The sequence below is a fragment of the Coenobita brevimanus genome, chromosome 17, assembly GCF_032717465.1.
Source record: "Coenobita brevimanus isolate Jiangsu-jjx chromosome 17, ASM3271746v2, whole genome shotgun sequence".
NCBI lineage: Eukaryota > Metazoa > Arthropoda > Malacostraca > Decapoda > Coenobitidae > Coenobita > Coenobita brevimanus.
In genome coordinates this window covers 3,616,284-3,688,372 of record NC_136970.1, presented here as the reverse complement: position 1 = coordinate 3,688,372, position 72,089 = coordinate 3,616,284, and the positions used below count along the sequence as shown (strand labels likewise).

Here is a 72,089-nt window from a genome sequence, read left to right as displayed (position 1 = left end):
CCAGACACCAGAGTCCCATAAGGGGTGGCCAATAGTCTTCTTCTGTACTTTGTCATTTACTTCACTGGACTGTTGGTATTTCTTGTCTTTTTGTGTCTTTTTCCGTTTCAGTGGTAATTTGTTGATATTTCTCCTGCCTTTGTGCTGTCTCATACTTCTTGAACCCACACACCACATTCCTTGATGGTTAATGATGGTAATGGTGATGATGATGATGATATGGTATTATTTTACAAATATGGTGCTATACAGTCTACTTGTTTGGCCCTTTTATGACTCGCGCTGTGAATTGGTGATATATCACATTTTGTATGCCTTGTATGTTTTCAGTTTTGTAATTATATTTTAAAAGGCTTTTTTATTGAATCTGGTATACCGTACATATTCAGTGACGCTACAGTATGTTCCAGTACAGTGTAATTTTATACCTGTGATTTACTAAGTTTTGGTTGCATGATATCAGATATAGGAATTTAAATGAATTGTATTCTTTTTCTGATAAAATATGGAGAAATCTGGCTTGTCAGTTTATTGTTAAGCCCTTCTACACAGTGACTTTTTTAACTTTGAAAGAAGTTGAAAGTAGAGTGACACAAGGAAGAAAAGTAGCTGGTGCAATGAAGGCCTTGATAAGAAACAGAGGCTTGCGTGTTGCAGCTTCACGAGGCTTACATGAAGGAATGTTAGTGCCAGCTTAACATATGGATGTGAGACTATGGTGTGGCATGAAAATGAAAAGTCAAGAGTAAGAGCAGTGGAGATGGGACTGCTGAGGAATGTATGTGGAGTACAGAGGGTGGATAGGACACGAAATAATGTAATTCATGAAAGGTGCGGAGTGAGGAAGTCGGTGGACACCAGAATTGAAGAGAGTGTAATGAGATGGTATGGTCATGTGGAGAGAACGGATAACAACAGAGTGGTGAAGAAGGTATATCTGAGCGAATTCGAAGGAGGGAGGAGGCGAGGTAGGCCAAGGAGAAGGTGGAGAGATATGGTGGATGAATGTATGAGGAAGGGAAGTTTGGAAGTCGGTGAGGCTAGGGAACTGACAGGAGATCGAGCTGGCTGGATGAATTTTGTGAGGAGAAGTGCATGATCAGGGATTTTTGGCACCCCTTTTTAACGTGGCAGCATCTGGATTGACTCTGTTGGATACGATTATGTGAAGCTACAGAACGTGGTAAATATTTTTGGCGTATCCGATAGAGCCAGGATTCCGGGGGCTTGAATGATGAGTGAATGAAAGCATGGCCCATTGGGTTGGGCAATTTTGGGCTGTCTGGACATTGCTATTCCTCACCCTGCCCTTGGGTGGGAAAGGAGGTCCGGATGATGATGATGATGAATGATGTCTTGCTACAGTACTGCTGCAACAGTTTATTCAGTGTAGTGAAGGTTAACTAAAGAGAAAGCCAGTTTGGGATATGAAGATCATTCAGCAAGTTGAAAACTAAACTGGCCAAAAGTAGTTCTGGAAGTAAGCAGTTCATGCACGACCTCTGATGGTGTTTATCAGTTTGATGTATGTAAAACTGGCAGTCACTGTTGCTTGTTGGTGATGGTGTACAGTAACTGCCAGGTGCTTCCATTAACTCAGCAAAAGTTGTATTCTCAGTGGCTATGGAGATTTTGCAAGACTTTGTTGTTCATTCTGGATATTGCATCTCGGTACATTTTCCTTTTATATGTTAAAGATTCAGACTGTGTCAGGGAAAAAAAAAAAAAAAAAAGGTGCTACAAAGTTTCCTTTACTGTACAGTACCACCTAGAATATGGTCGTGAGTCATGCTTGAAACTTGGTTGATCACCTTCGTCCTATGATGTAATTTTACTCTTGCTGCTTCTTGACAGCTTTAATCAGCTCAGGGTTATGTCCTGTAGTGAAGGGGGTAATGGAGGTTGTATCTATTCCTTCCCATTTCAAAAATCTCTTGTAAGCTAACTAAAACTGGAGATGGCAAGAATGGAACAATAAATAGTACTTCACCAGAGTCAAAGGGCTTTTGCCATTCTGCAATCTGTGTTGTGCCAAGGCATTGGAGTTGGGTGTCCTAGAGGCTTGAAAATCAGTAGGCTTGGCCTTTGCCATAGATCTATTCTGTGTCAAAAGCTGCACAAATGAAAGTGGCTTAGTTGTAATACTACTACTAGTTGTTGTTACCTCCGCCAGTGAAGTTGGAGGAGGTTATGTATCTACCCATATCTGTCTGTTTATATAGAGTACAAGATATTTCAAAAAGTAGATGCTGAATTTCAGTTAAGTCTGATGGATAGGTGGACAGTGGATCAAGGAAGAATTGATTAGATTTTGAGGTGGATCTGGATCCAGATAGAGGATAAATAATATATATCATTGGCACCAGCAGAAGTGTGCACTCTCCGGGATTCTCTAATGGCAGACAAGGACCGTAGAGTTAATTGACTGTGTGAGACCTTCGAAGTATTCTTGTAGGAAAGAGAAATTACGCAGTAAATTATTTTATTGGTGTTGGCAGAGGTATGCGTTGTCTGAATGCTTTCAAGTTCTTGTTGCTTAACCCAGGTCTGTCTGGCTTAGGAAGCCTGTCTGCAACATAAGCAACAGCTTCTGTGGGGCCATCCAACAGGTTTAATACATACATGTGTAGAGATCTGATGACCCCTTGTGGTAGACACTACTGCTTCAGGGTTGGACCAGGGTTCTTCCCCTGGTGGGCGCAGGGGAATATGTGGAAGTTTGCTTCCAGGTGGATGCCACAGCCACTCCATCCAGGCAGCACAGCATTACCATGTGTAGGCTCCCTGTCAGCACCTAATACTGTATTACTACTAATTGATACAGATGTTGATTTTGTGTTTATAACAGCTTTGACAAGCTGTGCAGGGGAAGATGGTGTAGAATCTTGAAAAGCAATACGTTGGCTTCAGTCAGAAGTCTATTATTTATTTAGAGTTGCTGTACTGCATACAGTCAGAGACCTGGTTTGTGTGATGGGCTATTCATACACTGTTATATATGTGGGAGTTGCTAGAACATTGAGCTTTACCATAAGTCTGTTGTGTGTGTATAGTAGTACTGACAAAGGTGGATTAATTACCAAGGGGATGTGTCATTAAAAAAAAAAAAAATTAGGCTTTTCCATTATCATATTGGGTGGATGCTCTCTGCTGTTTTAATTAAAAGAGCACATAATGATATCTTACACCTGTGTGTATATAGTATGGTAGGCGTAAAGTATGCTGTGTGTGTGTGTGTGTGTGTGTGTGTGTGTGTGTGTGTGTGTGTGTGTGTGTGTGTGTGTGTGTGTGTGTGTGTGTGTGTGTGTGCGTCATTTGATAGTATAACTGAGCTTTTACCTGCTCTTAATCAAAGTTGGTGAAAGTGTTGAGAATCAGCAAAGGGGTTGACCCATTGTTTGGAGTTGTAAGTCAAAGGTCAAGATCATGTGGCAGGTTCAGCTTGAGCTGTTATAATTCATTTTAACCAAACTTGGAGGAAGGGTTGAGGGTAATGCAGGAACATAAGATTCAATATTGAGAAGAGTCAGCCAAAGGTCAAGGTCACAGGGTATGATCAGAGTTCAGGTTATGTGTGTTATTTTGTGAGCACATTTACCAAAGCAGCTTTGATATGATGTGGACCAAATTTGGGTTGGCGTATTTGCTTTTTAAACCAGTAAATCGAAAGTCAAGGTCACAAAGAAGGGTGAGCTTCAACAGTTTTTATCCAATTTAGACCAGACTGATGAAAAGATTTGGAGTATGGGAAGGATGAAGGGATTGGATTTTGAGAAGCTGGTCAGTCAAATGTCAAGGTTATAGGCCGGGATCAGACGTTACAGGGAAAGATCAGAGGTTAAGGTCACATGGCAAGATGAACCAATTTAGGCCAAACGTAGTGGAAGGGGATTGTGATAAGGCAAGGATGAAAGGATTGGATTTTAAAGCGTAATCAGTCTATTCAAGGTTAAAGGCAGGTTCAGAATCTGACGTGTGTCTCAGCGGAATAGGCTAACCAAGATTTGATTTCAAGCTCATTTCTCTCTCTCTCTCTCTCTCTCTCTCTCTCTCTCTCTCTCTCTCTCTCTCTCTCTCGGTGCATGTGTTTTATGTTGTTCCCTCTTGCCCTTGACGATGTTTTTTTTTTTTATTACGGTGCATGTGTTTTATGTTGTTCCCTCTTGCCCTTGACGATGTTTTTTTTTTTTATTTATTTATTTTTTTTTTTTTTAGAGAGAGAGAGAGAGAGAGAGAGAGGGAGAAATATGTGATTGTAAGATTTTTATTACCAGAAAACAGACTGCGTTTCCATGAAAAAAGAAAGGGGAGGGAAAAGTTGTGTAAGTTTGGTACAGTATGCCTGATTGTGTGTTGCATAATGTGTGTGTGTATTTCCAACTACTGTAGTAAAATAACGCAGTGCCCTTACAAAGTCCTGTACTGTTGTTCTTGTACAATGTGTCGTGGTAACGTCTAAACTTCAGGTGATTTTGCTCAAGCCTTTTTACAATGAGGGATCTCTCTTGAAATAATAAAATCGCCTGGAAGTGGCCCTGATATAATAATTCACTCATAGTCGCTCTGTTTTCATCCAACGGAACTTGGTCACTTGTACAGCTTGAATTCTAAGTCGTGGTTGTATGAAGTTCAGTTACCCTTGGTTATGAAGTAAGAATGATTCTGCTTGGTTACTAGACAAATCAAATCTTCAGTCTAACTACGCTTGCCATTAGCGCTAAAAGGGGTTAGGGATATGTCAGGCTAGGATAAATGTGCACTAATAGATGAGTTATTTGCCATTGTTTCTAACCCCATCATACATGGTTAAAAGATAAGCATTAGAGAGTAGTCAGTCATGTCGGAAAATGGTTATAAAAATGGATAGATTACCTTAATAAAAGAGAATACTGGCTGTCTTAGTGAAGCGGTTCGTAATTAATCTCCATTACTTAGGAACATTAGACTTGTACAGTGACTAATAATAACTCTGATAGTACACACACACACACACACACACACACACACAGATTCGGAAACAGAAGTCCTCTCACCTCTTTTGCATTTCCCTCTCTGTGGGCTTTGAAAATTAATGGGGTGAATCAGAAGCAAGCCACACTGAACTTGGGCCAGTTAAGGTCATCAGTGTCGGTTACTTTGGATTCATGAGACACTGTGCTGGATTCTAAGTGGCATAAGAGGTCTCGTAGCACTTATTCCTTAGCGATTTATTTTGCGTAGTCTCTTATGTCGTTTTATAATAGAAACGTGTATGCATCAGACAGAATATTAAAATGTGCTCCAGTAAGACACTAGTATTAAGGGGTGATATCCAGAACAAGTCGCAAAGGAAGGCGTGTTACGAAATCTAATCCATTCAGAATACGACTGTCAAAGCTCATGACAGAGAAAACAAGAGAAATTACCAAACTTATATTGCCGACCAGTGGCGTATCTGAGGGGGGGGGCGGTTTGAAACTGCCCCCCGGGCCCCCAATTGAGGGGGGCCCAAAAAAGCCTTAAAAATTTATAAGCTTGTTTATTAATATTTAAAAATATATATATATTTATCATCCCGACAATCCCGGCTGAGATAGATAAGTTTTGAGAATGAGGAGGGGCTAGGCTCTTTACGGGGCCCCCCTCCTGGATGGGGCCCCGCAAAGAACCCAGCCCCCCGGCCCCTCCAAATCTCTAGGTACGCCCCTGTTGCCGAGTGTATACATGGCCGTAACTTACGAGGCCCGCATTCTCGCTCGGTAAGAAGCTCCCTAGCACTTATTCATTAGCGATTTATTGTCCAAACTACCCATTAATATCCTCTTTTTTGCTTCTTATATCTCTTTACTATCGACCTAGATTGCACGAATAACCCGTAAGAATATAGTAACGGAGCAGAGTCAGGAATAAATAGGTAAGGAAGAGGTGTTTGTAAGCTTCCCAGTCACACCAGAATACCGCCCAAAGCTAGTTTTCTCGCGTTTAGACATTTTTTGTTGTAATATTGAAAGGTCAGAGGTCAAGGTGGTCAGAAGAATGGGGGGGGGAGAGAGGGAGGGAGGTGGAGGTGGAGGGAGGGATGGATGGTAGGGGTGAGGGGAGGGAGGGAGGGTTGGTGAGGGTGGCAGAAGGAGAGGTGGGGAGAGGGATGGAGGGAGGTGGGGGTGGGGGATGGAGGGAGGGGGTTGAAGGGCCTGGTTCCTCCCCTCCTCCCCCAACTTTTTTTTTTTTCCGACACATGCTTTCTCTCCCTCCTTAGGAATCCATTCATCTGTCTCTGCATTTGTCTTTCTGTCTATCGGTCTGTCTGTATTCACGATAATATTTAGATATAACTTTCAGACCACTCATATTTCTATGAAAATTTGAGAGAGAGAGAGAGAGAGAGAGAGAGAATTATACACTTCAGATAATATTAGCACAGTACCTAAGTAAGATCAGGTAGTCTAGTGTCGCCATCAGGAGCTCAGTGTAGATCTCCAGAATTTATTTTCATTTTTACCCCCATTACATTGCGAAATATTTGGGGGGAAATTTAATAATATTCTCCAGTAAATCCAACTTATTTTGTCGTTTACTTATTTTAGTCTAGCGTAAGTGAAGAACGGTGTACAAATAAAAAAAAAGACTTTATTCAGAAATATTTGCCATTTCGTCCCCCCTCCCCCTCAAAAAAATTCATTCTAAAAGCAATAGATTTCACTCTCTCTCTCTCTCTCTCTCTCTCTCTCTCTCTCTCTCTCTCTCTCACACACACACACACACACACACACACACACACACACACACACACACACACACACACACCTACTAATGAGTATGACCTCTACCTGTGTGTCTGAAGGTTATTAGGTCAGTAATTAGTCCACACAGCAATTAAGAGTCATTACTGAATATCTCTAGCCATTGTAGTGTTTTGTATGGGGTAATTAGAAGATATAAGTGAGGTATTTGTTGACGCCTTCCCGTGGTGGCACTGATAAAACTGGGCGGCTCCACTGCCTGGTTATACAAACGTCCCTCTGCTCCATCTCAGTCCCTAAAGTGGAAGGACAGTATTATTATTATTATTATTATTATTATTATTATTATTACAGTATTATTATTATTCATCGTACGTAAGATTATTGGTATTGGACAGGTTAAATATAACATCAGTTAAACTTTTCACTAGTAAAGGGCGTAACTAAGTTGAATAATATGATTTGGTGGCTGCCTGATTAAAGGTAAAAGAACGTCCATGGGCTGAATGGGTTAATACACACACACACACACACACACACACACACACACACACACACACACACACACGATAACAAACAATATTCTTTACACATACATGCATGCATACATACATACATTGCATTCCACACACGTACACACACACAACTTTCTCTTCAAGGTGCCCCCTCCTCTCTCGTGACCTCATTGTTATTGGTGCGCAACAGTATTCCATGTGTGTGTGTGTGTGTGTGTGTGTGTGTGTGTGTGAGAGAGAGAGAGAGAGAGAGAGAGAGAGAGCACGATTTTACTCATTACTCCCCTGCATACCTTTCATAACTTTATAAAACAGTTGAATTATTTTGATTGAGATAATTTGCTGTCGATATTAAGATGGTTGAGTAATTAGGGAAGTGGATAAGCAAGGGTTTGGATTTTTGTCAAGGTATTTAGATGTTTGGTTAATTAGTTATCGATAATAAGGGTGAGTAATTAGACGTGGATAATGAGGTTGGATAAGTAATTGCCAAGGTATTTAGGTGTTTGTCAATAATTGGGTGGTTGAGTAATTAGACGTGAGTAATAACAATTTTGGTGTTTGGATAATTAGATTGACGAGTTAATAGGCTTCGATAATCAGGTGTTTGAATAATTAACTCAGGTATTTAGGTGTTTGGATAATTTGTTCATAATTAGACGGGCGAGTTAATAGACGTGGTTAATCAGGTGTTTGAATAATTAACCCAGGTATTTAGGTGTTTGGATAATGTCGATAATTTAGGCGAGTTTTTACACGTGGATAATCAGGTGTTAATAATTAACTCAGGTATTTAGGTGTTTGGATAATTTGTCGATAATTAGGCGAGTTAATAGAGGGATGGAGTGTAGAGGTATTTGGGAGAGGGGGATGTGAATTGGGAGCAGGGCAGTGAAATGGCAGGGGACAGGGCGACTTGGAGGCGATTTGTTTGTGGCCACCCCGGTAGGGATTAAGGCGTCTGGCAATAAATAGATAGACAGATAATAGACGTGGATAGTCAGGTGTTTGAATAATTATCTGTCAAGGTATTTAGGTGTTGGGATAATTAATGTTAAGTTCAAGAAATTTGAGGAACACAGTACCTGGTGGAACTCTCAACACCTGTACGATCAATTCAGTGTTGTGACTGATTTTTTTTGGTAGGCTGAACTAAGCACGTGGAGATTTTTTATTATTGTTATTCTTGATCCTCCTGCGAAAAATATTAATTTAACCTACAATATTTTCCACATGTAAGTAGGATTCTCTCTCTCTCTCTCTCTCTCTCTCTCTCTCTCTCTCTCTCTCTCAAAAAAAAAAAAAAAAGTATCGATCTTACTGTCTATCTATCTATCTATTGCCAGACGCCTTAATCCCTTATATGGGGTGGCCACAAACAAATCGCCTCCACGTCACCGTCCCTCGCCATTTCACTCTCCTGCTCCCAATTCACACACCCCTCTCTCATACACTAATGCTTGAAAATCCCACCTATGATAAATATACGGATAATTAAACACATACTAATAACAAATTTATATTTATTAAACAAATGGTATGCATAACAGTAATATAAAAAACAGACATGATTGTGCGATTGCGATTTGGCTATATACACAATGATTAGATGAATTTATAGTATTTTGGTCTGAGAGAGAGAGAGAGAGAGAGAGAGAGATTCCCCTTTCCCCGTTATTCTGTCCTTTTTAGCTGCGTGTATGAGAGGGGGGAGGGGAGATTCCCTTTTCCCTGTTAATTTGTCCCATTTAGCTGTGTGTGTGTGTGTGTGTGTGTGTGTGTGTGTGTGTGAGAGAGAGAGAGAGAGAGAGAGAGAGAGAGAGAGAGAGAGAGAGAACAAGTATCTTCCCAAAACTGTACGAATATATATGGGAAAAATCGAACCATCTGAAACACACACAGGTATATATAGCAGTTTTTCATTGTATTTCGCCCGTTGTAAATATTCTTCAAACGGGACTAGGATGATAATTACTTCTTTAACTACACAGCTAACACTACACATAAAATAGCAATAATCTATATCTACTTAAAATTACTGCAATTTTCTCTGACTACTTATAATGACTAATAATTACGGTCACATCCACTTATATATTTCGATGGTGATGGTTTGGTTCAAGTTTATGGCACTGTTTTGAAATTTCTTAACAAAATATCGCTCTCCAATGTAGGTATAGAATTTTAGCGGTGATATTGGTGATGGAGTATATTTTTAGCACAAACCCCTAGTATGGATAGCTTTCAGTGTATTAGATCAGCATGATTCCGTTGATAAAGGGTGAAATTGGTGAAGATATGAAAAGTGAAGAATTGATGGAATATAGAAAAAATTACGAATTTGGTGGAAGATATGAAAAATGAAGAAGAATTGGTGGAAGATATATAAAATGAAGAATTGGTGGAATATAGGAAAAAATGACGAAGTTGGTGGAAGATATGAAAAATGAAGACGAATTGGTGGAAAATATACAAAAATGAAGACGAATAAGTGGAAGGTATAAAAAATGAATTGGTGGAATATAAGAAAAATGAAGACGAATTGGTGGAAGATAAAAAATGAAGACGAATTGGTGGAAGATATAAAAATACGAAGATGAATTGGTGGAAGAAAAAAAAAAATGAATTGATGGAAGATGTACCGCAAAAAAATGAAGACGAATTTGGTGGAAGGTATTAAAAAAAAAAAAAAATGAAGACGAATGGGTGGAAGATAAAAAAAAAAAGAAATGGAAGAATTGGTGGAATAGTTTAAAAAAATGAAAACTGCTTTATAAACCTCAGTGGCGTCATTAACGTGTGATTTTACTTTATTTACAAATGCAGATACTAAATGTGCGCGAGAACATTTAAGAGGGAATATTAAGTAACTTGATTGTATTCGTTGTAATGATGGTTTGGGGTACTTAATTTGGCGTTTTTAGCCTTTGTAGATATTTACCTCCATTATATGCGTTCTCCAGAAGGTAGCATACTGAAGGAGGAACTAGGAAGAACATTTAAAAAGAAAATTTCTATTCGTTGCATGATCGTTTGGAAAGTTGATATTTTGAAGTTTTTTAATTACGTTACTTTTTTTTTTTTTCTCTTTTTTTTTAACTTTCCGTTATTTACTCCCCATTGATGGAGGAAACTGGAGGGGCGGGAGGGACACTTAAAAAGGAAAACCGTTGGGTGCCGAAGAACGCGTCGCTTAAACTCCGAGGCCGGTTGAAAGGTCCCGCTGTCCTGAAAACTGGTCTACATTTCCCGCTGGGGTCTGGGAGGTAACCCTGGGGACACTGAAGCTTAGGGATGGTGATTAGGAACTCATTTACATCCCCTTCGATTGGGTGACTCGGTGATTTGAAGATGGCGGTGATTGGCATGCTGGTCGTGGTCGTTATATCCGATTCTCCTGTGGTAGTCGGGTCGTTGGTTGTGGTCGTGGTAACTGTGGTGGTCGTACTAGGAGGAACTGTGGTTGCATCCTGGTCTTGAGTGGTTGTAGTGGTGGCGATGGTTGTGGTGGTAGGTGGAGCGTCAGTTGAAATGTTGGTACCGTCCTTTTCCGTTAGGGGTATGGCGGTTGCACTCCAAATCAAAGTTAAATACACCCACACTGCCACCTGCCATAGTTCAAAATATACTCGTTTCATTTTTTACAATTTTAATTTGTAGGAATTCAAAGGCTGTGTTGAATTTATACAAACGAGGCAGTTAATGTGGGTTTCAGTTTGTCACTTTTCTTATATATGTTTTCTTTTTTGCACTTTGCTTTCGGTAATACAAAAGCTTGATGTATTGTAGGGAAGAAATAGACTAAATCAGTGTTATAGGGTGTTGTTTATTTCTGCCACTGCAATTATACCATAATGTCACTTGTATTGCGGCTTCGATTAATTAGAATATTCTCTTTTTTTGTGGTTACTGAGGATAAATAATGCTTAACCGATTTTATTGTTTCTGAATAAGGATATGTCTCTCAGTGTCACTATACAAATCTGCCAAAAATATCACTGGAAGGTTTTATTTCTTTTCACTGTGACTGCCGAGAAGTTGAAGATTCAGCTGATCATGATTATTTTCACTGCAAATACCAGCATTGTTAAATTGCTTTGTCACTGTAATTGGAGAGTACTTCGCTGAGGGCCTGTTGTTCCTGTTGTTGCTTAAACCAGGAACGAAGTGGTTATCCAGTCACTGCAAGTAAAGAGAAGTAAGTCACATATAAAGGCTTTATATTCTTAGCATTCTGTATATAGGAAAGAAAAGGGCTCTGTACTTTGTTTTGTTGAACTGGAGAAGGCCTTTGACAGAGTCCTAGGGAGGTGGTGAAGTGGGCAGTGAGAAAGCTTGGGGTCGAGGAGTGGCTGGTTAGAGGGATTTTGGCTATGTATGTGGGTGCACGTACCCAGGTGAGAGTGGAGCTTGGAGTGATGGGTTTTCTGTGCATGTGCGGTTTGCCACAAGGGTGTGGGATATAACACCATCTTTTGTGCGGTGTTTGTGAAAGTGGATGCATGAGAGATGTAGTGGTATTAGAGGCAGAGTGTGGGATAATGCCGGTTTCATGTGTACGGTGTATTGCGGAGAGCAAGTGGAGATTGTCAGGCGTGAAAAGATTGATCTTGCTGGTGAGTCCTTTGAGTGTGTGGAAGAGTTTTGTATTTGGGAGATATGTTTTGTGCTGGAGGTGGGGGTGGAGCCAGCTGTGTGGCTAGAGCGAGGAGTGGTTGGAAGAAGTTCAGGGAGCTGTTGCCTCCTGACATTGAGAGGGCTCTCCCTCCGTGCTAAGGGATCTTTGTATGCGGCATGTGTTAGGAGTGCAATACAGTGTCGTAGTGAGACCTGGGCAGTAAAGGAAGACGATACTCACAGGCTCAGACGTAAAGAAATTACAATGATGAGGTAGATGTGCAATGCGTCCTTGAATGCGAGGCCTGGGTGGTGGAGGAGGGCTATGTTTACGATGGAAGACTTGATAGGAAGGATTGGACTGGAGTTTATTGGTGTTGTGATGAGGGGGGATAACTGATATGGTTTGGGCTTGTGGAGAGGACGGGGGATGACAGTTGGGTGCAGAAAGTGAGAAGCGTGAACATTGGGGGATGGGGTTGAGAGAGACAGACTGAAAAAGACCCGGGACGAGGTTCTAGGGTGACCTCAGGGATAAGGGGCTGAATAGGGAGACTGCCAGAGCTCGAGCAGCGTGGAGAGCCGTCATTAGGTGACCAAGGCCGACGCATACAAGCATGTTAGAGCCTTTAAAAACGAAACGGAACGAAGTTGTGTACGTAAAGAAGAAAAAGTCACTGCAAAAAGTAAAATATATATCATCATCCAGATGATTGCTCAAGAGATTTTTTCGCTAGTTACTGGAGTACATTGTATTGATACTTTCCATTTTTTCTCTTTCATTGTAAACAAATCCATCATATAAATAGGAATGAATATTCTGTATTTTTTGAGCTGTGAAACTGGAAACGGTGCGTGTAGCTATAGCGCATTTAATCTGATCCAAAAACAAAACAATACAAACTCCTTGCAGCTCATTTGATGGATAAGTTTAGTCTGACTGAAAGGAAAATTTTACACTAGTTGTAGGGGAGACTCATTTCTACCTTACAACCAAAGCTCATCAAATCTCATACAACAGCGTCATAGTAACCTGAGTGACCCAGTTCCCTCAGATGATGATAAACCAACTATAGTAAAGGCCAATACAACCAGTGAGGTTAGTTTACGTATTGAAAACTTTTTTTTTCTACTGTCAGTGCGAATAAATTTAGTGCGAATATATACCATAATATCTTCAGTAATAATGAGAATAAATTAAGTACTACTATATACATTTTTTTTCGCTGTCAAGATTGCTGTAAACTATATAACATTGCCAAGGCTACGATTTGTCTCTGGTACTGCGATTTAATATGGGGAGAAAATACTGTTTCCTTTAGTGTGAGGATCATTATTATTATTATTATTATTTTTTTTTTTTCGCTGCCTACAGTATTTTGTTTCCGCTACCTGCAGATTTATTATTATTGTTATTATTATTATTATTATTATTATTATTATTATTTATCTTTAAGGAGACATCTGGTAGTGAATGGGTTTATAAATATTCTCTGAACCCCCCTAGTTGGAAAAGTCTTCCTTAAACTGAATAAAGGAGTCTTGAGATAACACACACACACACACACACACACACACACACACACACACAAAGAAAAAAAAGTTTGCTACTGTCACTAAATAATCCAAGATATATATACCGGTACATTTTCACCATTCACCAAAACTTATTATTCCTTGTCTGCGAAACAACACGAATAAATCACTGAAATGCAGATAAACGGTATACTTATGTCATTGGTTATTTTCCTTTGTTACTACTAGATAACAGGGCGGAAAAAAAAAAAATCAGTCTTTTCACTTCAGGCGAATTAATCCAGTGTTGGTATGGGGATCTTTTTTTTTTTTTTTTTCGTTTTTTTTTTACCACCCAGACGTTTGCCTTATTATTATTTTTTTTTTTTTTGCATGCGAAGAAAAATGCCGCCAAACTTCAGATTTGTCACGGAGTAAAAACACACACACACACACACACACACACACACACACACACACACACACACACACACACACACGAAGAAATCAGTTTAATTTCTCATCACTATGACTAAGAAAAATATATAATACAAAATTTGTCACTGTATTCACTCCATGTGCACGTTAATACAACAGTACGAACACTAAGCTAATCAGTTTTCATTCACTTATCACAGAGAGAGAGAGAGAGAGAGAGAGAGAGAGAGAGAACCACTGTCAATAGATTTAATCCATATATAACTTCAAACACCACAGCGAATAAGTATACAGTAATTAGTTTTCATTTATCACTGGGAATGAGAGAGAGAGTGAGAGAGAGAATGCACCACTGCCAGTAGATTTACTCCATAATATATGACCTCAGACAGCACCATAACGAATAAATATATTTAGTTTTAAATCACTTATCTCTGGGAATAAATAAATAAACAAAACGAGATCCACCGTACTACTGTCAATAGCTTTAGTCCAAAGATCATCAGTTTTAATTCACACATTGGGAATAAATTAGCAGAATCGCGAAATTAACAAATATTTCACTCAATCAATATCCCCCATATACACCTTCAGACGACACTGCAAATAATACATCCAGTCCGCACCAGTCCTTCAAGGCTGGAATTTATTTCGCCCCAGATTAGGTTTCCACACAAGGCCTGTTATTCTCGTCGGGTAAGGAAGCACCGTAACACCTCTTCCTAAGCGATTTATTTTGTTTATTACTGCATAGATTTCCTCCATATACAGCTTCAGACGACACCGCAGCGAATAAATCCAGTCCGCACCAGTCCTTCAAGGTTAGAATTTATTTCGCCCCAGATTAGACTGACGAAGACAGTGTATGTGAGTGAAGTGGAGGGGGGAAGAAGGAGGGGGAGGCCGAGGATGAGATGGAGGGATGGGGTGGAGAGGTATATGAGAGAAGGGGGTGTGAGTTGGGAGCAGGGCAGTGAAATGGCGGGGGACAGGGCGACGTGGAGGCGATTTGTTTGTGGCCACCCCAAACGGGATTGAGGCGTCTGGCAATAGATAGATGGATCAGGTTTCCACACAAGGCCTGTTATTCTCGTCACGTAAGGAAGCTCCCTAACACCTCTTCCTAAGCGATTTATTTTTATTACACCTTGCTCTTGTCATTTGTTTCAAGGTTGGAGTTTATTACGTCCCAGATTAGGTATCCACGAAAGGCCTGTTATTCTCGTAGGGTATGGAAGCTCCCTAACACCTCTTCCTAAGCGATTTATTTTGCTTATTACATCATACTCCTGTCTTTTATTTCAAGGTTTTGAGTATTTCGTTCCAGATTGGGTTTCCACATGTGTTATTCACGTCGGGTATGAAAGCACCCTAACACCTCTTCCTAAGCGATTTATTTTGTTTATTACATCATATTCCTATCTTTTGTTTCAAGGTTAGAGTATTTTGTTATTCTCGTCGGGTAAGGAAGCTCCCTAACACCTCGTCCTAAGCGATTTATTTTTATTACACCTTACTCCTGTCTTTTATGTAACTTATTCTAATATTACCATACTCTGCATAAATAACGTACAGGATATTAACCAACGATATGGAAGAATAAATAGCTAAGGAAGAGATGTTAGTAACCCTCTTAACCGTGCCTGAACACTACTCAAGGTTTCGTCGGGTAAGGAAGCTCCCTAACACCTCTTCCCAAGCGATTTAGTTCGCTTATTACACCTTGCCGTTGTCATGCATATTACTTAAATTATTCTAATATCACCATACTCGGCATAAATAACGTGCAAGAGGATATTAACCAGCCATATGCAAAAATGAATCGCTAAGGAAGAGGTGTTAGTAATCCTCCTTACCAGAATACTGTCCACGGCCTCCTTTCTAGAGCTATGTTTTAGCATTTTATTCTTGCTATTTTCAGACGATTTTATTCAGCTTAGGGGGATTTAGTGTGAAGGGGTTAATGAAGAATGAAGCGTACATCCAACCCCTTCGAAAGTCTATAATACTCTGAAAAAATCGTCTGGAGATAGTAGAGTAAAAATTGCTACTTTAATTTTCTTCTTTATATCCGGACGATTTTTGTTCAGCATGAGGGGCATTATGAACCGTACGTCCAACTCCTCCAGCTCCAAGTCTCCCAGAAGCTGAATAAAATCGTCTGGAAATAGCTAGTAGAATGGAGTCTTTTCATAGTAGCAGACGATTTTATTAAGCCTGAGGGGATTTATGGAGCGTACGTTCAACCCCTCCAGTTAGCGTAGTCTATAATACACTTGACAAAATCGTCCGGAGATAGCTAGTAGGGTAAAATGATGTCTTTTAAATTAGTTTGATACAACAGACGATTTTATTCAACTAGGGAGAGACTTCAGGTTGGAGGGTTAAGGCATAGACTCCAGCACGATAAATCCCCCTAGACTGAAGGAAATCGTCTACAGGCAACAAGGGGTTAGATACACTCCAGCGCAATCAGTCCCCTATCTCTGTCTATCTGTTGCCAGACGCCTTAATCCCGTAAGGGGTGGCCACAAACAAATCGCCTCCATGTCGCCCTGTCGCCCGCCATTTCACTGCCCTGCTCCCAGCTCACACCTCCCTCTCATACACCTCTCCACTCCATCTCATCCTTGGCATCCCCCTTCCTCTCCCCTCCCTCCACCCAACTCACACTTTCGTCGCAAGTCTCTCGCGCTCTATCCTCTCCATGTGGCCAAACCACCTCAGTGTATTTCTAACGCTTTCTATCACATCCACACCACAACGCTTCTTTTTTCTTCATTTGTCAGTCTGTCTCTCCATGTGACTCCACATGCTTCTCTCAAATTGCTCATTTCCACTGCTCCCACTCTTGACTCGTGTCCTTCCAACAAGGTCCAAGCTTCACTTCCGTACGTTAGAGATGGTATCGCAATACTATCTTGCAGCTACTTTTTTACTTCCGTGCTCACTTCCGTGTTTCTTATCACTGCTCTCAAGGAACCAACAACCTTTCTTCCTTGTTGTACCCTTTCAAGCACTTCACCCTTTACACTGAAGGAAATCGTCAGGAGGGAATGAGAATAAAGAAAGACGTTCCCAGGGTTAACGAGACAAATATATTCGTTTCTGATTTCACTTCTCACTTTCTTCCACGAAATCTTACATCTCTTCAGTAATCCATAATTTTATATTACGTTCATTTCAGTTTGTTTTTAGCTGAACGAGAAACACTGGAAGAGAAATCCGTGAGGCGAGAGAGCGTACGTGTGTTTGGGAGAACGGTTGGCGGGTAAATGGCGGTTAGAGAGAGAGAGAGAGAGAGCGAGAGGAGGGGGGGAAGGGGGAGTAAGAGAGTTATACGGTGCAGAATTTATAGGTGAGATGAAGATAAGAGAGAGGTTTACAGGTATATTGTTTAAGATGTTTTGGTGTAAGGAAGAAGATAGGCAAAGTGTGTGTGTGTGTGTGTGTGTGTGTGTGTGTGTGTGTGTGTGTGTGTGTGTGTGTGTGTCGGAGAAGTGTTTAGATGCAGGAAGGAGGAAGTGAAGGGAGGAATTGTGTGTGTGTGTGTGTGTGTGTGTGTGTTTCAGGGAAGTGTTTAGGTGCTGGAAGGAGGAAGTGAAGGGAAAAAATGTGTGTGTGTGTGTGTGTGTGTGTGTGTGTGTGTGTAAAAGACTGATCCATATTTTTCGTGTGCTCCGGGACGGCTCTATTCTATGCACAGAGTAATAAGTATGGTAATTATTGGCATTAATTAGTATACTCTGGCCGACATTTTTCCCTTTTAATTTATTGCCTTAAATATGAGGTAAAAACTTGAGAGAGAGAGAGAGAGAGAGAGAGAGAGAGAGAGAGAGAGAGAGAGAGAGAGACCTAGGCCTGTATTTCCATCGGTCAAGGAAGTTCCCTAACACCCCTTCCTGAGCGATTTATTCGTGGATATGGCTGGTTAATATTCTTTTGTACTTTATGCGGAGTATGGCGATATTGGAAGGATTTATGTAACAGAAGAGGTTAAGAAAGCTCCCTAACACCACTTCCTGAGCGATTTATTCCAGGATATGGCTGGTTAATATCCTTTTGTACGTTGTTTATGCAGATTATGGCGATATTGGAAGACTTTATGCAACAGAGTGAAAGTGAGGTGTAGTAAACAAAATAAATCGCTTAGGAAAGGGTGTGTGGAACTTTATTGCAGCTATAACCAAGAGATTTTATTCATCTCATGGGAATCTTTACAAAAATAAGCTTAATATAAAGGAGTTCGATAAGTGTGTGTGTGTGTGTGTGTGTGTGTGTGTGAAAGAGGGAGAGAGAGAGAGAGAGAGAGGGGGGGGGGAGAGAGAGAGAGAGAGAGAGAAAGAGAGAGAGAGAGAGAGAGAGAGAGAGATGCGCAGAAAAACTGGCAGTGAAATGTTGCTCTAGTGAGAGTTGCGTCTTACAAGGTCAGGGAGGTGGTGAAGGAGGGAGGGAGAGATGGAGAGAAAGGGGAGAAGGGAGGGAGGGAGAGAAAGAATGGGGAGGTGGGAGGGAGAGAAGGGGGGAGGGATGAAAAGAAAAGGGAGGGAGGGAGGGAGGGAAAGAAAGGGGAGGTGGGAGGGAGAGAAGGGGGGAGGGATGGAGAGAAAAGGGAGGGAGTGAGGGATGCAAAGAAAAAGAAAGGAGGGAGGAAGTACTGTAATCCAAATTTTCTATTTTTCTTGAAGTTGGTTGATTTGGAGAGAGAGAGAGAGAGAGAGAGAGAGAGAGAGACAGTAAAAAGAGATGGGGAGAGAGGGTAGTGAGTTAGTGATGGAGAGAAGTGGGAGGGAGGAGGAGGAAGAGAAAGGAAGAAGATGAATAGGTGGGCGGATGGAGAGAAGGGGAGGGAACGGGAGGGAGGGGATGAGTGAAAGGGAATGGAGAGAATCAGAGAAAGAGAAGGGAGAGAGGGAAGTAATTAGATACACAACACACGTGCACTCCCGTTCAAAAATTCCTTTACACATCTGGGTTTCCGGAGTAATGAAAAATATCTGTATCTATCAATTTACCTATCTACCTATCCATCTACCGCTCATCTGTCTATCTATCTATTTATCTATAGATAGATATAGGTGTTACTGATTATTTGAGAAAAAATATCGTAAATTTGCCGATGCGATTTTGAAACTGAATGATTTGTAGATCTCTCTCTGGCTCTCTCTCTCTCTCTCTCTCTCTCTCTCTCTCTCTCTCTCTCTCTCTCTCACACACACACACACACACACACACACACACACACACACACACATTTCCACTTTCCGACAACATTCTTCAGACATGACTGGTGCCAACTAAAGACCTTATTTTGCATCTCTTCAGTGTGAGAGAGAGAGAGAGAGAGAGAGAGAGAGAGAGAGAGAGAGAGAGAGAGAGACTGCATATCTAAACAGGGTGGAGGCTAATGTATTTCGTTTCATCACCTCCCTGCTTTCACTGCCTTCACCCTCTCTCTCTCTCTCTCTCTCTCTCTCTCTCTCTGTCATCCCGCTCTCTTTAATGGCTTATTACTCCCTTTTTAGAGCGGTCACACAACATCGAATATCACGACACACACCCTTTTTTTCTATCAATCGTTCTCAAATGCACGAATGAAATATAGCCCTTTCACCTTAACTTGGCCCAGATTTTCGTCCTTTTGAAGCTTATTTTGGCGAGTGTATTGACCGAAAAAGACAAAAATACGAATCTACATCGCCACCGTAATCTTCTTCGTGACTAGCATCCTTCCAGTGTTCCTATATTGTTACAACTCAAAATTCAAGCTGGAGAGATGGCAATTTTAGACCAGGTTAGAATATAAAGGGGAATTAAGAACTGTAGTATTATCAGCGCCTCGTACACACAGTTGGAAACCCCGGGAATATACAGTATTTTTCCCAGTCCCTTTATCTTTCTGTCTTTAATTTTGGTAACGGAAATAATCGGATGGTAAATGGGCTTTCGTGTGTTATTTCTGTTTATTCATTCATTTATTTACGGTGTTTGTGCATTTATTGAGGAGAACATTACACATTTTCATCGCTTGCCCCAGTTTTTCTTACGTAAAATAAAGAAATCACTGCAGTCATTAAGCCTTTGAATACTGCTTCCTCACCTAATGATTGTACCTTTATTTTCATTTTTATTTTTATTCAGTCAAGGGAGATCCCCGGCGCCGAAAGGGAAAAAAAAAAAAAACTCAGAAACCGGAATTGACCGCAGTCCGTTTTTTATACATGTAAACCGGATTCGTCTTCGCAGCTAGAGAGAGAGAGAGAGAGAGAGAGAGAGAGGCTTCATTTCACTTCGCATTATTTATTGGTCTTTTTTGGAGAGAGAGAGAGAGAGAGAGAGAGAGAGAGAGAGAGAGAGAGAGAGGTTTCATTTCACTTCGCATTATTTATATTTTTTGGGGAGAGAGAGAGAGAGAGAGAGAGAGAGAGAGAGAGAGAGAGAGAGAGAATTCCCCTTTCCCCGTTAATATGTTCCTTTTTGCGCTAATTGCGATGGAAATTCCTGAGTGATTACAACTTACCGCCACAAAGGTTTACCGTAGAAATAGGAAGTACCGTTAGTGATGATGATGATGAGGGTGGTGGTGGTGATGGTGGTGGTGATTATGATGATGATGGTGGTGGTGGTGGTGGTGATAGAAACATAAGAAGAGAGGATAACTGCAGTAGGCCTGTTGGACCATGCTAGGCAGCAAGTAACTGGATGACTAGATGAAGATAAGGATGGTGGTGATGGGGGTGGTGGTAGTGTTGGTGGTGGTGGTGGTGGTGGTTGATGATGATGGCGATGGTGGTGGTTGGTGATGTTGAGGGTGGTGGTGGTGGTGACGTTGGCGGTGGTGGTGACGGTGGTTGATGATGACGATGATGGTGAGGGTGGTGGTTGGTGATGATGATGATGATGCTCGTGGAGTTGATGATGATGATGAACCATATTATGTTTAATTTTGTTCAGGATTTTTTTTTTTTGTCATTTAAATCCTCATTTTAACCTTTTTGTCGTCTTTATATCCTCATTTTAAGAAGGAGAAGAAGAGGTATACTGAGAATCAAGCTGAGGAACAAGGTGACATGCGAAGGAGAGGGATTTGGTGGGAGGAGAGGTCGTTGTAGAGTCGGAACAAAAATACCTGGAAGCCATTTTATTTTCCAGGCTACCTATTAAGAGGGTTTGTTTCTCATGTCTTTTTAATATCGACAAAGATTGCACAAATAACACACAGGAATATAGTAACGGAGCAGAATCAGGAATAAATCGGTAAGGAAGAGGTGTTAGTAAGCTTCCTAACCGTAGGAGAATACCGCCCTGTTACATAGTAGTTGTTGATATGTGTGTGTATGATATTAGTATGGATTTATATATAATGTGTATGTTAATAAATGTATGTGGATTTATGTTGAAGACTGTCGGTGTTGATGTTTACATGTGTGCGTTTATGTAATTGATGTATATGTGAGGACAGCATGTGGATTTTTCGGGTCGTGTGTGTGTAATGTTGGTGTTGAAGTGTGTGTATGTGAATGAATGTATGCGTATGAATATAGGTGTGTTTGCGTGTGTTTCACTTGTTTGGCGTGGAAGGGGTTGTCAGTGTTGTGTGTATGTGTGTATTTGGAGAATATAAAATAAAGGTGTGTGTGTGTGTGTGTGTGTGTGTGTGTGTGTGTGTGTGTGTGTGTGTGTGTGTACATATGACCAGGTGAAGGTCAGTTAGTAGAAAGCTCACACAAATCCCAACAAAGACTTACGAAAAAAACGAAACTATCAGGGACCCACTTCGTTCACCTTCACTTCTATTCAGTATTTCAACAGCTTCTTCATTTTCTTTCACTTGTCTCAGTTTAATACGTTCAACCCGAGGACGTCTTTTGTTTATGCTGGCTGTGGGTGAATTCGGGATGATGATGGTGATGATGATTGATGATGATGATGATGATTGATGATGATGATGGTGATGGTGATGTTGGTGATTGGTGACGATGATTGATGATGATATAAAACTGATTTCCTTTCACTTATTTCGCATTATTTGTTGTCTTTTTTTTTTTTTTGGAGAGAAAGAGAGAGAGAGAAGAGAGAGAGAGAGAGAGAGAGAGAGAGGAAAGAAGGGAAGGATGAGTGGGGTAAGAGGGTAGGAATGGAGAGAGAGAGAGAGAGAGAGAGAGAGAGAGAGAGAGAGAGAGAGAAAGGGAAACACGAGGAAGAAGAATGATGAAGGTGGAATCTTTCAGAACAGGTTTCTCTCTCTCTCTCTCTCTCTCTCATACTGTTGTACACACAGCCACGTACTGTACACTTTTGGTACTGTATTTCACATTCTACACACACACACACACACACACACACACACACACACACACACACATCAATCATACTTTCCATTCCCTTCTCTTCCCTCCCCTTCCCTGTCCCCTTTCTCCGTGTTTGTCATCGTCATCTTTTCCTCCTCCTTTCCCTCCTCAGAGAGAGAGAGAGAGAGAGAGAATCAGTTATGGAAAATCGTCTGGCGTGTATCGAAGTATAATATTGATTGTTGTATTAATCTTATGTGTATAAAAAAAAATAAGGATGTTAATGAAGGAGGGAATTTACCCGAGGAAACCAATCAATTTTACTTCTCACTGTTCTATAATCAGTACTGTTTATATATTTGTATTATCCTTTATTTATGCATTTTTTTGAGGTATTTGTTCCCTATGTGTTAAGCAAGTGGATTGGTGGAGGGTTAGTGCCCCTCCCCGTAAAACTAAAAGACAAACGGCCACCCCTTACTGGATTATGGCGTCTGGCTATGGATAGATTTTTCATATATATATATATATATATATATATATATATATATATATATATATATATATATATATATATATATATATATTAACAGTTCTCAGTTACCTATATTATCCTTTATCCGTTTACCGGTATGTATATTCCTGCAGTTAACGCTATTTCCATCTATCTATCATTTGCCAGACGCCTTAATTCCGTAAGGGGTGGCCACAAACAAATCGCCTCCATGTGGCCGTCCCCCGCCATTTCACTGCCCTTTTTTATCCATATTGCCCTTTACTTATCCTTTATTCATTTATATATTTTCGTAATTGTATCCATTCACCTCATTATTGATTGTCTTAACTTTTTTTTACTTAAGAAGGTAGTGTCATAATTTTCGCTTACTTAAATTTATTCCTTCACGTGACATCTGGCGTGGAGGAGGCTGCTGACGTCAGATAGAAAAAAAGAAGAAAAATAATGACAAGGAGCTGTATTGTGTCGCCAGAAGAATTTTACTTGTAAGAATTATAGTTATATTTGGGAAAGTTTTTATTTGTTCATTTATTTATTTGTGTATTATTATTATTATTGTTATTGTTTTGAGGAGGAGTTTCGCCGTTACTATGATTAATATACCTTATTTTGGTGATTTTCGTCCTTTTGCTGCCCATTTTTCGTCCATTTGAAGCCCATTTTTCGTCCTTCTGCAGCCTATTTTTCGTCCTTCTACAGCTTATTTTTCGTCCTGCAGCCTATTTTTCGTCCTTCTGCAGCCTATTTTTCGTCCATTTGCAGCCTATTTTTCGTCCTTTTGCTGCCTATTTTTCGTCCCTCTGCAGCCTCTTTTTCATCCTTTTGCAGCCTATTTTTCGTCAATTTGCAGCCTATTTTTCGTCCATTTGCAGCCTATTTTTCGTCCATTTGCAGCCTATTTTTCGTCCATTTGCAGCCTATTTTTCGTCCATTTGCAGCCTATTTTTCGTCCTTTTGCTGCCTATTTTTCGTCCTTTTTCAGCCCATTTTCGTCCTTTTTCAGCCCATTTTTCGTCCTTTTGCAGCCCATTTTCGTCCTTTGCAGCCCATTTCTCGTCTTTTTGCAGTCTTTCGTCTTTGGAGCCTATTTTTCGTCCATTTGCAGCCTATTTTTCGTCCTTTTGCAGGCTGTCATTTTTCTTGCTTTCTCGACCCTACCTCACTCCATCTTGCAAGTGGGAAAAAGAGTCGGATTGATGATGATGATGAGTATTATTATTATTCGACACAGCTTGCTTAAGTAACGAGGATAAAACGGTGTGTTATTATTATTATTATTATTATTATAGTTATTATTATTATTATTATTATTATTATTCGACAGCTTGCCTAAGTAACGAGGATAAAATGGTACTGCATCCATAATAAGCAGCTCCGGAAAACTGCTACAAAGACCTTTATGTCGACCGGAATAAGGACCTGTGACTCAAAGGAGATTCGATTTATCATCAAGACTCCGGAAGTGCGTCACCCTCCCGCCGCCATTGTGTGTGGTGACGTCAGAGGGAGGGAGGGCGGGAGGGACGGCGCGCACGTGACTTCTTCCCCATTGTTTTCCCGTCGGCCATCTTTGTCACTCTCCTCGCGTCATTTCCTCAGCTTTCTCGCTAGACTGAAGCTCCTAGAGTGCTGAAAAATATACGTTATTGTTATTTACGATGGCATGGACGTAATTATTTGGGTTATGTTAAATTTGTCATATCCGGAAATTGCTTTACTGTGTGTGGAATCGTTTTGTGTACCAAATATCATAGTCACACAATTGATGGTGGAAGTAGCCCTGGAGCTGTGATAGGCAATGTTTATATGAGAGAGAGAGAGAGAGAGAGAGAGAATCTACAATTTGATCTATAACGTATACGTACTGTACATTAGTGAATTCAGTCTTTCTAATCTTCCACCAATGTTTATATCATTCTCATTGGACCGTATTGCAGTTAAAATAGAAGGCATCACAACAGCTTTTCCCTACGATATTAATTTTCCATTGATTTGGGGGGGGGGAAGGGCAGCCAAATGGTGGGTGACAGCGACTTGGAGGCGTTTTGTCTGCGGCCACCTTTTTGCGAGATTAGAGCGTCGGGCTATTGATAGATAGATAGAGTATACTTTAACATTGCCTTCATTAATAGTTATTTCTTTTTAATGTCGACACTGTTTACATCAATAACAACTTCGCTAGTGATTTATTTGGCATATTACACGTGAATATTTTCCTGTTTGTTATTCTTTTCGTTCTAGTATTGACATTTGATTCAGTAATTTACAAGAGTGAGCTGAGGCGAAATGGATAGAATGAATTGGCGTAGATGAGGTGTTATGAAATTTCGAATTTATTATTATTATTATTATTATTATTATTATTATTATAGTAGTAGTAGTAGTAGTAGTAGTAGTACTGCTACAACAATAACATCAACAACAACAACAACTACTACTACACTAGAGTATTAGTAGTTGTAGTAGTAGTAGTTAGTAGTACTGTTAAAACAATAACAACTGCTACTACTACTACTACTACTACTATTACAATTGTTAGCATTATTATTATTTGTTTACTTATTCGTTTATTTATTTTTACGGCCCTCTCACTGGAACCAGATTCTTCTTTCTGGGACCTGACCCCTCTACAAACAGAACAACCAGACACCAAAACACTTTCTGGCTTTTGGGTCCTTTTTCCTTGCATAATATATATATATATTGTAATGCATGCTTTCCCTTGTGGGTGTTTTACGAACTGAATATCTGAGTTCTGTGACTGAACTTTATATTTTCTACGTTTCATTTTTCCATTGAAGTTTTTTAAGTTTTTCTGTCTCAACGTTTTATTTTCAGCGTTTCATTTTTCCGTTCGAGTCTTGAAGTCTTTTCCTGTCTAAACGTTTTATTTTCATCGTTTCATTTTTTCCATTCAAGTCTTCATGTACTTTTCACTACCTCAACGTTTTATTTTCAACGTTTCATTTTTCCATTGAAGTTTTTAACAGTTTTCTCTGTCTCAGCGTTTTATTCTCAACGTTTCATTTTTCCGTTTAAGTCTTTATCTGTCTCAGTTTTATTTTCAACGTTTCATTTTTCCGTTTAAGTCTTTTTCTCAGTTTTATTTTCAACGTTTCATTTTTCCGTTTGTCTTTTTCTCAGTTTTATTCTCAACGTTTCATTTTTCCGTTTGTCTTTTTCTCAGTTTTATTTTCAGCGTTTCATTTTTCAATCCAAGTCTAAGTCTTTTTCTGTGTCTCAGCGTTTTATTTTCAACGTTTCAGTCTTCCACTCAAGTCTTTAGGTATTTTTCTGTGTCTCAGAGTTTTAATATATTGAGCCCTTTCTGTACGAGGATTTCTTTATTGTATTCGCTTACTGTTGACGATTTTATTGATCTTTATTGATTTGATTCAGTTCGAGGATTTTTTTTTTTTGTAGTGAAAGGAATATTGAAGGGTATTATCTCTCTCTCGTCACCTTTATCTCACAACATATTTCCATTTCTTATGTAGCCTCTCTCTCTCTCTCTCTCTCTCTCTCTCTCTCTCTCTCTCTCTCTCTCTCTCTCTCTCTCTCTCTCACAGCGTTTCCTCATTTCTTATGTAACCTACTTTTTTTTTGTTTCTCATCATTTCCTGTTTCTTTGAGTCCTTGATATTCCTTTCACAACGTTTTCCTGTTTCTTATGAAGCGTACACTCTCTCTCTCTCTCTCTCTCTCTCTCTCTCTCTCTGTATGTATGTGTGTGTGTGTGTGTGTGTGTGTGTGTGTGTGTGTGTGTGTGTGTTACTAATCAAACACAGCAGTTCTTCCACGTGTCACATCTTCATATCTTCACATACACATCTTCTTAATGTAACCTACCTCATAAAACCTTGGCCTAATATAATCCTAACTTAACCTGTCCTAACTCTCCTAACCTACCCTAACTCCCAACCTAACTTGCCTTACTCCCAACCTAACCTACCCTAACTCCCAACCTAACCTCCCCTAACTCCCAGCCTAACCTCCCTAACTCCCACCCTAACCTAACCTAACTCCCAACCTAACCTCCCTAACTCCCATCCTAACCTCCCTAACTCCCAATCTAACCTCCCTAACTCCCAACCTTACCTCCCCTACTCCCAGCCTAACCTCCCTAACTCCCAGCCTAACCTCCCCTACTCCCAACCTAACCTCCCTTACTCCCAACCTTACCTCCCTTACTCTCAGCCTAACCTCCCTTACTCCCAACCTTACCTCCCTAACTCCCAGCCTAACCTCCCTTACTCTCAGCCTAACCTCCCTTACTCCCAGCCTTACCTCTTCTAACTCCTAACCTAACCTAACACTTCAACCTTTACCCCTAACCTGGAGTAACCTTAAGAGTCTATCTATAACCAACCCCCCCCCTCTCTCTCTCTCTCTCTCGTAATAATAACCAACATCCTAATCTTACTAACCCTTCAAATCCTATCTACAATGTGACCTAACCTGAACTACTCTGACCCTACCTACCACAGTCTAACCTACTTCTAACAACTCAATTTAACTAACAACCTAACGTAACAAACCACCCCTAATCCTAACCTCACCTAACCTCACCTAAGAAATAATGACTAATTCGACATAAAGTTGGAAATTTGCTCCTGGGATAAATAATAAATGAATAAACAGGTAAATGAGTAAATTGAAATAAGAAAAGTTAATATGTACATGAATATAATAAAGAGTATTCCAGCGACTTGTTTTGTTTCAGGAAAATATATTGGCTAAAAAAATAAATAGTAATAATAGTAATAGTGGTGGTAGTGGTAGTAGTAGTAGTAGTAATAGTAGTAGTAGTAGTAGTAGTAGCAGTAATAGTAGTAGTAATAGTAATAGTAGTAGTAGTAATAATAGTAGTAGCAGTAGTAGTAGTAATAGTAGTTGTAGTAGTAGTAGTAATAGTAGTAGTAGTAATAATAATAATAATAATAATAATAATAGTAGTAGTAGTAGTAGTAGTAGTAGTAGCGATAAACAAATAAACGCTTTACTTGATCAGCCAAGGTTAGGCATGTCGGCGAAGATTAAAAATACTGTATGTGGTAAGTCCAGAGAGGATGTGTGTGTGTGTGTGTGTGTGTGTGTGCATCTTTTCGTTGTGTGTGGTTTCCCGTACACATCTCAGTACACCTGTATCCTCAGTCCTGGTTGGTACGTCTGAGGTGAGTGAGGATATAGTCTGTCTGTTTTCACCTGAGGGAACTGGATCACTCTGATAACTTTAGTATTCGTGGCTATGTAAAACGCGGCGTGCCCTTGCTAGGTGGTGAGAGTCTCCTTGCCTATTAGTGAAATCGGCCTTCCAATCTGCCTACAGCTGGCCATCAGATCTGAAAGAGGTTAGTGTTCCTTGTTAGGCTGGAGTGAACGCGCGGTCTGTGTGTGTGTGTGGAGAGGGAGAGGTGTGTGGGTTAGATACAGCCAGCTTTAATTCTTCCACTCAGGGCCGGATTTACCAATTAGTCCAAGTAGGTCATTGGCTCAGGGCCCACCGGTATCTGGAGGCCCACTGAAACTAATTTGTCGCGCATTGTACCAGCGTATAATCCTGTTTCAAGTGTACACCGAGTATTTCAATATTCACATCCATAAGGGTCCACTGATGAGTTTGGCCTGGGTCCCACAAGGTCAATCCGGCCTTGCCTCCACTGGCACTGAGAGGGGCGCCTTCACGTGGTAGCACTGATGGGAAGTAAAAACACCAGCGGTACACCACCACCTTTTAGGAGATATGGAAGGAGAAGAAGGAAAGTTTGAATGACCGAACCGCAGAGATGCCAGGGTATATTGGTGCCACCACGTGAAGGCGTCCCTCACCAAGGCCTTTTAGTCCATTAGAGTACGGTAGTGTCTTCATTTATTCATTTATTTTGCTGATGTTAGACTGTGTGCAAGAGAGATCCCTAGAGCTGAAGAAATCTTGAGGGAGTAACGAGAATTAAGATAAAAGGAGTTCTCATACTGAAGAGGTTGACGAAAATATAAAGGCATCGTATGCAGAAATAACCAAGTAAGGAAGAGGTGCTTGCCAGAGGGAGCCAACTAAGTCCTCCCGCTCTAGGAAAACTCTCAGAAGATGGAGAAGTTGATTTGTCTTACGGTAGTGCATATTCAGGTTGTTTCTATCTCAATCCCGTATATTGCCTCGCATTTACTCTCTTCCCCTCCTTCCCCTCTACCTTTATTCCATTATAGCATACCCGTCATTGTTTACGTAGCGGTTTTAGTGTCATATAATCCTCCTGGGCTTGGTGCTAGTCCTTATTACTTACTTATTCAGGTTGTTTGTCTGCGTTATGTTACTACTCGCTTTCGTCCCCTCTCACACCCCCATTTTCTTTTTCCTTTTTATCCCTTCGTGCATGTTCCGACCCCCCCCCCCACCCCCTCCCCTCCGCTGCCTTGATGATGTTACTGAGGATTTCCCCCTGCCTCTCTCTCTCTCTCTCTCTCTCTCTCTCTCGGCGTTGTTCATCTTCTTTACTCTATTAGTTGCTCCTTTAGCCTCTTTCTTGTAGTGTGTTGTGTCTTCTTGTTGCCCGTTTTTAAAAACCAGTTTCTTTGTGTGTGTGTGTGTGTGTGTGTGTGTGTGTGTGTGTGTGTGTGTGTGTGTGTGTGTGTGTGTGTGTGTAAGGGCTCGTTTTTTATCGCTGCTAACCTTTTTTTTTTTTTTCATATATTACCTGATTTTTTTTTTTTTTTTTTTTTTTGTCTTAGTAACATATGGTCTTCGTTGCCTGATACTGTTTTTTTTTTTTTTTTTATCCTTATATCAGATCAGTGTCATATATATTTTTTTTAATTTTTGGTTGAGTTCTTTAGTTTCTTCTTGTATTCCAAAATTGAAAGAGTAGACCTATTCTTTTTTCCCCCGTTTGTGTATTTAAGTGTATTTAGAGTAGGATGATTCGATGACCTTTGCCACATCGGAGCGCTTGGGAGATGATGATGGTGGTGGTGATGGTGATAATGATGGTGGTATGATAGTGATGGGGTGATGATGATGATGATGTTGGTGATGATGATGATGGTGATGATGATGGTGGTTATGATGATGGTGATGGCAGTGGTGATGATATTCTTGATGATGGTGGTGGTGGTGATGGTGGTGGTGGTGATGGTGTTGGTGGTGATGGTGTTGATGATGATGGTGATAATGGTGATGATGGTGATGATGTTGAGAGTGGTGATGATGATGATGATGACCAGAGCAATAATAATTTTTCAACCCTTCAGCAGACAAAAAAAAAAAAATAATAATAAAACAAAAAATTCAAAGCAAGTATAATTCGGCGACCTTCCCCACTAGGAGTGTTCGACAGATGATGATGATGGCGAAAATGAGAGCAATATTAGTTTTTTTTTTATTTTTATTTTTCCCATCAGCAGACTCAAATAAATAAATAAATAGATTCGGGACAGGTAGAATTCGACACTCTTCTTCCTCACGTGGGAGCTTTCGGCAAATGATGATGATGTTGATCTATCTATCTCTCTATCTATCTATAGCCCGACGCCCTAATCCCACAAAGGGTGGCCGCAGACAAAACGCCTCCAAGTCGCTCTGTCACCCACCATTTGACTACCCTCCCCCCAACTCACCCCCCCCTCCCTTATATACCTCTCAACTCCATCCCTCCACCTCATCCTCGGTCCACCTCTCCCTCTCCCTCCCTCCACCTCACCTACATACACCCTCTTAGTCAGTCTTTTATTCTCTATTCTCTCCACATGTCCAAACCACCTCAGTGTATTTCTCCTAATCTTCTCAACCACATCCACATCCACCCCACATCGTTCCTTCACTTCTTCATTCGTCAACCTGTCCCTCCACATCACTCCACATGCTCCTCTCAAGTAACTCATTTCCACTGCTCTCACTCTTGACTTGTTCCCCTCTTGCAAGGTCCATGCCTTGCTTCCATACGTCAGGGTAGAGATCACAATACTATCATGCAGTGACTTCTTAACTTCCATACTCACCTCCCTGTTTCTCATCACTGCTTTCAGTGTACCAACGACCTTCCTTCCCTGCTGTACCCTTTCACGCACTTCATCCCCCAAAGTTCCATCCTTACTCATCACACTACCCAAGTACTTGAATGCACTCACATTCTCCATATCCTCACCATCCAACCTCACTGCACACTCTGTGACTTCTTTCCTCTCAAACACCATAACTTTACTTTTGTTTACATTAACTTTCAGATTCCTCCACCTACACAGTCCCAAATTCATTCACCAAACCTTGCAACTCCCATTCATCTTCACTCAACAGTACTGTATCATCAGCAAACAGCAACACCGGAAGCTTCCAAATCTCACCCTCATTCATTAGAGTCACCCCCACATCCACTGCCCTACCCTGCACCTCCTTTACAACCCCATCCATGTATATATTAAACAGCCATCGAGACATCACACAACCCTGTTTCAGTCCCACATTGAGATCAAAGAAAGCTCACCATCCACTCGCACCGTAACCCTAGCTCCCTCGTACATACTTTTCACAGCACTCAACAATATCCCCTCCACTCCATATATTCTTAATACCTTCCACATACCGTGCCTATCTATTCTGTCATAAGCTTTCTCCAAGTCCATGAAGGCAGCATACACTTTCCTTCCCTTCTCTAGATACTTCTCCACTAAACATCTTAGAACAAATATCTGATCTACACACCCTTTTCCCTTCCTAAATCCCCCTTGTTCTTCTCCAACTAGCTTCTCTGTCATATGCCTAACCCTATCAGTGAGTATTCTACCATATATTTTACCAGTCACACTAAGTAGGCAAATACCCCTATGGTTACCACATACTTCTCTCGCTCCTTTTCCTTTGTATAAAGGAACAATTATACCTGATTTCCAGTCCTCTGGAACCCTTCCCTCTTCCCAAGCCAATCTACACAACTTCCATATCCGCTCCACAACAATCTCACCCCCATACCTAAGCATTTCACCACACACTCCATCAATTCCTGGGGCCTTTCCCAACTTAATATTCTTCATCGCTTCCACTACTTCCGCCCTACTGATCTCTTCCTCCCTCCTCTCATCTCTTCTCCCAGCCATTCCCCAGCCACATATACTTGCACTGCTCTCACTCTCCACATTCAACAAATCCTCAAAGTGCTCCTTCCATCTCCTCAGTTTCTCTCTCTTCTCCACCAACAATCTATTATTCCTATCTTTCACTCCCCTACTATTTCCCCTTTCACACTGCCTTACTTTCTTTACCTCCTTCCAAAACAATTTCTTACTCTCCCTCCATTTCACACTCAGATTCCTCCCAAACTCTTCATCCACTTTCTTTTTACTCTCCTTCACCAGTCTCTTAACCTCCCTTCTCCTGCTCACATATACCTCTCTCTTCTCTCTCTCATCTTCTCTCCTACCTCTACTTGCTAACCATTCACTATATGCCTTCTTCTTTTGTTCCACAGCTCGTTTCACCTCATCATTCCACCATGCTGTCCCTTGCACACCCTTGCATCTCCTCCTCACTCCACAAACTGCCTCACACGCTGCGCCTATCTCTTCCGTGAATATCTTACATACGTCTTCCACCCCTTCCATCTGCTCTAGCTCATACCTTCCCAGTCTTTCTTCCACTATGCTCTTATACTCTGTCATTTTCTCACTATCTTGCAATTTCTCCACTCTTGTCACAAGAGTTGCTTCCTCCTGTCTTCCCCTTCGTCTCCTCAACCACTTTCTTTGCAGCTCTACCTTGGCCATCACAAAGTGATGGTCCGAGACTCCATTCCCCCACCCTCTCCACACTCTTGCATCCAACACTTGTCTTCTCATTCGCTCATCCACACACACGTAGTCTATCATTGCCTTTCGTTCAACAAGTTCACCATCCATCCTCATTACTCTCCATGTATACCGGTGGATCATCTTATGCCGAAAGTAGGTGTTGGCTATTGCCAGCCCCTTACAAGCACAGATGTCCACCAAAGCACTTCCATTCCCATCTACGTCAGCTGGCACACCCCACTGACCAACCACTCCATCCACTCGTACATTCCCAACTTTGCCATTCATGTCTCCAATCAACAGCACTCTCTCGCTCCTCTCAAACTTGTCCATACACGCTTCTACACTCGCCCAAAACTCATCTTTCACTCTTGCCACTCGATCCTCTGTCGGGGCATACACACATACAATCGCCCACGCTTGTATACCTACTTTCATCCTCACCCATACAATCCTTGCACACACTGTTCCATACTCTCTTATATTCTCCTTCCACTTCTTGCTTATCATCAGACATACTCCCTCTCTTGCCCTCTCATTTTCATTAACTCCCGCACATATACCTAGACCATATTCCCATTCTCTCACCCTTTCACCTTACCATTTAGTTTCAGTCAATCCACATATATCCACTTTTGCATCCTCAAGCACCTGAACAATCTCTCTCTCTTTCACTTCATCATTCACTCCTCTCACATTCCACGTTCCCACCCTAAGAATGTCCTTCGTCCGTTCCTTAGTCGTGAACGTATGTATTTTTTAACCCCCCCAGCCCCCCCCCAAAAAAAAAAAACAAAAAAAAAAAAAAAAAACAACATGGATTCGGAGCAGGTAGAATTCGAGAAGCCTTCCTCCTCATGTGGGACCTTTCGGTAAATGATGATGATGATGATGAGTGCAATAGTAATGTTTTCTTTATTTATTATGTATTTTTTTTAACCCCCTCAGGAGACCCCCCACCCCCCCAAAAAAAAAGATGGATTCGGAGCAGGTAGAATTCGACGACATACTTCCGCACGTTGGAGCTTTCGGCAAATACCAGTGGCTTCTCTTCCTGGGTCTGGCGCCATTTTGTCTCAACCTGGTGTTTCTCTACTTCGTGCAGTTCTTCATCACGCTCCTGCCCGACCACTGGTGTGCCGTGACCCTACTCATCGACGCTAATGTTAGTGTGGATGTGAGGTAGGTTTGGTGGAGCTTGTGTTGGTTTTCTCTCTCTCTCTCTCTCTCTCTCTCTCTCTCTCTCTCTCTCTCTCTCTCGTGGATGAATCAGCCAATTAAAATACAACATAGGAATGGACCTTGGGATTTTCTCGGTATCGTTAAGAACACCTCCCCCCCCCCTCACGTTGCGGAGTTTCCATACAGGATAGGCTTCTCTCTCTCTCTCTCTCTCTCTCTGCGTTTGTATGTATCAGTTTTGGTCATTTTTTTTATATAATTTAATTTCATAAGCATTATATATGGGCTCTGTATCTGTCTTTAAATATTTCTATCTATCTTATCTATCCATCTATTGATCTGTATTTTTGTGTATCTGTTTGCTTATTTAAATGTATGTGTGTGGTGAGGATGGAGACTGAGAAACTGACTAGAAGAGTGCATGTTAGTGATGTGAAGGGGGAGAACAGGAGGGGGAGACCAAGGATGGGATGGAGGATGGAGTAGAGCGAAGTAAGTGGGAGGGGGGTGTGAGTTGGAGGGAGGGCAAACAAATGGCGAGGACAAGGCGACGTGGAGGCGATTTGTTTGTGGCCACCCCTCACGAAATTAAGGCGTGTGGCAATAGATAGGTTGATAAGTAGATAGATAGTGTCTCATCTCATTATTTCTGTCACTGTGCAACGGGTGATATTTGAACTCTGTGTTAGATTTAATGAAACCATAAAATAGTGGTTTGACTTAACTTGGCCCAGATTTTCATCCTTTGCAGCATTTTTCACATACCTCAGTGACGAGAGAGAGACAGACAGACAGACAGACAGAGACAGACAGATAAAGTTGTGGTTCTTCATCCTTTTCATAGCACTTCTTCATGACTAGCAATATATTATCCATTCTTGCTCCATTCAGATGATTTTATCCAGTCATGGAGGAGCATGTCGAACTGGAGGAGGTATATAAAGCCTTCATTGATCGTTTTAGTACCTGAACAGAATCGTCTGGAAGTGGCTAGAATAAACGGCACACACACACACACACACACACACACACACACACACACACACACACACACACACACACACACACACACACACACACACACACACAGTTCAGTTCAGTTCAGTTCACTTTATTGACAAAGATTACAACATTTAATACGATCAAGTACAGAACGCATACAAATTTGTCCAGAAATATTAAACCTGCTCAGACAGAAGAAATCCATTAAGTGTGTGTGTGTGTGTGTGTGTGTGTGTGTGTGTGTGTGTGTGTGTGTGTGAACTGAACGTGAAATATAAAAAGGAAATCTCTCCCCCTTTCTCCATGCTTTCTGATTCCTTGCTTGTACAGATCATTAATAGATGTTCTTTGTCTACAGCCTCCTTTTTCTTTATTTACCCTTTATTGAGCTGATAACTAATGGTCGACAGTCTTCTTTATTTTCCTTTATTGAGCTGAAAAGTAATAAAATACAGGGTGGTCCATATATAGCGCTGTACCTCCACTCTGTTGGCCGATTTCTTGTGTTTTGCAGGGGTGGATTATTTTTATTTTTTCAATATATTTCTTGCATCGTTTAAATGGCGGGGGACAGGGCGACATGGAGGCGATTTGTGTGTGGCCACCCCTCACGGGATTGAGGCGTCTGGCGATGAATAGATACATCGTTTATTCATTTCCTACTGCCATCTTTCCTTCATCGTTTATTCATTTCCTACTCCCATCTGCATCGTTTATTCATTTCCCACTCCCATCTTTCCTTCATCGTTTATTCATTTCCTGCATCCATCTTATCTGCATCGTTTATTCATTTCCTACTCCCATCTTTCCCGCATCGGTTATTTATTTCCTTCTACCATCAGCATCGTTTATTCATTTCCTACTCCTATCTTTCCCGCATCGTTTATTCATTTCCTACTCTCACTTCCACACCCACACCAGCAGACTGGGCCTTCACCATATGACAGTATACCGCCAGCTTTGTTGTGTAGGGATATTTACAGACCTCTTGTATAACTGGATATGTTACTTCCTATACTGTGTCCCTAACTATCTATCTATCCATCTATAGCCCGACGCCCTAATCCCGCAAAAGGTCGCCGCAGACAAAACGCCTCCAAGTTGCTCTGTCACCCACCATTTGACTGCCCTCCCCCCAGCTCACTCCCCCCTCTCTCATAATACCTCTCAACTCCATCCCTCCACCTCATCCTCGGTCTCCCCCTCCCTCCACATCACCTACCTACACCCTCTTAGTCAGTCTGTCACTCTCCCTATAATTCTCCCTATTCTATACAGACGCTCCCTAGCCGTCCCCACAACACGCGACTCCCTAGGCGTGGAGACCAGACAGATGTGCCAAGTGTACGATGTGGACTATGGAAGGCTGCTGAAGGAGGGTGTCACGCAGCCTAACACGTGAGTTTAACCATTCACGATTTTATTCATTTATTTACTATTCACGACGTTAGTTATTTGCTGAAGGGAGACATCTTTTAGTAGTGAATGGGTCAGTGTAGTGTGTATGGAACCAGGTAGCCAGACCCATTTGGAAAAGTCTATCCTTAGTTAAAACCTCCTTGCTCTGTCTTTATCTTGTATTTAAAGGAAAGTATGTGTGTATTTCTCCTCTTTTTCCTGCCAGAGGTCTTTACTTAGGAAGACGTAATTTTTGCACAAACGTAGACCTTCGACCAGGTATGTTTTAGACAGGATGGGACTAGTGATGCGTATGGATCGAGTGAGAAATGATGAAGTGCGAAGGAGAACCGGAGTTATGTGATGCGTATGGATCGAGTGAGAAATGATGAAGTGCGAAGGAGAACTGGAGTTATGTGATGCGTATGGATCGAGTGAGAAATGATGAAAGGCGAAGGAGAACTGGAGTTATGCGGGAGATGGCTAAGGGAGTTGAGCAGAGGGTGTTGCGATGGTTTGGGCATATGGAGAGAATGGATGATGAGCGATTGGTGAAAAAGATAACTGGATCGGATGTGAGAGGTGTAAGACTGAGAGGAAGACCACGAATAGGATGGATGGACAGTGTGAAGAAGTGGGACTAGTGAACATGTCTATTTACACCAAGATAGGAGGGAGGAGGTTCTGTTGCCGACCCGTTATGTGTATGTATAAAATCTGACTTTATTGCATCCGGTCGTAGTCTTCAGGATGGGAACCGCTTCTGTTACCTGGCCTGGAGGTAGCGAGAATATTATTAATTTAGCATCATCATAATTATTAAAAGGGTTAAAATATAAAATCATAAGGCATAAAGTAGATGAAACATTAATATAGACAGACAGGTAGATAGACGTAATGTTAGTGTGATATGTGTTTTGTTACAGGTCTTGGCCCGTGAAGGAGTGTGAGAGGTGGGAATATGATACGAGAGGCGGAAATTACCCCACTATTGTCTCTGAGGTGAGTTGTGGGGAGGGGAGGAGAGGAGAAGATGGGAGGGGAGGGGAGAGGAGAGGAGGGGAGGGGATGTTTTGATACTAACACATACAAACAGACTGGCAAACATATTAATATACCTACGTACAGTTAGGCTAGAAAGTAATGGCATATAAGTTCATTGATTTCATATGGACCTCGTGACCACATCAAGCGCGACTATGTATGGTTATACATGTACAGATACATAAATAATTACACACACACACACACACACACACACACACACACACACACACACACACACACACACACACACACACACGGATATACAAATACATTCACATATTTTGATTTACATACAGCACACATACATTCTCTCTCTCTCTCTCTCTCTCTCTCTCTCTCTCTCTCTGACGCAACCCATACATAGTGACAGTCATACTTCCTTGTTGCTTTATCTCCATGTACCATACCACCTGTTATAACATGTTCTTGCTTTCATTTATTTATATTTATTTATTTATTTGTTTATTTATTTATTTATTTGTTTGTATTTATCTCATGGGACAAAGACTCTATCTGCATATTTAATGGTAATTGTTTCACTAAGATGGCGTCTTTTTTTCCCCCCTTCCTTTCACTTCTCGGTTGTGTGTGTGTGTGTGTGTGTGTGTGTGTGTGTGTGTGTGTGATGAGAGAGAGACTGGCTGGGTATGATTTTTATAATTTTCTATCACACTGAAGAGAAGAGGAAAGGAATGACAAAGGGAGATAGGAAAGGCAGGCGTGAAAGAAAGGGAAGGAAAGGACGGCAAGATGGTGAGCAGATGGAAAAGATGGAGAGAGAGAGAGAGAGAGAGCGAGCCTGTACCCCTTTACTATGAGGTGTCTTTCCTAAACTGAATAAGATTATCTGTTAGTGGCAGCAGTAAGAACGATGTCATCCAACTATGAGTGTCAGTAGAAATAATTTACACAGGCATAGGTGCAGGAAGTCATTTGATACCCTCAGTGCATTTCCAGCCTAAATTTGTATCTCAACTGCTTAGGAGTCATTGCGTCTCGTTGTACAGACTGGCTTCGTGTTGCCGCCATTTACACTTAAGAAAAAAATTATGTTGAATCCACACTGCATATTTCAGAGGCAAATCACATACCATATTACTTATCCAAAAATACAAACTTTTTTTTATCACTTATTTATTTTATATCATTCCCTCAGTTAGGGTGGGTGTGTGGCAGAGAGTGGTACGCAACACTGGCCCAGAGTGTGTTCTTCTTGGGTGCCATCGTGGGAGGCGCAGTGGCGGGCTGGGCAGCTGACAGGTGAGTGCTGATTCGCATATTTGTAGTAAAGGCTTGCCTTGACGGAAACACTGCCTTGCCTTGTCAGAGAAGCTTACGCAGCACAATGGTTGGTGGAACTGCAATGGTCATGTATAACTATACAAGTCAGGATCTCTGTTAGGAATCACAAAACAAGTGTTTCCCTCACAGCAGTCACCTGAGCCAGTCCTGCTAGCCACCAACTCAGACCTTCCTCTTAAATCACTGTGGCAGATCTCACCAACCCTGGAGTTTTTATATCTGTATAGGTTGTAGCTTACAACAGGATACCACTATACTTTGTAATGGACAGAATAAATCACTCAGGAGAACATTTTATGAATTCAACAAAGCCACCTAAAATACAATCCAAGAACATAAGCCTTTCTCTCCTTCAACAGCTATGGGCGTGTGCCAGTACTGGTGGTCACGAACTTGATAGGGGCCCTCTCCCATCTTCTCACGGCCGTATCCATCTCCCTGGCAGACTTCCTGGTGTATAGGTTCATGGCGGGATTGGCCTTCGATAACATATTCGTCATTATGTATGTTCTGGGTGGGTAGAGGTGCTTGTGTTGGTGTGTGAGGTGGGATAGTGTCTGGTTTGACTGTACGATTGACTGTTAGGTGTGATTGCGTGAGGTGTGACTGTGTGGTATGGCTGTCTGAGGTGTGATTGTGTGAGGTGTGGCATTGTTAGAGGTGACTTTGAGGTGTGACAGGTGTGATGGTGTGAGGTTTGGCAGTGTTAGGTGTGTAACTGTGTGAGGTGTTGCTGTGTGATTTGTAACTGAGAGGTGTGGCAGTGTGAAGTTTGGCAGTGTGTGGTGTGGTAATGTTCTTTTCGCTTTATCTTATTTTATCGTTCTCTTATTCTTCATTGGGTGACTTCTGGATGCTTTATGTGGTCGGGCTTATGATTGATATTATTAGATCTCCACACCTTAGTATGCAGACCTACTGTGTTTGCTCCGTTTCTTTATTCCTCTCTTCATTTTCATCTTTCATTCTTCCAGACACTTTTCAATTTGATGCCATTGCTTTATTTCTTCATTAGTTCACATTAACTTAGTACATTTTATTCCTTGGGCAGATACCCCCAGACACCATTTTCATTTTTACTGTTTTTTTTATATTTTTTTTATTTAGGACTTGTAATGGATTTATAGTGTCATATTTGGGGTTCCTGTATTTTTGTATGTTCATTATTCATCAGGCCACGTTGCACAAAAGTTTGGTGGTGTACGTTTGTTGTGTGAAGAATGTTGTCAGTCTTTAATTTCTGTTACATCCTGTTTCATCATTCTATCTCTCAGCTGCCACCACCAACACTCCTACCAGTATCACTTCTGTTACTAGGTGATCCTGTTCTTGTACCATGTTTAACTTCCTGGTAGACTTTTTGGTGTACAAGTTCAAGGCAGATCTCTTTTTCGATGATACATTTGTCATGATGTAAAGTCTAGTAGGTGGAAGTGGTAGTGTTGGTGTGGCATTGAGGTGGGGCTGTGTGTGGTGTGACAGTGAGATGTGTTTGTGTGTTTGTCTAGCGGTGTGGCCGTGTGAGATGAAGAGAGAGGGAGAGATGTTTGTATGATAGTGTCAAGTGGCCGTGTGAGGCGTAGTGGTAGTGTGTGGTGTTGCAGTATGAAGTGTGGCAGTGTGAGGCGTGGCTGTGTAAGGTGTGGCAGTACGAGTCTGGTTCCTTTACTCATCACTGAACATTAATCTTAATATCTGTCGATCCATCTATATTTGTCCATCAGTTTGTGTCTTTGTATTTAGCAGTTTATGTCCACACCTGTCTACCTGTCCATCTACATCGGTCTCTGTCTCTCTGTGTATTATCTATTTGTATCTCTGCCTAATTATCTGTGTTAGTCTTTCTGTCTCTGTATACTGTATTTGCTTCTGTATGTGTATCTGTCTATCTATCTATCTCTTTGTATCGATGTCTGTATTGGTCTGTCTGTCAGTCCATTCATTCATTCATTCATTCATCCATCCATCCGTTCATCCAGCCATCCATTAATCCTTTCATCCAGCCATCCATTGATCCATCCATCCATCCATCCATCTATCTATCTATTCATTCATTCATTCATCCATCCATCCATCCATCCATCCATCTATTCATTCATTCATTCATTCATTCAATCATTCATTCATCCCTCCCTCCCTCCCTCCCTTAATCCATCCATCCATCCATCTGTTCATTCATTCATCCATCCATCCATCCATCCATCCATCCATCCATCCATCCACGCATCCATCCATCCATCCATCCATCCATCCACGCATCCATCCAACCATCCATCCATCCATCCATCCATCCATCCATTTTCCCCTTTGAAACTGATATGAAAGGGGATGTTGCTTTATCATTATTACATTTATGTCTATCGATCAACTTCTCTCCATATCTCTGTTTATCTATCAGCTGTACGTTCACCTCTAAATTATGAAATGAAAGGAACTGTATACTGTCATTTCTCTCTCTCTCTCTCTCTCTCTCTCTCTCTCTCCGCCCCCTTCTTAGGTGAAACACAGTATATACTTTCACTTTCACATCCTCCCTTCCTCCCAGGTCAAAGGGTGCTGGGTCCACTCGTCCAGTACTTTCCCTTACCACTGCACGTGTTGATGTTATGCACTTACTAACACAGAAACAGTGTCATTAACCTCCTGAGCCCCAGTACCTCTTTCTCTCTCTCTCTCTCTCTTTTTTCTCCGCCGCCAAAGTGGTTATGTTTTACCTCGTGTTGGTTGGTTTGTCTGTCTGTCTGTCTGTCTGTTAGCAGGATTATTCAAAAAGTTATGAACGGATTTTGATGATATTTTGTGGAAGGGTGGGCCATGGGCCCAGGAATAAATGATTAAGTTTTGGGACAGATCCAGATCCGGAGTATCCTGCACAGTATCTCCAAAAGTTATCAGTGAATTTTAATGAAATTTTGTGGAGAGAGGCGCCATGGACCAAGAAAGAATTGATTAAATTTTGGGATGGATCGGATCTGGATCCGGATTCTTTTTAATGACAGTGGCTTTGGCGGAGATATGCGGTCTCTGAGCGCTTTCTAGTTTTATACTGAAATACCTCACACATTATTCAGCATAGGAAAGAGCTCTAAAGGTGAAGGGGTCATGATGCCATCGTACTGAAGAGGTTAAGCCTATTCTTACTCTTATTCTCACTCACTCTACCACCACCCTTATTCTCCTGCCATACTTTCAACCTTAGGGAAGAATTAATTACACCCAGGTAATCATACTGTATAAATTGAGAGGATGCAACAGTTTTGGCCCAACTTGGACCCTCTTCAGATAGGAATAGAGATGGGACATGTACATAGCTGTTCGTACATGAAGAGGTCCACGTTGGGCGGAAGCAGTTATTTCTTCTTCATATACATTATTTTCATTTTTGTAATTCACGGCACCAAATAAAACATGACATATCAGGTGTATTCCACCACCTGCTTGGCCCTGGAGAGGGATGCCTTCACGTGGTGGCACCGATATGGTCTGATGGTGTAGTTCCTGGTTATACAAACGTCCCTCAGTTCCATCCGTATCCCCTGAAGGAAGGAGAGTCGACTGAAAAAGAGGATAACATAGGCCTGCTGTCCACTGGGTTCACATTAAGATGACCCTGGGATTGCAACTACTACTACTACTACTACTACTGCTACTACCACCACCACCACCACCAACACCGCCACCACAACCATCATCATCATCATCATCATTATCATCATCATTATCATCACACCCACCACCACCACCATCATACTACCACTACTACTACAACTACTACTACTTCTGCTACTGCTACTACTACTACTATTCCTTATGCTCCTCCTCCATACAGTTCTAGAGTACATCGGCCCCAAGCACCGGACCATAGTGGCCAACCTCTCCATCGCGTTGTTCTATACGGCTGGGACTGTGGCCTTACCCTGGCTGGCGGTGTGGGTCGCGAATTGGCGGCTTCTTTCAGTCATCTCTGCCGTACCCATGATCCTGGCTGCTCTTACCTACTGGTGTCTGCCGGAGAGTGCCAGGTGGTTGATGCTACAAGGTTGGTACTGGTGTTTGATTTTTTCCTCAGAGTCTATCTGTCTATTGCCAGACACCTTAATCCCGAAAGGGGTGGCCACAACACAAACAAATCCCCTCGTGTCGCCCATTCCCCCGCCATTTCATTGACCTGCTCCCCAAAGTGACTTGTTTTAACCCCTTCATCCTACTGACATGGTAGTGAAAAAGGTGAAGCAAGTCCCTCTTACTCTCTCTGGGCACTGTTTCTCACCTTGTGGGGATTTCTAGTGGTGAATGGCGTAATGCAGACTGTATCAAACACTTCCAGTCAAAAATACAGAATTGTCTACTGTTATTTGCAGTTGGCGAGAATAAAGTATAATAAGTGATGACTGTAATGAAGTGGTTAACTACATAAACAGAGTAAATGAAAAAGAGGATATATTTAAGTAATGGTGGTTGCATAATGTGTAGAACCATCTGTGAAATTGTTGATCCCTCCAAGCCAAGGAACGAATGCTATGTATGTTTGCAGTGAGAAGGGATAGCCTGGTGGGGAAAGGTTATGTACGTTCTAGCATTTCATACGAGTGTTGGAGACTGGATGTTTTGAGTTTTGGCAGGAGATTTTGCCTCACTCTCTCATGTTTCCACATCTCACCACCTGCCTCCAGTCACCCTCAAATGTTCAGAGGCAAAATGTGTGGTCTGCTGGTTGTGCCGTTTTGCTAATTTTGTTTTCGGTATGAAGGGAACGATGAAATGAAGAACACATGAAAGTGAATGAAGTAAAATGATTTGTGAAAGCATGGTGTGATACTTTCGTAATACATAACACTGTATTTACGTGTTTAACATGAAATAGTACCATATGAAAACATTCACTGAAGTTATTTATTTATTTTCTTTTATGTGTCCGAATCTAGGCATAGGCTTCACAGCCTGCTCTCAAGGCCCAGTAGTCCTCCTACATACCATACACCTCTACATGTCACATTTGTAGTGTTGACATGATTACTACGCGTTTATTACACACTCACAGTCATTAGAAAATGAAATTTGTGTGTCTTACTTGAATTAGCTGTTTCACTTCACTTAGGAAATGGTAAACGTCAGGAAAATGACCATGCAAAGTAAGCAATTGCATCTTCTGATTGAGTGTAGTGTATCCTACCAGTTCATAAGGCTAGAGATACTTTTGAAAAAAAAAAAAAATACTTATTTTTTATTTGGCATTTTCTTGGCAGGCCGCGTGGATGAAACAGTTGAAATCCTGCAAAGTATAGCAAAGGTGAACAACCAAACCATCCCCGAGAATATGATAGAGCAGTTTAAGAAGGGTGCGGCACAGGAGGATCAGATGGGGAAGGGCGTCGAGGGGGAGCGGACGAGTAGTGAGGACAACAAAACTAGAGAGGATAAGGTGGGACGAGACGTGACCTCCCCTTCCGTCATCGACCTGTTCCGGACACCCAGGCTCCGACGCACCACCATTGCCATCAGTGTCTTGTGGTAAGGCATCATGTAGTACTTTGTTCTCTTTCTTTTTGTGACGGCAAAAAACATTCCTTTAGACTATCCCTCACATCCGCTGAACATACAGTACAGGTCCCCATTTCATCTTGTTCATATTTTTAGTTAGTTTGTTGCCACCCCTGTCGGAATAGAGGCGTCCGGCAATAGATAAATGGATATTCCCCATTTCAGCACTAGGTGTGATCAGGCTGGCGTAGAGATCCAGCCGAAAGGTGTCTTTGTTTCATGTAAATCAAACACATAACCGTAGGCATCCCTGTTTCTGGTGCTGGAGTGGGACAGCATGTGGTGGCACCGATATAACCATGTGGTTCCAATGCCTGGGATTACAAACGTCCTGCAGCTCCCTCTCTATCCCCTGAAAGGAGGATGTTAGAGTGGGAGGAGGGCATCTACAGCCTGCAATCCAGTGGGTTCACATTTCAGATAAACTTGAGGCTACAACAACTCCTCCACTAATTCACCTTTCTGTTTCCAGTCTACCTCTCCCTCTAACCATGAAACATAACACATCACCTCCCCCCTACAGGATGCTCCTCAATCTGGTGTATGATGGGCATGCCAGGAACGTGTCACACCTTCCCCTGAACGTGTTTGTGGGGTTCAGCATCGCATCAGCTACTGAGTTACCAGCAGACACGTTGCTAATTCTAACGCTGGACCGATGGGGGAGGAGATGGTTGGCCTGTGGCACGCTAATGCTCTCAGGACTGCTTAGTATCCTCACTACAGCTGTATCTGGTGAGAGAGAGAGAGAGAGAGAGAGAGAGAGAGAGACTCATGAGGGGGGGGGGTACATGGCATAAAACTCTATCATATGTATGGTTCTCCTTACGCATTTTGTGTCTTTGCGTGCGTGCGTGTGTGTGTGTGTGTGTGTGTGTGTGTGTGTGTGTGTTTGTGTTTGTGTGTGTGTGTGTGTGTGTGTGTGTGTGTGTGTGTGTGTGTGTGTGATAAAGACTGACTGGGTATGATTTTTTTATATTTATTCTCACAGTTTCTCTCTTAGGAAATGCTGTAGGAGTGGCAGTGCTGGCAATCCTGGGCCGTCTGTGTGTGAATATAACCTACAACATAGGCCTCCAGTATGCAGCTGAACTCTTGCCAACAGTAGTTAGAGCACAAGGTGTGGCTGCAGTCCATATTGCTGGGTACCTGGCAGCTCTTCTCTCACCTGTTGTGGTATACCTGGTAAGTTTTATACAGGTTTTTCTCTAACTTTGCCTAAAATCTCTTAATCATGAATACTGAGTTGTGGCATGAGATTAATAGTAGAATATGAAGCTAGTCACGAAGAAGTGCGGTGGAAAGGATGTAGAGGCATGGTACTGTCTTATTCAGCCACTGAGCTGTGTGAAATAAGCTGCAGAAGGACAAAGATCTAGGCCAAGTTGAAGTGAAAAGAGTATAGATAAGGTGACCGAGTTAGCTGTCATTTTTCTTAATATGTCTGACTTTGGGCATAGGCTTGACATACCATTTTTTGAAGTCCATAGGTACCCCCACATACCACACACGTTCACATTATGGCTAAAATCACACCATAGTAATAAGTACTGCTAATCCATTTTCCCAATATACAGCTGGAAACAACTATTCTCTGTGACTGCTGTATTTATAACATTACATAAAGTTTTTTTTGGGTAAACCTGTGGCAAGTTGTGTTGACCCATGGCACCTTTTCCTTTCACTGACGCTCTGTTCCTCTTGCTCTTTATCTCGAGCCACTGTCGGCAAACTAGTATTAACCTGTTTAGTCTGATGGCTTATATTCCATTTTATACTTGCTTTTTTCAGCTAGTTTTATTCAGTTCAGGAGAGACTTAAATAACTGGAGGATTTAGAGGTAGGTATAATTAACCTCTTCACAACTAGGCGCGTGTCATAAATTGAACAAAATTGTCTGGTGATAAAGCAAATAGAGAACAAGGAACAAGAAATATGGTTTTATTGAAAGGGTTAATGCCAACTCCCTCCCCTCTCACTCCCCAGGGCACCATCAACCCACTCATCCCACTGGTGATCCTGGGTGTGGCATCTGTAATTGGTGGGTTTGTGGCGCTGCTGCTGCCGGAGACACTGCACAGGGACCTGCCACAGACGTTGGCAGATGGGGAGGCATTTGGGGAAGATCAGTCCTTCTTCTACTTCCCTTGTCTTGTGCAGGAGTGAGTATACTTATTATTTGCCCTCCCAACTCTTTCTTTTCTAACCTGTTCTTTCCATGGGGTCTGTCCTAAAGCTGAATATACAGTAGTTGCCTAGCATTAGTCAGAAGTATGCTCTCGGACTGAAATAGCTAACTCCTTCATCATGTAAGACTTAATTATACTGAAAGAGGCGGTTCTTTCATAGCTGCACACACAATGAGGTTTATTGGCCAAGAGACATCCTTGAAATAAAAAGCGTTAACAAACTGCTGTGCTGCTCTGTTCTGAACTGATTTAAGTTTGGATAAATTTTTTCAGCAAGGAAAAATGTAAACAATAACTAATTCTTTCAGTACTGTAGACACACATGGGTTAATGAGCTGAGAAAAGTATTAGCAATAAAAACTTCAACAAACTGGGTAACATGGATGGGAAGGAAGCATAGAAAAGAGCTATACAGATATATTTACATGGTGGTATCGATATCCTAAAATCCCTCATTTCCTTCTGAGTCCACCAAAAGGAGAACGGTGAACTGCAAGAGAAAGGGAACTTAGCTTGCAATCCACAGTACTGGCATCCAGATAAGCCTGGGTCCACAGCAACAACAGTATCAATATTTCTTTAGTATCTCTGACTACTCAAAACCAGTCTGTGTAGTCTATAATTTTAGAGAAAGAAAACCTGAGCTCTTATTTCCTTCCAGTCCATATTATCCACTATTATCAAACAGCATATTAACAAACCACTTTGCTTGTCTTTCCTCCCCCAACAGCACAAAGTCAAAGCATCATTTGTCTCTGGGTGAAGTGGGTCAGCAGCCGTCCTTCATCAGACACCCCCTGGAGCAACGACCTTCACTTCGGGGGGAAACGTACCGCTCCTCACTCATCAGGCACCGCAAGCAGGTAATCTACTTGCCTGTGGTGCAGTGATGTGTATGGCAGAAACATAGGTAGAATTAAGTCTTCGTTTAGAGTCTTATTTTTTTTTAACACTCCCTCCCATTATGACATCAGAGCCCATACCATTCGTCCATTCCGCACGAATTAGGTACTGCAGGGAGGCCATTTATCTACCCTTGCCGGAGTGACGTATGACAAATGTAGACAACTCAAGTCCCCGTTTAGAAGTCACATTCTTCCTCATTCGTCAAGCATCCCAGGGTAGTCGTTCTTCTGCCAGCATTATTTATTAACCCATACGAGAGACCACCACTCACACTGAAATTAATTAGCAGCAGAAATCCTAGACAGTATAAGAACTTTAGATAGCGAGACATATAATTCTTCACTCGGCAGGCATCTCAGGGAGGTTATTTACCGGTTCATGATAGGCTGACATAAAAGGTCGCCGAAACCTAACAAATTAAGTCCTCGTTACGATCATATCACCATCATCCAGACACTTATTCCTATCTAATGTCTGGGTGAGGTAGGATCCACAAACAAGGAAAGAACGAGAGAATATAAGTGGGAAAACTACCAACAGCATACCCATTGAAATGTGCTCCTCAGTTATTCAAACCCCAGCCTTTGTTATAAATTTCCTTCTTTATTATTTATTTATTTATTGCTGTCAAGTCCACAGTATTTTATAGAAAAAGTAACTATTAACGTTTCACAGTATTGGCTTATGTGGGTCGGAGGGGAGTAATATTACAGCAATACAACATTCTTTTTTTTACTGTTTTATTTACATAGATTTCTTACATTTTGAAAGAATATTGCTGATGTATTCTCTGCGGATCAGAAAATGAGAATAAACTGGACACTGGGCATCTAGAAACCCCTCCACCTTGTACTGGCGACCCACCTTCCAGTAGATACAGTATATTGCAAACTGCCTAAGAAACTGATAATTTACCCTTGCTATTGATCTCCTCCGAGCCCTTGTCAGTGTGGATACAGGATCAGGAAAATGTTCTTGTAGACTGGGGTTTATTTAAGATTAGAGATTGAATTATGAAGTATGGATTGTACTGCAGATTGTATTGTGAGTTGTAGTGATATTGTACATAGTATTGTAGTTTGAACTGTAGATTATAGAATAAATTGTGGACTGGAAGATTTAGTAGATTGTATATATATTGTAAATTATGTTGTATATTGGATTGTGTACTTTGGGTATAGAGGGTAGTTAATTTTGATTGTAGACTTGTTCATTGTTGATTTTACTGAAAAATGTTGATTGCACTGTAGAATGTTGAGTTAGTAGAGTATTTTGTAGAGTATTTTGTAGAATGTTCTAGAATGTAAATACAGCCCCATCATTACTAAGACTGTTTTCTGTTTCTTCATTCTTGTTTTAGATCATTTTACTCAGCTTAGTGAAGGAGTGAATGGAGATTGTTTTATAATCCTAACACTATGGAAGGATGTTCTAAAACTGAATTATATCACCTAGAGTATCAAGGATAAGCTACCAAAAATATAATCATCCTACTAAAGTGGTTAAGGATTATGAGAACAAAATATACTCAGTTATATACATTTTTGATATACTCTGGATAACTCTTAATATATGTGGAAGCTTTTTTTATATATATATCATACATCTGTAAGTTTTTTTTTTTTTTTTTTTTTTTTTAATCATACTTCTGACTGGATTTGATCACTTGAATCTTCCATCAGTATTTTTGTTTTTTTCGCATATAGATCCTAACCTGAACTTTCCCCCGTGAGATACTGTTTCTGTACCATCAGAGAAACAAGCATCTTCCCAGGCTCTGACGAATACGTAGCGGAAAAACTGAACTACTGTGAGGTGCGTATTGAATTGGATAGGGTTCGCGTTGTTTTTCGTTAGTTGTGAATTTTCTCTGGACGAAAGTGAGACTCCTTTGGCTTTACTTATCGGATCACGCAGACACTAAGCCTCATATTCCCTAACACCTTTTCTTCAGCGATTTATTTTGTTTATTACGCCTGACTGTCCCGTTCTGTGTTACATAAATCCTTCCAGTATCGTCATAGTCTGTATAAATAATGTGCAAAAGGATATTAACCAGCCATATCCCAGAATAAACTACCAAGGAAGAGGTGTTAGGGAGCTTCCTTAACCCAGAAGAATACCTCTCTAAAGCTCAACACGTGATATTTAGGTGTTGCGTCACATGATATTTAGGTGCAGCGTCACGTGGTATTTAGGTGTAACGTCACATGGTATTTAGGTGTAGCATCACGTGATATTTAGGTGTAGCGTCACATGATATTTAGGTGTAGCATCACATGATATTTAGGTGTAGCGTCACATGATATTTAGGTGTAGCGTCACATGATATTTAGGTGTAGCGTCACATATTTAGGTGTAGCGTCACGTGATATTTAGGTGTAGCGTCACATGATATTTAGGTGTAGCATCACATGATATTTAGGTGTAGCATCACATGATATTTAGGTGTAGCGTCACATGATATTCAGGTGTAGCGTCACATATTTAGGTGTAGCGTCACGTGATATTTAGGTGTAGTGTCACGTGATATTTAGGTGTAGCGTCACGTGATATTTAGGTGTAGCGTCACATGATATTTAGGTGTAGCGTCACATGATATTTAGGTGTAGCATCACATATTTAGGTGTAGCGTCACATGATATTCAGGTGTAGCGTCACGTGATATTTAGGTGTAGCGTCACGTGATATTTAGGTGTAGCGTCACGTGATATTTAGGTGTAGCGTCACATATTTAGGTGTAGCGTCACATGATATTTAGGTGTAGCGTCACATGATATTTAGGTGTAGCGTCACGTGATATTTAGGTGTATCTTCACGTGATATTTAGGTGTAGCGTCACATGATATTTAGGTGTAGCGTCACATATTTAGGTGTAGCGTCACATGATATTTAGGTGTAGCGTCACATGATATTTAGGTGTAGCGTCACATGATATTCAGGTGTAGCGTCACGTGATATTTAGGTGTAGCGTCACATGATACTTAGGTGTAGCGTCACATGATATTTAGGTGTAGCGTCACCTGATATTTAGGTGTAGCGTTCACCTGATATTTAGGTGTAGCGTCACGTGATATTTAGGTGTAGCGTCACGTGATATTTAGGTGTAGCGTCACATGATATTTAAGTGCAGTGTCACAAGCAGTATATAAGGGGCGTTAAAAGTACTCTCTTGGCAGTCACTTCTTGCTTACAGTATTATCCATCTAGTCAACACTTAGTTCAAATCACCCACCACTCCTACCTCCATCTGGAATTCGTTCGTCACTAGGGTCGATTCGGCACCTGGGATAAATTCGTCACTAGGAGCATAGCATCAAGGAATTAAATTTGACTTTTAGGTTAATTCGTCTTTTGTATAAATTTCCCAGGCTGATTCATCACTTGGATTGATTCGTCAACTGATCTAAGTCGTCGCATTGGTTAATTCGTCACTTTGGGTCCATTCGTCACCAAGAACCAATTCGCTGTAGTTAATTTTGTCTCTTTGATTCACTCGTTAGGATAAATTTCTCTTTAATTCACTCTTTAGGTTAAATTTCTCTTTAATACATTCTAGGTAAAATTTCTCTTTAATTCACTAGGTTAAAATTGTCTCTTTAATTCACTCTTTAGGTTAAATTTGTCTCTTTAATTCACTCATTAGGTTAAATTTGTCTCTTTAATTCACTCATTAGGTTAAATTTCTCTTTAATTCACTCATTAGGTTAAATTTGTCTCTTTAATTCACTCTTTAGGTTAAATTTGTCTCTTTAATTCACTCTTTAGGTTAAATTTGTCTCTTTAATTCACTCTTTAGGTTAAATTTGTCTTTTGGGTTCCTTCGTCTTTTGGGTTAATTACTTTCCTGCTACTAGTAACTTTTCACAGCTCATATTTTTTCGAGTCACAGCCAACTTTACTCATCACGGTATTACGTCCTCAATAGTCTTAGTTCTACAGTAGCCTATAACGTAAAAATAATAGCATAATATAAACTAACATATAAACCCCTATAATTAGTAACACGGATACATTATAGCACCAGACCAATGCACCAGTGACAGGTAATAGATTAAGCCCTTCATGAGTGACGTATAATTTGGTACTACTATTGATGAAAGATTTTATTTTTCAAGATCCTTTTGGTAGTGAAAGGGGTAGTGAAATATGTATCTAACCCCTCCAGTTCGAAATTGCTCGCCCCAAATAATAATAATAATAATAATAAAAATAATAATAATAATGTTTGGATATAGCATGCGAAGAGAAAATAATGCTGGATGCTGTTATACCCTTCAATTACATCAGCAATTTTATCACCAGACGATTAAATTCAGCTATGGAAGGATGTATAATTACCTATATATCTACTGCCAGACGCCTTAATCCCGTAAGGGTTGGCCACAAACAAATCGCCTCCATGTTCCCTTGTCCCCTGCCATTTTCATTGTCCTCCCCCCATTTCACAACCTCCTCTCTCATACCTCTCCACTTCATCCCTCCATCTCATTTTCGGCCTCCCCTCCACCTCACATACACGCCTTGTTAGTCACTCGCTCCCCATCCTTTCCGCATGGCTATATAGAATAGCAGATTACTCCTGTTCGAAAGTTTAGCTAGAAAAGTAAGAAAAAAAAAATAAAAAGAAGGAGCATCACCGTAAAAAAAAAGGCTAAGCAGTTTTAATACGGGTCAGAGTGCAACAGAGTCACGTATGCTTTGTACAGTCGATCAAAAAAATATTCCAGTGGGGTACAGTGATGGCCAAATTGAACAATATAGGGTGCGAAGTCCCAAGAAGATTAATCATTTACCATCTGAATATCCATGTAATAAAAAATAAGGACGAGAAAATATGAAAGGTAGGCGTTATACAATTTCCTTTAAAAAGCAGGTTACCAGTGTGAGGGGGAAATCGTGGGGCCTCTTCCTGTAGCCATCGTTCGTGGTTTCGTAATGTTTCGCTCAGTGTGTACCTATTTTATTATTATTATTATTATTGACTGTACAATGGGAGCGAGTGGGAGATGTAGATATGGGCTGAATTTTAATGTTCATATTGGCATAATAATCACAATACAAACTAAACTATCGATACTTGTACAACCATACACATATTTCAACTTTCAGTGATATGACTTATTATTATTATTATTATTGCTTCCGGTAGACTTTATTAAGCTCAGACTTGGAGTTAACATAGAGGGTTAAATATTGTCAGCATTAATCTTGTCACTGTGGGGGGGCTCTAGGCTGTATAAATTCGTCTAGTGGTGACAGAAATATACAAATGGCGTGTGGCACTGAAGGGGTTTTAACAGTTGGTTCCAAAATAATTCTATAGGAAAGCGAAACGTATATCACAGAGTATAAAACTTAGCGTAAGTTATGTAATATATACAGTACATATAACTGACAGGCTACAATATTTTAGTAACATATTCATTTCCTCAGTGGAACAATTTCTCCCGTGTCCAAAATGTTCGTCACCGTGTTTACCTATCATAGTTCTTATAAGGTTCACTGCAGAACTGAACCTTTTCCTCGAAGGGAGAGTAGCAGCAGGAATGAATCCTTCCTCATGCTACCAAAGTACGAATTGGGAAGATCTGCCTGTACTGAAGAGTGGTGTACGAGTATGTGAAAACTGAAGAGTTGGAATGACTAAGTTTGTGAGCGTCTGTCACTGATGTTAACGGCATGATGGGAATATGTGCGGGCATGTGAAAGACAGACTACAAGCTTAGTGATCATTTTAACCGCCTTTCATGGCTTGGATTTTGAATCCTATGGTCGCATACCTGGACAGAAATTGTGGCATTCCACATCTATACGATCAGTACGCTTCACAAGTAGGTACTACAATTTGTCCATATAGTCACAGGTGTGACATGGGGTGGGATTAGGAAGCGTGGCGATACAATAGTAGTTGTTTTATACCATTATACTATTTTTATCTGAGAACGACTGGGAAGAGTCTTCATATGTTTCACATTGTTTCCCAGTGTTTTAGGCATTTAAAGATCGCGTAAATGTGGCATTTCACAATTGTGGTTTCCACATATCGTTTAAGCATACCGGTCAGCAGCGAGTGCAACGTATGGTCTCCATATTTTTGTTTAAGCTTATGGCCTATAGGCACAGGGCAGACCCAAAACGCTAGACAAACACTGTAACACCACAGTTCCTGTCACCAAATGACATAATCCATTACATACCTTAACAGTTATCTAATTCTAGGTAATATCACAATAATTGTGTAGCAAAACGTAGTCACAGTATGTGTTAAGTGCAAGTAATATAGAAACAGATAGGATTCTCATGGGCTATATGGTGCCGCAAGCATCTGATGTACATGATAGGTAGATTTACAATACCACTTTCAAGATAGTTCTCACAGCACTGCAAGATATTCCTTCTGTTCTTTGTTCACCAGTGTATCAAAAGGGAGTAAAGTATGACAGTACAATCGCTAAATCCTCCACTGTCGATAACATTTTGGTAATCATGTAGTAGGGTTATATTAGGCCTGTTACTGGCTTAGGAGTTGTAGCACTTCTTCCTTACAAGGATATGCGTATGGCGTGTTAATATTCTACCCTGTGATACTCGTGCAGTGCTGATGCTACAAAAATATGGTTAGCACGAAGGAAAACAGTACCTATCCATCTATCTATCTGTCTATTGCCAGACGCCTTAATCCCGTAAGGAGTAGCCACAAACAAATCGCCTCCATGTCTCCCTGTCCCCCGCCATTTCACTGTCCTGCGCCCAGCTCACACCCCCTTCTGTCATATACCACTCCATTTCATCCTTGGCCTGATCATAATATCCAAAATAAATCGTTTAAGAAAGAAGTGCTACGGATTCTCCAGTAACAAAAGTTTGCGTATTAATCTACTTAGCCATTTTCTTTTCATAGTGGCTAATTAACACCCAATATGACTGTTTTCAAGCACGATAATTATGAGAACGTCTGCTAGTAACGCCCAAACAATTAAGGATTATTACAAAAGCAGAATAATTGATATCTAGAAACCGTTGTTCTTTCCAAGGCCATTTTCATTTTAATTTGGCGGATTTACACCCTGCTTAAATATGTTTAAGCAAGATAATCATGTCTATTATACTCCTTTCACTCTAACTTGGCCCTGATTTTCGTCCTCATACAGTTTATTTGACGAAACTCAGTGGCAAAAATTAAAGAAAAAGTAATGCTACAGTCCTACATGCTTTCCACAACGCACCTCGTGACTACCATAATATTCTAGTGTCAGTCTGTTACAACTCGGTATTCAAGATGGAGAGGTGACGAGTTTAGGCCAAGTTAGAGTAAAACGGGTATAGTAACGCTTCAGAAGCGAAAAATATCACAAATTCAAAGTAACTGTATATCTGGGAACCATCGGAGCGACCGTTAACCGTCTTCTCGCGGGCGTGATGGTCCCAGTTTTGGCGTCATTCATCTGGCTTCCTCCTTTTCCTCCTGTTACCACCTCCGCCGTTCTTCCTTCTCTTCTTTCGCTTCCTCTTCTTCTTCCTGCTCCTCCTGGTCTTCCTCCGCGTGTGGTGTTGTCTGGTGGAGGGTGCACGAGTGGTTTGGCGGAGGGTGGTGGTGGTGGTGTTTTGGTTAGCGAGTTGCGCGTCTTCCCAAGCCTGACGGGAATGAAGAATTGCTATATTTTCCTCATGCATGCAACATCACTCATTTATATTTAGATTTTGTAATATTATTGATTTTTTCACCAGTCACAACTTCACTTGCGCCTTTATACAGAAACATTAAGAAACCTTATTTGTGGAGAGGTATATGGGAGAGGGGTGTGTGAGTTGGGGGAGAGGGCATCGAAATGGCAGGGGACAGGGCGACATGGAGGCGATTTGTTTGTGGCCAGCCCTTACGGGATTAGGCGTTTGGTTGTAGGTAGACAGATCTGGACCTCATTTATGGAGAGGTATATGAGAGAACGGTTGGGGGAAAGGGCATTGAAATGGCACGGGACATGGCCACATGGAGGCGATTTGTCTGTGGCCACGGGAGTAGGGTTTTTGGCTGTAGATAGGTAGATTTGGACCTCCTTTATGGAGAGGTATATGAGATGGGGGGGTGAGCTGAGTACATCGAAATGACAGGGGACAGGGCGACATGGAGGCGATTTATTTGTGGCCAGCCCATACGGAGTTAGGGCATCTAGCTATAGAGAGAGATATATAGGTTTGGAATATATACAGTTTCTTTTTAGACCTGTTCAAGGAAGGACGGTAGCGCAGATCAACCATTATAAAAACCACTTATATTTTGGGTGCTCCAGCTTGCAAGGAATTTATCGAAAATATAGAGAATTTGAATTTTTAATAAGAGGCGCTACAACTTTTTAGGGTTTTAAGATTTTAATATATCTGAGTAAATTGTTTATCAAAGGAGATACTGAATATTGAGTTCTGTTAATTTTTACCAAAAACGAAAGAGAGAGAGAGAGAGAGAGAGAGAGAGAGAGACACACACACACACACACACACACACACACACACACACACACACACACACACACACACACACACACACACACACACACACACACACACACACACACACACACACACACACACACACACTACTCACGGTAATCTTGCTGGCGTATTTCCTCCTGAAGGGCAGCGCTACACTGTTAGGCAAGTACAGGAGTCTGGCATTTTCTCTGTCCTCCCAGCCCAGGATCAGGTACTCTCTGGGGACAAAGACCTAATTATTCCCTGAAGATTATTACCATGGAATAATTACCTCTGTTGAGAATAATTACTTCTATTGAATTATATTATGGTACCACAGAATAATTACTGCATTGCATTATATTAGGCTACCGCGGAATAATTACCTCACTGAATTATATTAAGCCGCGTTTTTCTCGTCCAAGCTGCCGGATCGGATTCGAAGCCAGCTTCGGTGAAACCAAGCTGCCCCGTTTTTGTTGGCCAAAGTGATACGAAGCCGGCCCAAGAGTTTGTCATCGAAACCAAGACCGTCTTCGTATCCCACCCAAGCGTGGTCGGGAGCAGTCTTGGTGTAGCTTGGGGAGAGTGAGATTGGCCAGCAAGGACACATAAATGATAAATATCATGAAATTCGCACGATGTACATAAAATTAGGGTGCAGGTGGCTAATATTAACGACATATAGAGCCAGTTCAGCACAAATAACGGCTACTTGTAAGTTGCATATTCGTCAGAAGATCGTCTTCGGCGAACCCCTCTGTTTACGTTGCGATCGTCACGTAATTTTTCGGTTCTACGTATCCTGGACCATTTTTGCGGACAGAAACCAAGCGTCCCAAGACGCGCTTCGAATCCCAAGCTCCAGCTTGGACGACAAAAACACGGCTTTAGGATACCCCGGAGTATGTTTACTGAGGCTACCACGGGTGCAGGAAGCAAACAGGAGTAACAGTATCAGGAGACAGTGATGTAGCAGGAACTTCCTATTAGAGACCAAACCTCCACACATTTCTCTGCTACCGCAAGGGAACATCGGTTCACTGCGTGGGCCAGCCCTGCAGGGGCTGCTGTTTGCCTGTGGTTGATGGGTCTGCTCGACCAGACAGATCTGTGTGGATCTACTACTTCGTTTTGATGTTGTTTGAAATATCAGTATCAGATGAAATGCTTAGGTATGGGGGTGAGATTGTTGTGGAGTGGATATGGAAGTTGTGTAGATTGGCTTGGGAAGAGGGAAGGGTTCCAGAGGACTGGAAATCAGGTATAATTGTTCCTCTGTACAAAGGAAAAGGGGAGAGAGAAGTATGTGGTAACCATAGGGGTATTTGCCTTCTTAGTGTGACTGGTAAAATATATGGTAGAATACTCATTGATAGGGCTAGGCATATGACAGAGGAGCTAGTTGGAGAAGAACAAGGGGGATTTAGGAAGGGAAAAGGGTGTGTAGATCAGATATTTGTTCTAAGATGTTTAGTGGAAAAGTATCTAGAGAAGGGAAGGAAAGTGTACGCTGCCTTCATGGACTTGGAGAAAGCTTATGACAGAATAGATAGGAAAGGTATGTGGAAGGTATTAAGAATATATGGAGTGGAGGGGAAATTGTTGAGTGCTGTGAAGAGTATGTACGAGGGAGCTAGGGCTACGGTGCGAGTGGATGGTGAGCTGAGTGAGTTCTTTGATCTCAATGTGGGACTGAAACAGGGGTGTGTAATGTCTCCATGGCTGTTTAATATATATATGGATGGGGTCGTAAAGGAGGTACAAGGTAGGGCAGTGGATGTGGGGGTGGCCCTAATGAATGAGGGTGAGATTTGGAAGCTTCCGGTGTTGCTGTTTGCTGATGATACAGTATTGTTGAGTGAAGATGAATGGGAGTTGCAAGGTTTGGTGAATGAATTTGGGACAGTGTGTAGGAGGAGGAAGCTGAAAGTTAATGTAAACAAAAGTAAAGTTATGGTGTTTGAGAGGAATGAAGTCACAGAGTGTGCAGTGAGGTTGGATGGTGAGGATATGGAGAATGTGAGTGCATTCAAGTACTTGGGTAGTGTGATGAGTAAGGATGGAACTTTGGGGGATGAAGTACGTGAAAGGGTACAGCAGGGAAGGAAGGCTGTTGGCACACTGAAAGCAGTGATGAGAAATAGGGAGGTGAGTATGGAAGTTAAGAAGTCACTGCATGATGGTATTGTGATCCCTACCCTGACGTATGGAAGCGAGGCGTGGACCTTGCAAGAGGGGAACAAGTCAAGAGTGAGAGCAGTGGAAATGAGTTACTTGAGAGGAGCATGTGGAGTGACATGGAGGGACAGGTTGACGAATGAAGAAGTGAAGGAACGTTGTGGGGTAGATGTGGATGTGGTTGAAAAGATTAGGAGAAATACACTGAGGTGGTTTGGACATGTGGAGAGGATGGAGAATGAAAGACTGACTAAGAGGGTGTATGTAGGTGAGGTGGAGGGAGGGAGAGGGAGGGGTAGACCGAGGATGAGGTGGAGGGATGGAGTTGAGAGGTATGTGAGGGAGGGGGGGTGAGTTGGGGGGAGGGGAGTCAAATGGTGGGTGACAGAGTGACTTGGAGGCGTTTTGTCTGCGGCCACCCTTTGCGGGATTAGGGCGTCGGGCTATAGATAGATAGATAGATGACTACAAACTTCTCATCAGTAGGGGAAAAAATGATCAAACTTCCAAATGCGCGTGCGTATGAGACTGGGAACTACACGGTCATAGTTTTGATTATTAAATATTTTATTTACCATTATGCGAACCATCTGCCGGTTTAAGTCTTAGAAAATGCTGTTGTAAGATAGCCGTCATAAGTTTGAGACCCGGGGCGCATCCCAGAACGTCCGGACTTGGGAAGGTTTGGATGTAAAGAAGGATAATGAACCTTAAAAATACCTGTAAAGATAAAGAATACAAAATAGGGGCGTAAATACAAACTGTGCAGGGGTGAGGGGTGGGCATGCGCAGGATCGGTTAGTCCACAGGTGTGCGTCCCTCCCTGCCTTCAGTAGCGCCCCGCCCCCCAGCAGCACTGCATGCACCCGTACCGTCGTCAGCGTCAAATCTCCGAAGCTTTCCACACTGCGTACTCGCCCACGCAGCCCTGCACACAAGGGGTTGACATTATGTGGCGTCTCTCTCTCTCTCTCTCTCTCTCTCTCTCTCTCTCACACACACACACACGCTTGACTTAAAATTACCATCTCGCCATCTTGAATGCAAAATCATTACATTACGGTATCACTGGAATATGACCCTATACGTTTTTCACACTCACTTGACCCTAAAATTTCCATCTTCATCTTAAATGCTCAGTTTTTAATAACAGAACAACACTAGGATATGATGCCCGTCACAAAATGCAATGGGAGAGACGTAGAGCCGTAACACTGTCTGTTTCTGCCACTGAGCTACGTGAAGTAAATTAGTATGACGAACATCTGGGCCAAATTGAAAAAAAAAAAAAAAAAGTTTAGAAAAAGTGGTTCAAGGTTCAGACTGACGAAAATCTGGACCAAGTTGAAAAAATAAAGTTCAAGGTTCACTGACGAAAATCTGGACCAAGTTAAAAAACAAACAAAAAAGTTCAGGGTTTAAGGTAAATTGAAAGACTTCGGATGCTTGCTAAACCATCTTACCTTTCCACCCCAGTTAGGCCTTTTACTGGATGGCATAGGAGACCGTAGCACCTCTCCCTTACCGATTTATTCTTCCATGTTACATCTTGACATTCCCTGGTGTGTTACCTATATCGCTTTTAATATGGACCTAGTTTGGATCAGTGGCACTTAAGATAGCAATGGATCTTTAAATAATACTGTTACTAAAAATTTACTGTGGACTCCACAGCAAAATAAGACATCAAAAAAAAAATTAACTTATGAAGGCTTAGGTCCGTATTCCCGTCGGTTAAAGAAGTTCCCTAGCACCTCTTTTTCAGCTGTTTATTTTTAGGTGCGTCTGGTTAATATCATTTGGTATGTTGTTTATGCTGATTCCGTGTGTGTGGGGAGAGCATGTGGAGATCGTCAGGCATGATAGGACTAGTCTTGCTGGTGAGTCTCTTGAGTGTGTGGAAGAGTTTTGTTACTTGGGAAACATATTATGTGCTGGAGGTGGGGCTGGAGTGAGGAGTTAGTGGAAGAAGTATAGGGAGCTGTTGCCTCTAAGGGATTTTTGCTATGCGGCATGTGTTAGGAGGGTAATGCTGTATGCTACTGAGACCAGGGCAGTAAAAGAAGAGGATATTCGTAGGCTCACACGTACAGAATGACAATGATAAGGCGGATGTGCAATGCGTCCTGGAATGCGAGGCCTGGGGGGGGGGTAGGTTTACGATGGAAGAGTTAAGTGGCAGGGTGGGACAGGAGTGTATGGTGTTGTGATGAGGAGGGGTAGATTGAGGCGGTTTGGGCATGTGGAGAGGACCGGGGTTGGGTGCAGAAAGTGAGAAGTGTGAACGTTGGGGGTAGAGTTGCGAGAGGCAGACGGAAAGAGACCTGGGATGAGGTCATAGTGCGTGACCCCAAGGATAAGGGACTGAATAGGGAGGCTGCCAGAGACCGAGTAGCATGAAGAGCCGCCATTACGTGACCAAGGCCGACGCATGAAAGCATGATGGAGCTTTTATAGAAGAAATGAAACGAATGGTGGCACTGGAATGATTCAAAAGGCACAGAAGAGGATAGTAAGGAGTAATAAGCAAACTAAATCGCTTTGGAACAGGTGTTAGGGAGTTTCCTTAACCGATGAGAATACGGGTCCTAGTCTATAAGGAAGTGTGACAAAAAAATATATCCATGTGTAGGGTTTTGAGAACGGTTGAGAATACTTTTTTTTTTTCTTTTTCGAATCATAGTGAAAGCGTTGTGTTTATCCATCATATTAATTTCAGTTGTACAGTTATAAGGCAGGCTGAGAATAGAACACTAACAAGGAAGGCTGGGAATAGAACTAACAAGGAAGGCTGGGAATAGAACTAACAAGGAAGGCTGAGAATAGAACGAAGAAGGAAGGCTGAGAACAGAATTAACAAGGAAGGCTGAGAATAGAACGAACAAGGAAGGCTGAGAATAGAACTAACGAGGAAGGCTGAGAATAGAACTAACTAGGAAGGCTGAGAATTAACAAGGAAGGCTGAGAATAGAACTAACAAGGAAGGCTGAGAATAGAACTAACAAGGAAGGCTGAGAATAGAACTAACAAGGAAGGCTGAGAATAGAACTAACAAGAAAGACTAAGAACTAGGAAGGAAGGCTGAGAATAGGGCCAACAAGGAAGGCTAAGAATAATTAATCCTACCGTATGTGAAGCGTGATGTGAGGTAGATCTTTTTGCGCAGTGGTCGTGGTCGTCCGCATACACAGGGCGCAGCTGAGGTCGTACAAGGGGGGAGAGGGGTGGTTAGATGGATCCAGTCAAGAATTGCCGGGTCGTAATAATCAGCATTCGTACTTGCAAACTTTATTGAGGCTGAGGTTATTTATCCATCTGTCTATCTATCTACCTATCTATCCATCTATCTGTCTGTCTATCTATCTACCTGTCTCTCTCTCTCTCTCTCTCTCTCTCTCTTACTTCATGCAGCCATCAAACACTTTACAACCAAACTACGGCACAGTGAAAAATAAAGTGAAAAAGAAAAAAAAAACTTTCTGATGCTTATACTACACTGAAGATATGTTTACAGTAAAATTTGGCGAGGATAATTTAGGAATACAGCACCAAAAGTAATGGAAAATATGAAATGAACGATTATATTTGCGAAACAGTAGCAGATGTGTCACTTGAATTTTGTTTTTTATCATTCAGTTAGCTCGGTCTTTATGTTATGGACGTTCGGATTGGCTAATACAACACCGATTATAAGCTGGTATTGTGCTCTCGTCATATCAAAATCATCATCAATCATCATCATCCGGACCTTCCTTTCCCATCCTAGGGCAGCAAAATCATCATAATCATCCTACTCATCATCATCTTAATTATCATCATCGTCACTGTCATCATCATCATCCTAATCATCATCATCATCCTAATCATCATCATCATCATCATCCTTATCATCACCATCCTAATCATCATTATCATCATCTTAATTATCATGATCATCATCTTAATCATCATCATCATTCTAATCATCATCATCAGCATCATCCCAAGAGGTAAGATCCAGAAGCAAGAAAGGAGATAGCATAAGAGTGGCAAAGAGACCTACTAATTACTAAGATGCTGCGGGAGTGTCAATCCCTTATTACCGGTACATGCTCCCTCCTACTTAATTCATCCAGTCACCTCGATCGCCCGTCATTAGCCTTTGATAAATAACCAGAGTAGTAGATAAGAAGGAGATGTTTGCTGACCTGAAAGTGCGTGTGACCTCTCTTGACCTACCTTCCTGTGGGGCGGGCTGGGTTGTCGGATCTGAGGACATAAGAGACCATAGTTTAGCTTGGCAGTGAGAGGACCATATTGAGCTAAGGAAACTTGATCAAGGTGCAAGAATAACAGAAGACATTATTGTCAGTTGCATGGGGACATAAATTCGTAAAGGGAAAATGCAAGATTTCGTTTCATTTCGTTTAGTTTTTGAAGACTTCAACATGTTTGCATGCGTCGGCCTTGGTCACATAATGGCGGCTGTCAATGCTGTTCGATCTCTGGCAGCTTCCCTATTTAGTCTCTTATCCCTGAGGTCACACCCAGTGACCTCGTCCTAGGTCTTTTTCGGTCTTCCCCTCGCCATCCTACCCCCAGCGTTAACACTTTTCGCTCTCTGCACCTAATTATCATCCCCCATCCTCTCCACATGCCCAAACCATCTCAATCCACCTCTCCTCGTCACAACACCAATACACTCCAGTCCCATCCTACCTCTCAACTGTTCATCGTAAACCTAGCTCCCCCACGCCTTGCACTCAGGAACGCACTTCACAGCCACCAAATCATTGCCATTTCTGTACGTTTGAGCCTGCGAATATCCTATTCCTTTTCTGCCCAGGTCTCACCACCATACAGCATTACACTCCTAACACATGCATCATACAAAGAGCCCATAGCATGGAGGGAGAGCCCTCTCAATGTCAGGAGAGGCATTAGCTCCCTGATACACTCCTCACTCTACCCACAAAGCCAGCTCTAGCCCCACCTTCAGCACATAACATGTCTCCCAAATATCAAAACTTCCACACACTCAAAAGACCCACCACCAAGTTCAGTCCTTTCACGCCTAACAATCTCCACTTGCTCTCCTCAACACACCGCACACATGAAATCAGCATTATCTCGCAGTCTACCTCTAGAACAACCACATCTTTTATGCGCCTTCATATTACAAACACTGCACAAGATGGAATTACTTCTCACGCCTTTATGGCAAATCGCACATGGCCACTCTCCCTCTTCTTTGACAGTGCCGCCACCATCACTTTTGTTTTATCTGCATTTACTCTTAAACCCTTGTGTCCCATACCATCTCTCCACTCCCTAAATCTTTCCTCCGCCTTCCTTTCATTCTCAGCAGTCAACACCAATCATCTGCATACATCTCCCACGAGAGTCCATTTCTGAAGTCAAGTGAGAAGGCTTCAAGTACCATGATAAACAAAAAGGGGCTCAAGACTGACCCCCCTGATGCATGCCAACATTCACGGCAAACTCATCACTCAAATCTCCATTCATCCTTACCTGGGTGCGAGCACAAACATACATAACCATTTGAAATATGCTAAGGCAATATGAAAACTAATAAACTGGGAAATGAAAAAAAACAACCACTGGAGTAAAAAATAAATCAATCAATGAATAAATACATGCTTTTAACTGTACGGAAATAAAACAGAAATTCACTTTTTTGAGAGGCATGACAATTAAAATGTTAAAAAATATATTAGTTTTATTAAAGGAAGTCAACAATTTCGAAGGAAAAATTTAGGATGTAAATTTTTTGAAGGACAGTAACCTCTGATTTGCGAAGGAAAAAAAAATCCTGAATGTTCATTCATTGCCAGACGCCATGTATCCCAAACGGGGTGGCCAAGGGCTTTGAGTTAATTGTTTTACAGGGAGGGGCACTAATCCTCCACCAACCCCACTTGACACGTAGGGAGTTATGCCAACAGCATCTGGTGTTCCCAGGCGGTCACCCATCCAAGTACTAACCAGACCCAACGTTGCTTAACTTCGCTGATCGGACGGGAAGCGGTGTACTCAACGTGGTATGGCCGAAATTTACCAGCGAAAACTAATGCTGTTAATTTTACGAGGGCAAAATAAAGTTCACAATTTTTAGGAATATAAATTAAACACTGAGTCGGCTGGCAAAAAATAAATAAATAAATAATATGTAAATCTGAGGCTGATAAAAGCTTGAATTTACGAAGGGATAAGTAAGCCGTGAATTTTGTAGTGAATAATAAGTCTTAGTAGGAACCCAAAGACCAGAAAGCAGATTATTTAAAGACAGGGGACCATCTTTCGCCCCCTGGTGGGTGGCTAAGGGTCCCGTTATTTTCTAGCCTTAAATAGGTAGATAAATAAATAGGCAGAGAAGTACAAGAGGAATCGAACTTGCATCAGTCGGAAATTTTAAACGTACTATACTACCGTGAGTCAAATCGTCCTATCTAAATTTTCCGTAGCGGTGGGATGATGGCAACTCTTGTTTAACCTCTTCAGTCCGAGGAGGTCTTGTCTAGCCTGAATAAAAATCGTCTGGAGTCTGAACGATGAGAGAGAGAGAGAGAGAGAGAGAGAGAGTCATGGCATAGATGGGGTTATTGGAGACTTGCTGAGAGAGAGAGAGAGAGAGAGTCATGGCATAGATGGGGTTATTGGAGACTTGCTGAGAGAGAGAGAGAGAGAGAGAGAGTCATGGTATAGATGGGGTTATTGGAGAGAGAGAGAGAGAGAGAGAGAGAGAGAGAGAGAGTGAGTCATGGTATAGATGGGGTTATTGGAGACTTGGAGAGAGAGAGAGAGAGAGAGAGAGAGTGAGTCATGGTATAGATGGGGTTATTGGAGACTTGGAGAGAGAGAGAGAGAGAGAGAGAGAGAGAGAGAGAGAGAGAGGAGTCATGGTATAGATGGGGTTATTGGAGAGAGAGAGAGAGAGAGAGAGAGTCAGGGTATAAATGGGGTTATTGGAGACTTGCTGAGAGAGAGAGAGAGAGAGAGAGAGAGAGAGAGAGAGGGAGGGAGGGAAGAGTCCCGGTATAGATGGGGTTATTATAGACTTGCTAATCTCTAAAATGGTGGTGGAGAGGGACGCCTTCACGTGGTGGCACCAATATAACTACGCATTATCTCTGCCCTGTTATGCATATGTCCCTCAAACCAGTCCCTATCCCCAGAGAAGAGAGGAGGACTGTGAACACTGGATAAATACAGCTCCAGCCTGCAGTCCACCGGGTTCACGTTTTGAGCCTGGCAGTCCAACTACAGCCGATCCCAAAACTGACTATGATGTTTGAAGTCAGTGAGAATATAATAAAGACGTTCTCGGGCTGCAGGGGTTAAGGTTAATAATGGGGAGAGGTAATAAAGCTTTTTTTTAATAACAACAGAGGAAGGAAGAACATGTGAATAAAGAAAAATAATCCATACATCATAAGTGTCCTTTATTCATAAAAAAAAATATGTTACAGTTGGACTTGAACAGCTGTAGGTACTTTATATAGGGTAAATAAAGTTAATAGATCAATAAAATAAAAGCCATACCTGTAGACATAATAGCCATACCTGTAGACATAATGGCCATACCTGTAGAAATAATAGCCACACCTGTAGAAATAACAGAAATAATAGCCATACTTGTAGAAATAATAGCCATACCTGTAGAAATAATAGCCATACCTGTAGAAATAATAGAGAAATAATAGCCATACCTGTAGAAATAATAGCCATACCTGTAGACATAATAGCCACACCTGTAGAAATAACAGCCACACCTGTAGAAATAACAGCCACACCTGTAGAAATAACAGCCACACCTGTAGAAATAATAGCCACACCTGTAGAAATAATAGCCATACCTGTAGAAATAATAGCCACACCTGTAGAAATAATAGCCACACCTGTAGAAATAATAGCCATACCTGTAGAAATAATAGCCATACCTGTAGAAATAATAGCCATACCTGTAGAAATAATAGCCACACCTGTAGAAATAATAGCCACACCTGTAGAAATAATAGCCACACCTGTAGAAATAATAGCCATACCTGTAGAAATAATGGCCTGCGGTGTGATGCAAATTCCACGATCATACAATGGCAGGTCTTCACACGCCAGATTCTCCGGCCAAGGGATTTGAAATTTTGAAAGTAACGGTAGACAGCCAGTTCTTGCAGCCGTACACACACTCCTGCACGGCGGTACGGCCTCGTTTACGAACCCAACCGTACATATAGGCACGTACATGGAGCACAGGAAGAACTCCAGCTGGTCTGAGCACTTGGTCCATCGTAACAGCTGTTGGATAAGACAAAGGATACGTTTGATAGCCGCACCCACCCGTGCAGTATTTTATGGGAGAGAAATAATTACTCATCCAGCACCTAAATGATACCGTTATAGATCACAGCCCGTCCCAGTACAGCTACCTACCCATTGCTGTCTCCTGCCTCTGTCATAGTTGCGGCTATTCTGACGCGACTCAGGTACGCGGTCGACTATATGCACACACACACACACACACACACACACACACACACACACACACACACACACACACACACACACACACACACACACAGCGGAAACATACACTCGCACGTTACCACACACGGGTAAAAAAAAAAAAAAAAAAAAAAAAAATGAGTATTATATTAGCTTTCAAGAGTTATCGAATAATAACTGATAATTGCTGACAAGTGTGAGAATAGTATTAACAGATTCAGGAACAAAAATTAAAAATAATAAAGTTTAGATAGAAAACAAAAAAAAAATGCTCGCCAGTTAGACAAGGAAATAAGGTGTGCAGATGCCTTAGATTTCATTCTCTCTCTCTCTCTCTCTCTCTCTCTCTCTGTTTGTGTGTGTGTGTGTGTGTGTGTGTGTGTGTGTGTGTGTGTGTGTGTGTGTGTTTCCATGCATGACGTATTTAGCCTACATGTGCTAAATGTCACAGTTTGGCTGGGAATACTCATGTGAGGGTGGTTCTCTCTCTCTCTCTCTCTCTCTCTCTCTCTCTCTCTCTCTCTCTCTCTCTAAGTATAGATGAAAAAATATATATAATTAACAGTACTACATCTAGTGTATTAGTATTTGTAGCTTCAATTTTAATCCTACTTTCTAACATTCTTATATAATTTTCATTGTATTTAGTTCCATATGGGTGTGCTTCTCCCTGTTTTCCTTTACTGCTGATTCTGGAAGGTGAGAGAGAGAGAGAGAGAGAGAGAGAGAGAGAGAGAGAGAGAGAGAACCTATTTTGCCATCATACTTGTAAACTTATTGTAATTTTTTTTTTTTATTTACATTTAGGTGAGACCATGTGCTTTGAATTGTATGGTCTGTGTGGTCTGTTTCTATGTAACTTGAATCGTAAGGTCTGTATGGTCTTGTAACCTGAATCGTGTGGTCTGTGTGGTCTTGTAACTTAAATCGTAAGGTCTGTATGGTCTTGTAACATGAATAATTAGGTCTGTGGTCTTGTAACTTGAATAATAGGTCTGTTTGGTCTTGTAACTTGAATTGTAAGGTCTGTATGGTCTTGTAACTTAAATAATTAGGTCTGTATGGTCTTGTAACTTAAATAATTAGCTCTGTATGGTCTTGTAACTTGAATAATAGGTCTGTTTGGTCTTGTAATGAATCTTAAGGTCTGTATGGTCCTGTAACTTAAATAATTAGGTTTGTATGGTCTTGTAACTTAAATCATTAGGTCTGTATGGTCTTGTAACTTGAATAATTAGGTCGTGTGGCAAATGGTAAGGTCCGTATGGTCAATCGTAAGGTCTGAATCGTCTTCTAAACTTGAGTCGTTCGGCCTGTGTGGTGTTGTAACTCCAGGTATATGGTCTTGTAACTTTAATAATTAGGTCCGTATGGTCTTAATTTGAATCGTAAGGCCTTTGTGGTCTCCTCCCATCTTAACTCACCTCAAATTGATCGATAGCCAGCTGTGCATTTTCCTGCGTGGAGTGGTGAAGGAGGTTGGGCATACGAGTGAGGTTGTACGGCATGGCGCGGCACATGGGTATCGTTATCTCTTCGCACTGTGACCCCACCTGACCCCGTGCCACGCCCACGCACGCCAGCACCGCCACCACCACCCACGCCCGCGCCAAGATGGGACACGGGTAACGGTGGGCGAGAGTGAGGAATTTCGGGCGCATTTTTCACCGTCTGGTTGTTTGATTAAGTAGGTAGGTAATTGGACTGTTTACCTGGTTTAGCTTGGTAGGTAGGTGTTTAGCTGTGTTAGGTAGGTAGGTAGGCAGGGAGATTGATAGATGGCTGGTAAGTATTCATTCGGTTAGTAGGTTAGGTAGGTAGGTAGGCAGGGATGCATAGATAGATAGATGGCTGGTAAGTAGTCATTCATTCGGTTAGTAGGTTAGGTAGGTAGTTCGATTAGGTAGTAGTCAGTTAGGTCGCCAGGTAATGTCACCCACTCATCAGCTTGATAGTCATTAATTTTGTTATTCATATACTCAGTCATACATTTATTCCACTAATTACTCCGTAGGTTACATTAGTTTGATACCCTGTCAGTGATGTGCCATTCTGGATGACACCTGAACTACCCCGTCTGACCTAGTGACGTGTGTATGTGTGGGTCAGGTATGGTCACCCCTGCCAGGTGAAGGTGCAGGGGCAGGGGGCAGGGATGGTGTATGAACCGGTACATGTCATTGATTCTCGCCTGTGGTCACGTTGTAAAGTCGCGATGCACCTTTTTACCAGTTAACAATCTCTCCAATCAACAATCTCTCCAATTAACAATCTCGGCAGTGGTCACGATACACCTTTTTGCCAATTATCAATCACTGCACTCATGTTCCTGACCTCATCACTCCAGCGACTGCGGAGTGAGTGATATGGTATTGCACTTGCAGCTTCATTTATCTCTTGGTTTATATCCGTAAAAATATCAAAGATTTGTGTTCTAAATATGTCTATTCCATGTTGTGGTAAGCAGGGGTCGGTCATTAAATGCCTCTCTCTGTTTTGTGTAGAAAAAAGGCTTGAGATATCCAGACTAAATACTTAAGGTGACGTCCCTCCTTCCATATGGTTATTTCTTTAATACAAGCCACAGTAATCACGTCCCATTAAAGACTCAATTATACCGGTAGCCCCACTAAACACGTCATTAAGCACATTCATTACGTCTGTGCGGTATAAGTACTTCGGTAAACGTATTATAGAAACTGTCCCTTAAATGCAGGGCACATATCACTTTAAATCACACACCAGATGATCATTACGCACACGATTACGTCACACCATCACCATCTCACATCTTCCTGATACCCTTGTTTACACTTCCTTCACTTGTAAACTTTGCACGATGAAAACTTTGTAAACTTCTTTATGAATTTTAAGTCGCTTGTTGGTATTTGTAAGGAAGGATGGTGGTAGTTTCTCTTCATTAGTGTTATAGAGTCGATAGGTGTGTAATTATAGGGGCTTGAGGGAGATATTTAGCGTCCTGTGTTCGCCTATAACTTGACTTGCTTCCCATCCAACCCGCCATGCCAGACATAACGTGCAATTATCTTACCGGACTGAACCTTCAAATCTTCGCTCTTCTGATTTATTTTCGTGATTATTTCCTAACTTATTAATACTCTGATGTCTTGATTGAGGACAAGTGGCTATGAATAGACCATTGTTTTCGCTAGGTGTATTTAAGGGTGCCGTCTTGCGTCTGGCAGAGCGGGGCTATGCATGTGGATTGTGCAAAGTGAATAGGCTGATAACACACTGAAAGCCTTGCCATTCTCGTCTTTCATCCCGCTTTTTCACGCCATCTGGGACCTTGCCCACCCATATCATTTTCTCTCAAGGAAAATATTTACCCTGGCGGTGGATTTTGAAGTTGAGAAAGGGAAATAACGGACGGAATGGCGGTTAAGGAGGCCGCTTTTGTCGGTTGATATAAACTGGAACTCGTCTGAACATTTAAGATTTCACGCGCTTCGGGGAGTTGTTCGCATGTGGGAAGTGCCGGAGGAGACAAGGAGGGAAGGAGAGGAAGAGGGAGGAGGGGGACGGACACGGAGAGAAGTGGGGGAAAGGAAGAGAGTGAATGAGTAGGATGAGGATAATGGAAGGAAGGAAGGAGAGGGAGAGGGAAGAGGTGAAGGTAGGATAAGGAAGGATAGGGAGAATAAGAAAGTAGGGGAGAAGTAAAGGAAAAGAGAGAGGAAGAAATAGGAGGTGGAAGGACGCGGAGAGAAAAAGGGGAGGGGGGGAGGGGAGGGCGAAGGTAGATAATGGAGGGAAGGGAGGAGGGGGGAGAGAAGAGGTGAAGGTAGGATGTGGAAGGTTAGGTAAAGAATGAGAAAAGAGGGAGGAGATGAAAGGAAGGAGAGAGGATGAGGGTGGAGGAGGACGGACGGGGAGAGAAGATGAAGGGAAAGGTGGGAGGTGGGGGGGGGAGAGGAGTTGAAGACAGGATATAGAGGGATAGGGAAGAATGAAAGAGGAGGGAGGAGATGAAGGGAAGGAAGAGGAGGGAGAGAAAGGGAAAAAAGAGAAGGTGGAGAGACAGAGAATAGGAGCAGGAAGAGAAGGGAGGTGAGAGGAGGTTTGGGATAGTGGAGGGGTTAGAGAAAAGGTAGAGAGAGAGAGAGAGAAGATAGGATGGAAGGAGGAGAGGAAGGGTATGGGAGATGGTAGAGAGGTAGTGAAGGAAGGAGAGGAACAGAGAGAGGAGAGGACACATGGACGGAGAGAAGGGGAAGGGGGATGAGGGAGGTGGAGGAACAGGGAGAGATGGGAGGAGGGAGGAGAGAATGACGGGAGAAATGGGGGAGGAGGGAGGGAATAGAGGGATAGGAAGAGACTGGGGAGGAGGGAGAAGGTGGAGAAACAGGAAGGAGACAGAAGATGGGAGGGAAGATGTTAGGCGTGGGAGAGAGAGAGAGAGAGAGAGAGTGGGGGGGAAAGACAGAGAGAGCGAGCGATGTAACACAATACTGTCTAGACACAACTCAACTTCAGAGGTATATATTTACAAACATTATAATTCCCGACACCGAGAGCAGAAGTGGCTGTGTGCTCACTTGTTTGTCTTCATTTGAAAGATTACGCGTATAGTGCATTTATTTTATCCTGGTAAAAATCCCTAACCCTTTATAGTTCAGTTGATGGCCAAGTGTTATCATATTGGAGAGGAGCTTTGATTAGTAACCAGGGAGACTCATTCCTGTCTAATAACTAAGGCTTACTCAGTTTACCATAACCTGACAAAGATCCCCAATCCCTTTCAGTTCAGTTGATAGCCAGGTGTTAACATGCTGGAAGATTGATTTGATTAGTAACCAAGGAGACTCGTTCTTACCTAATGGCTTAGGCTCCTCGAATTTTATGCAACTACGAATTAATATTGAACTTGTAGGAGTAGCCCAGTTCCCTCTGATGAAACCAAGCTTATTATATTATGGATGCTCGTCGACTGTTCGTTAACGGTAACGCTACGTGATATTTGCTTACAGTACAGTATATGAGGTACAGAAATGCCGAATATCTCGCCAGTTTAGCAGTAGTAGTAGTAGTAGTGGTAGTGTAGTAGTTAGCAGCAGTAGTAGTAGTAGTAGTTAGCAGTAGTAGTAGTAGCCCCCATGCTAATCTGAACGGGAACTCGGTGGACTGCAGACTGAAGTTGCCCCCTCGCTGCAGTCCACCATCCTGCTTTCGGGGGATAGGGAGTCGAGTTACATTTGCATAACTGGGCAGTAGAGCAGCCCGTTCATATCGATGCCACCACTTGAAGGCGTCCCTCTACCCAATGTGGACACTTAAATCAACAATTGTGTAAGTTCAGTAGTACATACGGTGCTGGAGAGGGACGCCTTCAAGTGGTGGCACTGATAGAGCCGAGGTTCTCCACTGCCTGGTTGTGGAAACGTCCCTGAACCCCCCTCCCCATGCCCCGAAAGAGGGATGGGAAGCTGCAGGAGGGGGGAACATGCAGCCTACAGACTATGGAGATTATGTGCGGATGATCCTGGGGTTGCAACTGCTACTACTATTACTACTACTACTACATCGATATTTAAGTGAGATCAGTGGTATTAAAATTAGAATGTTACGTGCAAAATATATCTAAGGAAGAGCTCCAAGTGAGCGAGATGTGTCCTTGATTATGGGACTCACTTTGTCACCTAAATATACATTGCATTCCTCTTGATAATAAAGCGTGGTATCTATCTATCTGTCTATCTATATATCTATTACCAGACGCCTTAATCCCGTTAGTAGTGGCCACACACATATCGCCTCCATGTCGCCCTGTCCCGTGCCATTTAGCTGCCCTCCCCTCAGCTCAAACCCCTCTCTCAAGTACCTCTCCTACCTCTCCACTCCATCCCTCCATCTCATCCTCTGTCTCCCCCTCCCTCTCCTCCCTTCCACCTCACTCACATACACTTTCCGCGTCAGTCTTTCCTGCTTCATCCTCTCCACATGACTAAACCACC

At 41.8% G+C, this 72,089-nt stretch overlaps 2 protein-coding genes and 1 non-coding gene across 3 annotated transcripts; 1 reads left to right on the top strand and 2 right to left on the bottom strand.

Annotated features, from left to right (window-relative positions):
• Positions 1–33,368: 33,368 nt before the first annotated feature.
• Positions 33,369–46,943, top strand: LOC145391229 (organic cation transporter-like protein). The gene is made up of 11 exons (XM_080265905.1): positions 33,369–33,574; positions 35,855–35,974; positions 36,901–36,976; positions 38,178–38,281; positions 38,683–38,837; positions 42,153–42,362; positions 43,570–43,834; positions 44,388–44,599; positions 44,868–45,049; positions 45,851–46,026; positions 46,784–46,943. Exons 1-11 carry the CDS (start codon positions 33,369–33,371, stop codon positions 46,941–46,943), a joined length of 1,866 nt encoding a protein of 621 aa, XP_080122031.1.
• Positions 46,944–50,872: 3,929 nt separating this feature from the next.
• LOC145391228 (secreted frizzled-related protein 3-like) lies at positions 50,873–67,799 on the bottom strand. The gene is made up of 7 exons (XM_080265904.1): positions 67,539–67,799; positions 65,658–65,907; positions 61,831–61,860; positions 60,739–60,810; positions 58,375–58,540; positions 55,565–55,670; positions 50,873–50,905 (listed from the first exon to the last, which is right to left on the bottom strand). The coding sequence occupies exons 1-7, from the start codon at positions 67,773–67,775 to the stop codon at positions 50,873–50,875; spliced, it is 894 nt and encodes a 297-aa protein (XP_080122030.1). The 5' UTR covers positions 67,776–67,799.
• Positions 63,549–63,667, bottom strand: LOC145391306 (5S ribosomal RNA). Its single transcript, XR_013895820.1, has one exon. It is a non-coding gene; the product is annotated as a 5S ribosomal RNA (ribosomal RNA).
• Positions 67,800–72,089: the final 4,290 nt, after the last annotated feature.

Bases quoted from the DNA above. Each gene is read 5' to 3' on its own strand.
- LOC145391229 (XM_080265905.1), top strand. From the start codon at position 33,369: ATGGATTCGGAGCAGGTAGAATTCGACGACATACTTCCGCACGTTGGA. The intron at 33,575-35,854 runs GTAGGTTTGGTG...TATTCTATACAG, and splicing joins AATGTTAGTGTGGATGTGAG to ACGCTCCCTAGCCGTCCCCA. The intron at 38,838-42,152 runs GTGGGTAGAGGT...TCCTCCATACAG, and splicing joins CGTCATTATGTATGTTCTGG to TTCTAGAGTACATCGGCCCC.
- LOC145391228 (XM_080265904.1), bottom strand. From the start codon at position 67,775: ATGCGCCCGAAATTCCTCACTCTCGCCCACCGTTACCCGTGTCCCATC. The intron at 65,908-67,538 runs GTGAGTTAAGAT...CTTATCCAACAG, and splicing joins TGGCTATCGATCAATTTGAG to CTGTTACGATGGACCAAGTG. The intron at 60,811-61,830 runs GTAGGTCAAGAG...GTACGACCTCAG, and splicing joins CCAGCCCGCCCCACAGGAAG to CTGCGCCCTGTGTATGCGGA.